General features: G+C 51.7%; 1 protein-coding gene across 4 annotated transcripts; it reads right to left on the bottom strand.

The window, feature by feature from the left end:
* Positions 1-15,954: 15,954 nt before the first annotated feature.
* On the bottom strand, positions 15,955-56,206 carry STK35 (serine/threonine kinase 35). Of its 4 annotated transcripts, none has more exons than XR_007462116.1 (4): positions 54,632-55,356; positions 41,493-42,242; positions 16,609-16,718; positions 15,956-16,477 (listed from the first exon to the last, which is right to left on the bottom strand). XR_007462116.1 is itself a non-coding variant. In XM_049651045.1 (4 exons), exons 1-3 carry the CDS (start codon positions 56,124-56,126, stop codon positions 41,530-41,532), a joined length of 1,617 nt encoding a protein of 538 aa, XP_049507002.1. In that variant the 5' UTR covers positions 56,127-56,206; the 3' UTR covers positions 41,184-41,330; positions 41,493-41,529. The 4 variants fall into 4 exon arrangements, 3 of the variants coding, with proteins under 3 accessions (XP_049507000.1, XP_049507002.1, XP_049507001.1); XM_049651045.1 differs by lacking the exons at positions 15,956-16,477; positions 16,609-16,718 and adding exons at positions 41,184-41,330; positions 55,821-56,206 and having other exon boundaries at positions 54,632-55,229; XM_049651044.1 differs by lacking the exons at positions 15,956-16,477; positions 16,609-16,718 and adding an exon at positions 41,184-41,330 and having other exon boundaries at positions 54,632-55,229; positions 55,305-55,385.
* Positions 56,207-69,378: the final 13,172 nt, after the last annotated feature.

The following is a 69,378-nucleotide window of genomic DNA, read 5'->3' as shown; positions in this document are numbered from 1 at the left end:
CAGAGCCCGACGTGGGGCTCGAACTCACGGACCGTGAGATCATGACCTGAGCCAAAGTCGGCGCTCAACCGACTGAGCCACCCAGGCGCCCCAAGGCCATTCTTCTATACAACGAAAACACCGAAATAACCAAAATGTTGACCATTGTCCCAATACGATCGTCACACTCAGTATGCAGTCTGTCATCAGACAGCCCGTATCCGGAGTTCTCCAAATGGCTCGACGATGTCCTCTAGAGCTGTTTTTCAATCTAGGATTCCATCCAGGAGCAGACCCTTCATTTGCTGGTTACATTCTTTTAGTGTCAGATCAAGAATGAATAGTGCCCACTGTACTGCCCACACCGCCTTTTTTTTTCTTTCGTGACACGGACATTTTTTAAGAGACAGCCCAGTTATCTTGAATGACCCTCCATTTGGGCGTATCTGATCGTTTCCTCGTGATTAGGTTCGGGCGGAACATTTGGGGCAATAACACAGAGGTGAGGTCACAGCACGCCCCCCACCCCCGCCCCCCAGGCCAGGGCGTTACATAAGGAGGCATCATGCCAGCTTGTCCTATCTTTAGTGTTGTTAAATGTGATCATTCGATTAAAGTGGTTCCAACAGATCTCTCCATTGTAAAGTTAATCTTTCCCTTTGTAAATAAGAATCCGTCTGTGTAATGAATTATGATGTCTGAGACTGTGTGAATGTCCTGTGCGAATTCCCCCACAAATTTTCACACAGTGATTTTTAGCAGCTACTGAGACCTTGCCTGAATCCATGAGGGCCTTGGGGGGGCTGCAATGTGGAGAATTTTCTAGTTCTATTAACCTTTCTATATTGTTCGGTAAAGGAAAGTCTTCCCCCACCTTCTTGTCGTATTACGATGCACTTAATAGATTCTTTTATCATCGTTACTATTCAATGGGTTTAAAAATCTGCGATGATCCCTGTTCTTTTTGATGTCCTGAGTTTGGCCAGTGGAAGTCCCTTCAAGCTGACTCTTTATGTCCCCCAACAATTTTTTTACGAACAACTTTATTGAGGCATAGCTGACATAGAATAGATTGCATGTATTTAAAGTGTACAATTAATCCGTTTTGACATATGTCTACACCCATGAAATCACGACCGTGTTCAAGGGAGCGAACACTCCAAATGCTTCCTCGTGCATTTCCATCTTCATCTGGTCACCTTCCCCTCCAGCCCTGCACCATCCCCAGGCCACCACTGATCTGCTTTCAGTCATGTCAATGAGCTTGCAGTTTCTAGAGCATTCTAGAAATGGAAGCACCCTTCTGTGCTCCTTCACGTTAGTTCCTTCCACTCAGCGTCATCGCCGGGCTCCTTCCCTGTTCCCGTGGGTCCCCAGACTTCATCCCTTGTGTGGCATCCATTCCGTCGGATGGATATATCGCAATGTGCCCACGTGTCGCTATGGCGATCGACATTCTAGCGGTTTCCAGCTGGCGACTCTTACAAATAAAGCTGCTATGAACATTCGTGTAAATCTTTGCAAAAGCATATACTTCTCTTCCTCTTGCATAAACACCTAGGAGTGGGATGGCTTGATCATCTGGGAGGTGTGCATTTAATCTTGAAGAAACCATCAACGTGTTCCCAAGGTGGTCCTACCGTCTCGTATTCCTGCCAAGCAGTGTCTGAGCTCTGGTTCCTGCATATACCACCCCCCGCCCCCACTCCAGACTGTCGTGGTCAGCCTAAAGGAACAGAATTGCAGCCATTCTATTCGTTGTGCAGTGACATCTCACTGTGGAGTTAAGTGTCACGTTCGCATGTTGAAAACTTAAAATACTCCAATTTCCCTTAGCGACCAGGGATGTTGAGTGCCTTTTCACGCGCTATTCGCCCTATGTTTGCTCTCGCTTGTTACACGCCTACTCATATCTTTGGCCAGTTTTGTGCTGGGTTGCTTTCTTGTTCTTCGGTTGTGAGAGTTCTTTAAATATCCCGGATGCGAGTCCTTGATGACATGTGGGTAAAGACTTTCTCCCAGTTTGTGTGCTGTCTTCACATTCTACGAAGCGTCCCTGGAGCTGCGGGAGCGTCACGTTTGGATGTAGTGCTTCTTCTATGGATTGTGTTTTCGGTGGCAGATCTAAGAGATTCCTGCCCAACCACGGACCACAAAGATTTTCTCCTGCATCGGTTAAGCGTCCGGCTCAGGGCATGATCTTGCTGTTGGTGAGTTCGAGACCCGCATGGGGCTTTGCACCGACAGCACAGAGCCTGCTTGGGATTCCGTCTCCTTCTCTCTCTCTGCCCCTCGCCCGCTTGTTCTCTCTCTCTCTCTCTCTCTCAAAACAAATTTAAAAAAGGAAAAAAAAAAGGCAGTACTTTCTCCACTGCATTGCCTTTGTAACTGTTGAAAATCAGTTGTCCGAATGTGTGTGAGTCTATTTTTTTTTAAGTCTATTTATTTATTTTGAGAGAGAGAGAGAGAGAGAGAGCAGGGAGGGGGAGAGAAGGGGGCGGAGAGAGAATCCCAAGCAGGCTCCACACTGTCAGTGCAGAGGCTGACTCTGGGCTCGAACCCACAAACCATGAGATCATGACCTGAACTGAAATCAAGAGTCAGTCGCTTAACCCACAGAGCCACCCAGGTGCTCCTGTGTGGGTCTATTTTTGGACTCTGTTCTGTCTTGTGATCTATATGTCTGTATTTATGTCATACTGTTGTGATTACTATAACTTCATAATAATTCTTAAAAGCCGTCGGTGTTAGTCTTCTAAGCTTTTTTTTTCATATCTGTTTTTTTTTTTTTCAGTTTATTTATTTAAGTAATCTCTGCACCCCGCATGGGGCTTAAACTCACAACCCTGAGATCAAGAGTCACATGTTCTTCTGACTGAGCCAGCCAGGTGCCCCCTTTCAGATCTGTTTTTGACCATTTTAGGTCCTTTCCATTTCCACATGAATTTTAAAATCAGCTTGTCAATGTTTACAGAGAAGCTTGCTGGCATGTTGGTTGGGATTACACTGAATCAATCCATAGATTGACCTGGGGAGAACTGCCATCTTAACATTGAGTTTTCTCATCCCCGAACAAAGTCCGGTGGACTCTCATTATTCACAGTAGTCACGGTCTAAAAAGTCTCCGTGAATGCTGAATTAGTGGATCCCGAACCGTGGCTTCCTGGGGAAATACGACGTTAGCTCCCTGGAGCCTCCGGTCCCATTTTTGCCAATTGATCGATAAACAGCCTTGTTTTATGTGTGTTTCTGTCTCAAGGGAACTTAGGTAACATCTGTGGTTGATTTATGACCATCGAACTCACAGCCAACAGCGCTATTGCTCACGCCCGAGTGAAGTTTAACACGCACATTTTCTCAGTAAGGCACGTCACAGCCTTCTTGCACAAAGGACCCTCAGATAGCACTCGGTGGCCGTTTTCAAATCACAAACAAAAAGTACAAACGTGAAGAGCATACCCCTAAAGAGATTATGGAAAGGACCCTGGCTCACTTGCTTATGGTCTGGGAGCAGGGACGAGAAGGCAGAGAGCATTGCCTTGTCTGACCTCAGCTAGGAATGTGCATCGGGCTCCTCAAATGTTTTGCTGCCCTGCGCGTGTCTGGGAGTTCACTGCGACAGCACCGCCATTATTGATTTGGCGGGCACGAGTGCGTCTTCGCGAGCGCGTGAATTCGCAAACGTGGAATCTGCAAATAAAGAGCACTGACTTATGTCCCTCCACTTATTTAGGCTTTCCTTCATTTCCCTTGACAGTGCTTTGTCGTTTTCACTGCCCAAGTCTTTCGTATCCTTTGTCAGATCGATCCCTAAGTAGTTCAGACTTTCTGATGATACCGTAAATGCTATTTTTTTTTTTTTTTGGTTCCTGTTTCAATCCTCGATTATTCATCGCTGGCATGTACAAATACAGTTGACTGTTGTGTATTGATCTCGTGTCCCGGAACCCCGCCAAACTCGATCAGTTCTAGCGTTTTTTTTTTTCATGGATTCCCTCGGATGTGCTCCAGAGATGGTGATGTCATGTGCTGATCGTGACACGGTTTTACCTCTTCCTCATCTCGTGCCTCGTCTTGAGTTGTAGTTCTTGTCTGCTGGCACTGGCCGGAAACTCCAGAAAAGGTGGAATGCTAAGAGGGGATGTCCCTTCTTGTTCCTGATGTAAGAGGGAAAGGATCCCGTCTTTCAACTTGAGGGGTGATGTTGGCTGTAGGTTTTTTTCACAAATGCCCAAGGGAGGATGGCGGGGTTTAGACCTTGTTGGAAAAGGCGTAGGGCCATCACCAGGTAGCGGGAACGTGCGATGCCTCACCAGGCTGGAGCCGGTCTGGGATTTCTGGGGGGAAGCCACAGGCCACGCTCCAGAGGGTATGTGTAGGGGGGAGCAGGCCTTCAGCCAACTGCCGAGGGCAGCGGGAGACTGGGCGCCGGCTGGGCGGATGACCTCCAGACTCCCTGGGCCGCACATGGGCTTGGAGAGAGAGCACTGTTGTGTCTGTGAGACTCTCCAGGCCACAGGCGACTGTGTGTGGGTCACGGAGGGGCTTTGGTTACAGGAGGGCTGTAGAAAGGTTATCACCGGGCTGAGGCCGCAAGGGCACAGGCGGATCACCTTCTGGGTCTATGCCAGGTAAGAATCCACCGCAGGACCCCCAGCCCCACCTCCCAAGCTGTAATTGCAAGAGGCCTTTCTTTTCCTTCTACAACGACCCCCCGGAGTCCTCTGCTGAGATCTTAAAATCATGCTCACTTTGCAGGAGAAATACTTAAAGGAATTTTGTTGCTCACTGTAGAGTATTTATGGAAGGAGCCATCGGAACCGAGGGGCTATGAATTAACTGATACGGGTTGCCGGGCGGGGGTGCGCCTGGGTGGCTCAGTGAAGCGTCTGACTCTAGGTTTCGGCCCAGGCCACGATCTCATAGTTCGTGAGTTCGAGCCCCAGGGTTGGGCTCTTGTCCTGACAGTGCGGGGCCTGCCTGGGATTCTGTCCCCCTCCGTCTGTCTCTCTGCCCCTCCCCCACTTGCTCTCTTGCTCTCTTTCAAAATAAATGACAAGAAACTTAAAAAAAACAACAACAGAAACCAAACCTGATATGAGTGGGCAGAACTCATGATCTTCACCACTCTCCCAAGCTGGCTGGGGTGGGAGGGTCTCAAGAATAGGCAGGGGTAGGCGAGGGGTCACAGGAACTGTCCCGGGAGGCGAGCTTGGGGCCCTGAGAGCAGAGAACTGGCTGGACTTTGCAGGCATCCAGGGCTAATCACCTTTTGTTCCCTGATTACTGCTCATTCGATGACCCAGGAAAATAAAGGACGACTTTTCTGTGCTGGAATCGGTGGCCTCCTCTCCCAGGCCCTGTTCGCAAGGCCCGGCTGGGCTGCCCGTCCAGAGTCAAGGGACACAGGCGTCCACAGGCGGCGCCCCACCAACGGAGCCGGGGCCAGACCCCGGGTCTCCTAGGTCCGTGTCTGAGCCAGGGTGCCCACCGTACGCCCTCTGCGGGTCCTGCCCCGACGCCACACCTCTGCCCCGTTCCCTTCGGGACGGTCTGCTTGTGACACGGAGCTAGGCACACAGTAGGGGCTCAGGAAACATCCCTGTGGCAAAGGAATACGGACAGGCCTGGATGCATCTCGTCTCTGAATCTCCAGGGAGCAGCCGAGAACGTGCTCGGTGAATGGTCAGTGCGGGCAGGAAGGAAGCGGAGAAGGTATGGACAGCCTTGCTGGGTCCATTGAAGAGATCGGAGGGATTTTTTGGGCAGGGTTCCAAGCCCTTTATTTGTATTCACTCCTTTAGCTCTCGGAATCACCCTGTGATGGTGTTTCTCGTCTTCTCCATCTTAAAGACGAAGACGACAAAGCCCAGAGAGGTTAAGGACATCGTCCAGCAACACACAGGAAGTGGCAGACGTGGGACTCTAACCCAGGCCCTGGATTTCAAAGCCTGCTCTGCATCGCCGTTAAAAGAAACACTGGCTCTCCGCCCATCTCCCCTGGGTCCCCAGCCCTAGAGGGTGGCGCTCATACACACGCACTGAAGAAGTGACAGGCCGGCAGACAAGAACGCAAGGCTACAGCTTTCCGCATCGGGCAGTTGTGCTGGTGGCACCATATGGCCGTCAGCCCAGCTCTGCCTGAGCCTCCCTAGACGTCCACTGGCTAATTTGGTTATCTCTTTTCTTTTGAACCCAGGTCCGCAGAATGGTAATACTTGACCTTCTTTAGCATCAGCCTCCCTCAACCTCAGTAACAAGACGGCGGCCGCCTCTGTTTCCCAGCCTCCTTGGCACCGGAGGTGGCCATGCTAAGCTCCAGCCAGGGCGGTGTAAGCAGAAAGAGGGGTGTGGGACTTCAGGGAAGTTTCCACGGAAGGAGGGGGCAAGCTCTCTTCCTCCCTCCCTCCTTGACGTTGCCCAGGATGAGAACAGGACGCTCCCGTGGCCATCTTGGGCTGGGAAGTGACCTTGAGGGTGAGCCACTTGCTGAAGAGGTCAGGACGGGGAGGCAGGAGGAGAGGGGATCCCCCGTGACTTCACCGCGTGACCAGCGTGACAGTGCTTGGATTGCCGCCTCACCCTTCCTTCACGGGAGAGAGAGACCCAGCTTCTCTCCTGCTCTCTCCTTCTCACCTGTTCAGGCAGCCACACCGAGTCCTCAAAGCCATGGTGTGGTTAGGACGCCCGCTTTTCATAGGAGGAAACTGAGTCCTGAAGAGGTAAAACAACTTGACCCCAGGCGGTCTCACCGGAGGGCCTGCGGGCGTATCCCCCAAACTGCAGGTGCCTCCCAGCGGAGTGCTAGATCTGTGCTGGGTCAACACTGGCCGCAGAGTGCCTGGGCTCCGGCCAGACAGGCACCAGGAGCGAGAGGGCTTTGGCAGTGGCCCGGTCTGCTGGCTGGGGCAACTGCTCTCTGTGTTCTCACCACATTTGAGCCGTCCGGGCCAGGGCCCTACAGCATTTTGGCAGGGGGCCCGGACCGTGGTTATTAAATTCCTCATACTCCGATCTGCCCTCAAGGAACCAGCAGACCAAGCAGAGGCAATTATTGGAGGCTTTTGCAGAGGGAAGTCACTCCAGCCCCATGGGAAACCGGATGGGGTGGCTAAAGTCCCCTGATGGGTAATTAGGATCTGAGAGCTGCAGAAATGGTCTTGTTTAGCTCTCCAGAACCCTGACGTCAGGAGACGTTAGTAGGTGTTCAATGTGGAGGCATCGGCGAAGCTTGAGAAGCTGGGCTCATACGGACCTTCTCAGGGCCTTTAGTGGGCACTGGGACACGGAGGGGGTATGAGACACACAACATTCCTTAACAATATCTGTACTCTGAGTGCTTTTTTTCTTTGGAGAAACACCTTAAAAAGGATGTTTTTTTGCCCCTCCAAAAAATATCATCAAGGGGCGCCTGGGTGGCTCAGCCGGTTAGGCGTCTGACTTCAGCTCAGGTCACCATCTCGCAGTTCTTGAGTTCGAGCCCACAGGGGGGGCTCTCTGCTGTCATCGCAGAGCCCGCTTCAGATCTTCTGTCTCCCTCTCTCTCGCTCTCTCCCTGCCCCTCCTTCAAGGCTCGTGCACGTTCTCTCAAAAGTAAAGAACAGTAAAAAATAGTATCGATAGACATCATTTATGGATAATTTATTTCACGTCAGGCACCACGCTATGGATGACATACGCATTATCTCATTAATTCTCAGAAACACCTATGAAGTGGGTACAGGTATCGCTGCCATCTTATAGGTAAGAACAGGCTCAGAGAGTAACACGCCAAGGTCACGAGCCTGTACGTGTTAAAGCAGTGATCCAGACCCTTCTGTCTGATTCCTAGCATCTACCGTACAATTCGGCCCCGGAGAGGAGAATTTGCCACACCCCACACAGCCGGCAGGAGACCTTGCTGGGTCTGGATCCGGGTTTCTTGATTGCTGTTCCAGTTGGGTTTCGTACTTTGCTGCTTCAAGATTCACGAACATAGGTCAGACGGGGAGTGACGTCCGTGTCCCTAACAGGGCACTTCCCTCCCACACACCCAGAGCTGTGGCCAAGGGACCAGCTGGAGATGGAGCAGAAATTCTGGGCCCGGTTCTTGCCCCGTCACCGACACGCTGCATGCATAGCCTCTCGTTCACCTTTACGGATCTGACGCAGGGACACATCCCTGAACTGGCTCCATCGGTTATAGGCCATGCTGCCCACCGTCGGCCCCGCTCACAGACGCTCGCCCCCACCCTGTAGGCGCCCAAGCAGGTTCCTTCCCCTGGGGCTGTGTTCGTACCGATGCAATCTGATCTCATCCATCTACCTACTAAATATGTATTGAAGGCCTACCATGGGCCGTGTCAGGCACTGTTTAAGGAGAGATTATTTACATATACACACACACTTGCATGGGTGATGTATATATGCATGCTATACGAAAGCTTCCTCCTGGTGACAGGGCTACCCAGAAACAGAGAGCATGTTAAAGAGATGGTGACAGTGGTGAGGTGTTTCTTTAAATAAGGAGGCCAGGGAAGGTCTCTCAGGTGTGTGAGCAGAGACCGATATGAAGCGAGGAGGTAATAATGTGCTGCAGGCAGAGGGGACAGCAGGTGCAAAGGCCCTGAGGTGGAAACGTCCCATATGTGTGTGTGTGTGTGTGTGTGCGTGCGCTTAAAGGACAGCAATCACGCCCAGCCCACCAGAGGGTAGAGCCTGGGGGTGGGAGGTGCTGGGCAGCAAGCAGGTCTGAGGAGTAAGGGGAGGAGGTGGAGAAGCGCCTTATATAGGCCAAGGAGAAGGTCTGGGCAATACTCCACGGGCAAGGGAGGACTACAGAGAGTTTTGCGCGTTGGCCCGTTTTGATGCTTTAAAAGGAAATCTGTGATGTTGGGGGCTGGGTTGAGGGCTCCGTCTCAAATGCCATAGACCCTCCTTGGGCTCCTCTGGGTGGGACGTGGTGCAGGGACCTCCCAAGCCAGGGAGGTGCTGCAACCCTTCAAGCGGAAAGACCAGTGAAGGGCGAGGGTGCCGTGCCGCTGCGGTGGGTTTGTCCGGGCCTCGCAGGCTCAGGGCCCAGGCCGGGCAGGTCGGACGAGCGTGGCCTCCCGCCTTCAGTGGGTCTCCGTGGCCTGGCTCCACGGCCCCCGGAGCTCCCCTCTTTCCCCGTCCAGCTTCTCTGCGCCCTGCTTCCTCTGGCCCCGGAGCGCCTTGCCGGCAGGGCCCATCAGGTTCAGGTCTGGAGGGGAAGGTCAGTGAGGCCCCGCGGGGGAGCCGGGGGGGACACGCTTCTCTCTGCTCGTGTGGCCAGTGACGCAGACACACTGGGAGCCCCGGGAGCCTCTTCGTTTGTGAGCCCTGCCCTAGTTAGCCCCGGTGCTGGGGACACAGGGCCAAGGAGGCGCCCTGAGGAGTGCCCACCATGTAGCTTGCTGGACAAAACTTTAGTCTTGCCAACTACCCTATGCAGGGGATAGTTACTCCTCTGCAGAAAGGTCATCTGCCTCAAGGTCAAGGGAGCCAGTAAATAGAGTCAGCCTGCGTTCTTTGAACTCTGCTAGGCACCTCGTATTCGCTGGGTCGGGACCGAACTACCTATTTGCTCTTCTCCCCTTGTCTGCCATCAACAAATCGCACAAGGGCGTAGACGTCTTTACCACGCTAGGAGAAGCACAATAAAAAAAGGAGGGTTACGAGTGGGGGCCAGGGTATGGGGAGAGCAGAACCCTTGTGCGTCCTTGGCGGGAACGTAAGATAGCACAGCCTCTTTGGAAAACAGTTTGGCAGTTCCTCAACAATTGCACAGGCTCCACAGGCCCCACCAGTTCTGCGAGATACGCATGTGCCCAGGGGAGTTAAAACCTTGGGTCTGCACAAAGCCTTGTCCACGAACGTTCACGGCAGCAGTATTCTTAAGAGCCCCCGGGCGGAAGCAATCCGATGGCCGAGGACGAAGGGGTACATTCTAGAACGCGACGTTTCCCCGACCATAGAACACGATTCCACAGTAAGCCGGGACGAAGCCCGGTCGCACGCTAGGACACGGACGGGCCCTGCAAACACTGGGAAGTGACAGGAGCCAGGCACGAAAGGCCACCGGGTGTCTGATTCCACTCACACGGAATGTCCAGAATAGGCAAATTCACCGACGAAAGGTAGATCAGCGGTTGCCCAGGGCTGGGGGTGCGTGTTTGGGACGGGGCATGAGAAGTGATTGCTAACGGGTGTGATGTCTTTCCTGAGGTGATAACAACGTTCCGGAATCGGCCGGTGCGAAAGTTGCGCTCTGGATATATGAGAAGCCACGGGCTCGCGCACTTCAGAAGGGTGAATTATCTCGACCAAGTTATTAGAGAGAACTTGCGGGTCGTCCTTCTCCGAAGCTTGCAGGCTAAGCACGGAAGGATCCTTTGCAGGAAGCTCTGTCCCCCCCGCAGCCTCTCAGACACCAAAGCCTGGGCCTGGAATGCGGCGTGCCCACTCTCAGATCAGGCAGGAAGCCTGACTTATCTGTTCCTCTAGCACACATTCCAGAAGCCTGACTCAGCCCCCGGCACTTTTAGTATTCCTGGGTCAACAAGGTCCCTCCGTCCACGAACACCACCACCGGCCCGTACGGATTGATAAGCTTTCCGGAGGCCTCGTGGTACCTTATCAGTCGGCAGACTCCGGGAAAATCCCAAACCTGTCTCCCTGGGAAGAGGGAACTATAGAAGCATTTGCTGGGAGCCCAAGTGCCGGGCCCAGTGCGAGGTTCCTATTTAGTCTCGGGTGCCCTGGAGGTAGCGATCATCACCTCCATATTGCTTGCGGACCTCACTTGTGCGGCGAGACGGAATCACCCGCTCCTGCCCGCCAAGTGGCATTAGTTCCCTTCTTCCCCGGTGCGCCAGGCACTCAGCCAGCAGTCTGGATTATTCTGGGCCTCAGTGTCCTCGTCAGCAGAGGGGCACACACCCCGAATCTACCATGCAGGTCGGTGGTGGCGACCGAAGCACCTGCTTTTCTTTTTTTTTTTTAAAATGTTTATTTACTTTTGAGAGAGTGTGAGTAGGGGGAGGGGCAGAGAGCGAGGGAGACACAGAATCGGAAGCGGGTTCCAGGTGCTGAGCTGTCAGCCCAGAGCCCGACGCGGGGCTCGAACTCGCGAACCTCGAGATCATGACCTGGGCGGAAGTCGGACGCTCAACCGACTGAGCCACCCAGGCGCCCCGAAGCACCTGGCTTTTATTTTTTTTATTTTTATTTTATTTTATTTTTTTAACGTTTATTTATTTTTGAGACAGAGAGAGACAGAGCATGAACGGGGGAGGGGCAGAGAGAGAGGGAGACACAGAATCGGAAGCAGGCTCCAGGCTCTGAGCCATCAGCGCAGAGCCCGACGCGGGGCTCGAACTCACGGACTGAGAGATCGTGACCCGGGCTGAAGTCGGACGCTTAACCGACTGAGCCACCCAGGCGCCCCAGCACCTGGCTTTTAATTAACGCCAGTCCCGTGGAATTAACTGGCTGCTGTTGGCCAGGCAAAGGGAGAGCGGCTCTATGGCCAACCAGTGCGGCCTAGCTCGGAGAGAGCCCTCTGCTCTCTGGACGCGTGTGGTACCCCCTCAGCTCACAGAGGTGTTCTGTGCTCCTCCATCAGCACACCTCCCCCCCACCCCCCCCAGAGCTTCTCAAGGACAGTCCCCCGTCCCCTTTCTCTCCTGCAAGACCCTCCTTATCTCTACATTAAAAATCCTGAGGGCCGGAGTACCTGGGTGGCTCAGTCGGTTCAGCGTCCGACTTCGGCTCAGGAGTTCGAGCCCCACACCGGGCTCTGTGCTGACAACTCAGAGCCTGAAGCCTGCTTCAGATTCTGTCTCCCCCTCTCTCTGCCCCTCCCCTGCTCACGCTCAGTCTCTCTCCCGCTCTCTCAAAAAAAAAAAAAAAAAAAAAAAATTAAAAAAAAAAGGAAATCCCGAGGACAGAACTTTGTAGCAGCAGTGTTGGGGGCTGGAAGGGCGTTTGAGTGCCTGGTAACACTGGCTGAGGCCCTGGAATCCCCTGGAACCCCTGTGGCGGGGTCTTCTTTCTTGTCTGGTGCTGTGCCCCGCCCCCCACACCCACCCTGACCCTGACCCCGACCCCGGGGAGCCACCTCATGGGCTGGCCTCTCCCTCCCCCAAACAGGTGGCAACGAAACCACAAAGCACTCGTTTCCAAATCACGTATGGCTTCTTTGACCCCATCAAATAACTTTATTCACACAAACGTCCCTTAATTTACAAAGCCTCAGTCATTCATACACATTAGGGGGATCCACAGTGTTCAAGGAACTTAAATATAATGTATCATACCAACCCGAGTAAACCAAGTACAAAAAATAGTCATATAAAGTTGTTCACACGTAGGTCCTAGATTACCAGCTTCTGTGCAAAACAAGAAAATAAAGAAAAATAGATTTATCAACTAGTATTCGAAGCTAACTTTGTGCCTGGGCTACTTCGTGCCTCCCGCACCCCCAAATGAATGTGAAATCGCCCGCAAATGCTCCCCTGCTCTGCTGAAAGAGGTCCCTGGGGCACGAAGGATTTCTTTACAATGTTCCTGAACATTCCTTTCCTCTTGTGGCCTCTCGCGGAAAGTGGGGACCCCCTCCCCCCCGGGGCAACCAACGGCAGCTGGATTCACTTCTCCACGGGTGGCCGTGGAGGCAACCCTCATGTCTCACCTCCTGCTTTCCCTTCTGAGGGCATCGCTCTAGACAGGAGTCGAGTCCCTGCCCACCAAGCCCGGCAGGCAGGAGCAGAGACCGGCCCAGCGTCCCAAAGGCCCGGCCTCAGCCCCAAGCTTGGCTGTGGTCAGGCTGCCGGTTCCTAGGTGACTCCAGCAGTGCTGTGTCTGTCTGGGGGCCACCGGACAGGCCATAGAAGGGGAGAGGGGTTGGGGCAAAGCAATCGCCCAGGAGCCCCCGGATGTGTTTCGGGGGGAAGGGGTGGGGGGCGCGAGCAGGATCAAAGGTGAGAGGCGCACTTCGGGGGCAGGGCCGGAAGCCCAGGCAGCAAGGGGCAAGCTGAGGGCAGAGAGTTGGGGGGGGTCCCCTCCTTACGGGGTAGAGGCCCAACTCCTGCGGTCCCAAGTTTCCACAAGAGACTCTGAGGCTGAAACCCAGACATCCGTCCTATTAAGATCCGTCTTCTAAAAAGGTGAACTGCGACAGCATAGAAAGAACGTTCCTACCACGCCAGCTCTACCCTTTCTTAGAAAGACTCAAGCAAAAAATAACCTAACACTGGTTTTCTAGGAGCCAGCTGATATGTCAAGGAGCAGAGAACCTTGGAGGAAGGGAATGGTCGAGGCGGGGAATGTCCAGGGGGCAAGAAGGCTGCGAGGAAGGTGGTGAGTGGGTAGTCTTAGCACCGCGGGGTCAGGGTGCGCGCCCGGCCGTCTCTGCCCTCATTTGCTCTGGGACCACCCCTGGCAGTGCCGTAAAGGAGGCCAGGCCCCGTCGGGAGGCAGATCTCCGCCAGCGTTGGGCACGTTTCTCCTCCAGCTGTAAACAGGGTATTTCTCAAGTAAACATTGAACACACTTCCTCGGGAGGGCAGCCGTCGGGGGCAAGCCACGTCCAGGTGGGAGGAAAGAATTCCCACCCTCCTGTCCTGATGCCTCTGGGAAGAGAAGAGGCTAAGGCCCGGTCCTCAGTCCCCGGTGCCCAGAAACGGGTCAGGCGGAGCCGGTCTTGAGCAAACAGATGGCAGCATCCTCCTGGCTAGAGGTAAGAGGGAGGGGACCTGCTGGGGGGGTGAGAGCCAGAGTCTAGTCGGTGGTTCTTTTGTCCTCAGCTAAAGGACACCCTATGCCGAACACCCTATGCCTGGCCGCAACCCTCGGGGTGGGATGGGGCGAGGGGGCAGGGGGACCCTTCCTTCGTGGCTCTCTGTGGGCAGGAATGAGAGTGTGACAGACGGGCACGACACGGACACGGACACGGACAGGGAGAGGGATGCCGCGGGCTTCAGGCGGAGCCAGCAGGTCTGGTCAAGGGAGGGCAGTGGGATAAGGCACTATGATCTGTCTTGCTGAGTCCTTGAGCCGAGGGGGGAACTGAGCCCAACACCCACAGGGCTCAGGCCCAGAAGCTCCGTCCTCCGGGCTAACCTTTTCACAGATCCAAGAAGAGAATGACTGCTATTTTAAGGTCTGGAAACTCCTAGAACTTGGACGGGCCTTCCGAAGGCGGTGGCATGGAGAATGAGGTGCCCCTGAGCTGCTGCGCAGGTGGAGAGGATGAAAAGGCAGGAAGCTGACGGGTGGGGGAGGGGGGAAGGTGGCCGAGGAAGAGGATGGGGCTCCTCGGGTCCAACCCTAAGCTGGTCCACTGGCCGCGGGCAGAGCCGGCGCTCTCTTCGGGGTGGAGAGGCAGGCACTTGGGGCTAAGGAGCGGGCCATCCTGAGCCAGGGAAGGAGGCCCCGCCACCAAGCAAGGATCAGCTGAGTTCTGCGAGGGAAGGGCACGCAGAAGCCGGCTATCCCTACCAGGCCACCTGCCTCGTCCAAGGGCACAGACACCCTGGGACCTATAGGGGCTACTCTGATGCCAAGAGAAGTAACAAAGGGGGACCGCGGCAGCTCCAAGACCTCGCCCAGATGGAGGGAAGGGACCTGGGGAGAGAGGGGGAAAAGTCGAGCAAAAGGTAAATACCTTGTTAGGCCTGAGCCTTCACCAGGGACTTGAGGGCAGGGGCCACAGGCAGGGAGGGCTGGGGTCGAGTTCAGGGACTGTTTTTCCCATCCGTTCACATACAGAGACAGCAGCTCCCCGAGGGGAAGTGGGGGCCAGGCGACGGGCAGAGAAGGGGAGTGTGCTGTAATTAGGGACACTGCGCTGCCCAACCCCAAGGCGCCCGAGAGGAGACAGGAGGCAGGTGGGCACAACGGGTCTCACCAGGAAGGGAAGGGCCCGGCTTGCACCTGCAGCCCTGCTCCCAGCTGCCAACCACCTGCTGGGGGGGGGGGGGGTGGTGGGGAGCAGTAGGAAATGTGTTGCGGGGTTGCAGTCTGGGGGGTGGTGTCGTGTGGGTCTCTCCCAAACTCCCGGGGCCAAAGGACGGCTGCTTTGGGGTCGGGGGGGGGAACCCCCACCTTGGTCACACACCAACCCGAATGCCCTCCAACTACCTCCCCTATCGATCCTATGCTGGTTTAGAGAGAACAGAAAACAAACGTGACACAATTCCTTTCCCCTTCCCCCAACACCCTTTCCTGCTTGGCCGTTAGGGGGTGAAAAGCCTCTGAAGTGGCTCCAGCAGCTTCTGGGTGACAGGGACCACACGAGGCCAGTCCCCGTGCCCCTGCCAGGGTTCAGAAGCCCGAGAGGAGGGAGCTGCGAGAGCACTGCCAGAGAGCATGGACGGCCGGACAGACCACAGCCCGAGCAGACACTGGTGGTGAGGTCCACGGGGTGGCACTGGGGAAGCCTTAAGGTGGCAGGTCACAAACGGGCACCTGACAGCTGCAGGGGGTCTACCCCGTCCCCTTCTCTGCTCTCGGCAGGTCCCTTCTTTCCTCACCAGACACGCTTATGCTGAGTGGGGACCTAACAGTAAGTCCCTAGGGGTGAGGAAGATGGCACCTGACCCTGTCTCCGGCCGTGATACCACAGGCCCACACGCGGGGCACACCCTTCACGGGGAGAGGACAGTGGCAGGCAGTTCAGGACACCCTGTTCTTATGGCAATGGTCACAACGGGATCTCAGGGACTCAGGCAGTCTCTGTGACAACGGGGACGTTTGGCGGGCACATGTGGGAAGGGGATGATCCAGGAGGCAGGAGGTGACGGGCGCTGACCTCACAGGAGTGACAGCTGCCTGCGGAAGACCCGGCCGTGTCCCAGGTAGAGGTTTGGCACAATAGTTTTTTCCTGGGGCGGGGTGGGGGGGGGGGCTTCCTCAGGGGGGGAGGCCCGATAACAGAAAGGGAGGCCTTGCGGGGGGGGGGGGGGCGGCCCCCCAACCACCGGGAGGGGGGGGGGGGGGGGGGGGGGGGGGAGTCACCTCCATCCCCCCGCCTGCCCCCACCGCCCGCGAACTCCCACCACTGCGTGTCCTGGCGTGGCCCAGAGTTTCCAGAAGCCGAAAGAGAACAAACCCGCAGTTTGGACTTTCTTGAGTTCTCCTGCCCAAACCCTGTCTTCCTCTTCCAGGTGGTTCTTCGCCTCTGATCATTTCTAAGGCCCGAGGGCGAGCGAGGAGCAGCACGGCAGTGCCCGCGTCTGGTGGGGCACACGGAAGGACAGCCCGCAGGCTGCCTCCTGTCTTCACGCCCCCGTGGTGGGACCGACCCCCCGCCCCGCTCTGGGGAAGTGAGGTGTTGGAAGCAGAACCGGGGGATGGGCAAAACCAAGAAGACAGAGGGAAAATAAAGGAACAAAACAAAATAGCTCCCTAACCCCTTATAAAAATTAAAAATGAAATTTACACATATGCTTTGTCCGTGTCGTTTCTCCACAGCATTAGTTTCTTGCTCTTCTGAAGTCTTAATCGTTTAAATTAAAAAAAAAAGAAAAAAAGAAAAAAGAAAAAAAAAAGGACAAAAAATGAAGATTAAAAAAAAAAAAAAATGAAGCGAAACTAAAAGGGGAGGGGAATCCCAAACAAAAGCTTCACATTGTCGGAGATCCAGCTGTTGGGAGATCGCCAACCGACCAAGCCGTCACCTGCATGTTCTGCCGTCCTCTGTGTGAGACGTGATGAGACTGTGGGTCCCGAGGATCAACCTGGAGGACAGAAGACAGGGGATGAGTGGACACAAGGCTGGGGATTTAGGCTCCAGCATCCGACCACAGGACGGCAGGACCTGTCATGTGCTGGGGCCGGGGAGGTTCCTACATTCTCCCCCTGCTAGGGAGTAAATCTAGTTATGCTATAACCACCCTGCTGTAGGGACACATTATTCTTTCTTTCTTTCTAATCTTTTTTTAAATGTTTATTTATTTTTGAGACCGAGAACGGGTGGGGGAGGGGCAGAGACGGGGAGACACAGAATCCGAAGCAGGCTCCAGGCTCTGAGCTGTCAGCACAGAACCCCCACGCAGGGCTCGAACTCGTCAACCGCGAGATCATGACCTGAGCCCGAGTCAGACGCTCAACCCGCTGAGCCACCCTGGTGCCCCGAGACACATTATTCTTTCTCACAGAGGGAAACTGAGGCACAGGTTAAATTACATGAGTGACATCACGCACTGACCAAGGGGCAGGCCCTGGCCGGGAACCCAGGCTTGTGGGCTGCAGCTACAAATCCGATCACGAACTCCTTCCCTATGCTATTAGGAAGAGTTGCCACGGGACCCCAGCTGTCCGTCCCTGCAGGCCCTGGCCCACTGTCCTCCTCGTCCTGATTGTGCCTCGTGGCCATGCTCTCGAGTTGACTTACCCTATCTCACAGACAAGTGAGGTCCTGTATGAGGTCTGAGAACCTGTAGCCGAAGCTCTCAGGTCTCCGGAGGATACAGCATCCCACAGCCATGGACGAACAGTGGTGACTCAGGGCCGTGGTTTAAGAATGAGGTTCTGGAGCCAGAACCTGCAGTGGTGAACAGGTCCTGCCACTTGACCATGGGGTAGATTTATGTCCTCCGCCCTGTGGTCCCATCGCCTGTACCAAATCGCAGGCTATGATGAGGACCAAATGAACGAATACATGTGACATTAGAAACAGTGCCTGGGGTGCCTGGGTGGCTCAGTTGGTTGAGCGTCCGACTTCGGCTCAGGTCATGATCTTGCGGTTTGTGGGTTCGGGCCCCGCGTCGGGCTCTGTGCTGACAGCTCAGAGCCCGGAGCCTGCTTCGGGTTCTGTCTCTCCCTCTCTCTCTGCGTTCCCCCCACCCCCCCCACCATCTCTCTCTCCTTCAAAAATAAATAAACATTAAAAAAAAAGAAAGAAAGAAAGAAACTGTGCCTGGCCCTATTATGATTAGCTGTTGTTTGGGAACGGCCTTGGTGCCAGATCTCGGGAGCAAAACCAGCCACCAGCCTTTCAGGGACCTGTTTTCTTGGAGGCTGAGAACACAAGAGCCTACGGAGATTAGCCTTGGGCCAGCCCCTGGCTCCAGCCCGGCTGTCCCCGTCTGAGCTAAGCAGAACCCCGTCCTAGGCAGGCCGGGCACCCAGGGCAGCAACGCTCCATCTGTGTGGCACATGGCCTCATCTCGGGGTTTTGGAGTGCCTGCTCTCACCCTGAACAACTGAATCACACAAGTCTTCCACGGCACACTTGAAATCCCTCCAAATCCGCCCCGCCCCCCCCCAAGGGCCTCACTGTTGGATACGCTCTGTCCGGCCTGAAAGGTCTGCCCTCCCCGCCCAGCGCCCTGCCCACCGTCTTTTGCTGCCCGTGCAGCCCGACCACACAGGCCTGTCGTCCTCAGGTCCCAGGGAGATGCCTGGCTAGTCCTCACGAGAGGCCGTGGGGTCCAGCAGTTTTAGACAATTTGCTTCCTGTCAGCCTGTTTCCTCCTGGGCGAAATGGGGGTGTGGGGGGGGGGGTGCTTCTTTAAGGTCTGACTTGAATAAATGACTGTAAACTACCTTGCCCACGGTGGGAACTGACTTACTCCGTGAACCTGTCCTCCCCTCGTTGCTGGCCAGAAATCGCTAATGTGTGAGATCTGAGCAGGTTGTAGTCCTGTGACCACCAGAACTGCTCCTAGCTGTGGGTGAGGGGAGCAGGGGAGTCCCTGCTGGAGAAGTGCACGGGCGCCTTCTGGAAAGCCATCTGGCCATGTGTTCTCAGAGCTTCAGATGGGTGTAAGACCTCTAGACCCCAAAATTCCACTTCTAGACCTAGTTTAACGGATCATCTTAAAACATGAAAAGGGCTTTACGAATAAAGATGTTCACTGGAGTGTTATTTAAATTTTGACGCAACAACCCACAAATCCAAAGACAAAAGATTGAAGCCAATGATCCATCTACTCAGTGATATAATTACAGAGGAAATAAGGCTGTGTGGCGTTTTGAACATACTTCCCAGGGTTAAGAAAGAAGCAGGTTACGAAGTTCCGTGGCAGAAGGTACGGCCATCACTGTGCAACAACCAAAAACCTCCAAGTGGATGGAAATTGGCATGAAATACGTCGAAACGTGGTACTTGTCACAGGTGTGTTTTTTTCTACCCCCACTTAGGAGCGAGGACACATCGCGTTTTCATGCTTTACTTTGTGATGGGAAAAATCGCGCACTCTAACGGGTAAGAAAAGCGGGCAGCCCCCAAGGAAGGTTGGGGAGGAGCAGCCCAAGACGCCAGACCCAGGCTCTTTTCTGGGCTCTTCCACACACAGTGCACGGCGAGAAATTGCCACATCTGTCAGGTGCGGTTAGACCGTGCAATTCCTCCTCTAGTTCAAGGCGAGGGAGGGGGCTCCCGGGGTCTGTAGATGAGTCAAGTGGAGAGTGCATTATAAAGGCACTTTTCGGAAAAGTATTTGATCTGGAAGAAAACACTGGACTTCTCAGCCCCAACCTTTTCCTCTGCTGCCTCTGCTTCCCTGCAGTTAGGTTCCCTCAATCGACAGCAACAAATCCACTGGCGGGTCTGGTATCCCAGTTTCTGACTTGGAAAAATAAAATCATCGTTAGCACACCCTGGGATGATGTAGAAGCCACCTCAAACTCTGGCTTTATTCAGCCGTGCCCGCTGCCTCCCGGCCCCATGCTTTCAAGATGAAGCAGAGCAACCAGCAGCCAGGGGGCGGGAGGGCTTGGGGGGAATCTCACCATCCAGGACATCCTAAGTCCGTGTAAAATAGGACAAGAAAAGCCCGGGAAATTGTAGGCTCGTGTGTGATCTCCTAAGATACTCTTTGGGACCAGTGACGACCAGTTTCAACCCTGCCTTCCTCCCTCCCCTGGCAGGATGCAAGCTGAGGACAACCTGCTCGAAGGGATGCCCATCAGCAGAGAGGTGGCCCATGGCAGCAGCAAAGCAGTGGTTGAGGAGGCGGAGAGATTCAGAACCCGGGACTCCCTTGTACACACTGAACGAGCAGAACCAGAGTGTGCCCATGGAAGGTCAAACCAACAGCACAGCTCTCCGCAAGCGCTCCCGAGACACCAGCGTGTAATGACTGCTGTGATCACCGGGTCCCCTGCCAGGAAGCCAGGCGGACATTTCCCACCGGCTCCTCCCCCCTCCCCCTGCTTTGGCACTGGGTCTGGTCCTCCCGGTAGGAGGTCCCAGGGTGGCCTAGAGGTCAGGGTCTGCTTCTTCCCCGGGGCAGCGGTGGAGGGGGGGGGGGGGGGGGGCAGGGACAATGAAAGTAAGAGGGCTGTCTTCCAGGAAGAGGACCTTGGCTTTGGGTTTCTCTCCCATCTCCCATGACAGAAGGTCCTCCGACCCTCTTATGGAGCCAATGGCAGCGGCCACATCAGAACACAGGATCTGCGGTCACGAGTGGGAATGGCTCAGACCACCCAGTTCTGGGTTAAAGCAGCAGCGGACCCTCCCGGGCACCTGCTGGAACAACGAATGGGCCCCCGGGCTTCATCCTAGCAGACGTCAGACCCAGCTCCCTGACTGCCCCTTCCGTTCTCAGCTTCACCCAGGGGCTGCCTCATCCCTCCCAGTGGAAAGCTTACCTCTGACCACAGAGCCCTCTTGGGAGGAGGCTGGGGCACAACGAAGAGTCGTGTGTGATTAACCTACAGATAACGTCAGCAGCACACTGAGCCGTTCGCCTCCCTGGCCATCTCATTCGGTGAGGGTGACTGCCCCATTTTAACAAGGGAACGGGCCCAGAGAGAGGCCACAGTTCACCCCCCCCCGCCACAGAGCTGCTGAGCAGCAGACGTGGCACCGAATCCAAACTTCCCCAGTGTCCCTGCCCGGTCTTTCCGCTCTGATGGTCCGCACTTGGTGCTCCCAGAGCTGCCTGGCCGGTGGCTTCCGACAGCCCGGGTCTGCGATGGTCCTGGGTCGGGGGGAGAGGGGCCGGTGATCCGGGAAGGCGTGTTGGCAAATCCCGCGCTTTCTTATTTCGGCTCTCGGATGAGGGCCCCTCAGCACATCCAACCTTATTTCTCTGTACTTATCGTAACAGCAATCACTCACGGGGCACTAACATGCACACGCTACGGGTTTTGTAGGGAACAACCTATCAAGGCGGTGTTCAGCTCTCTTACACTGCTACCCGGCGTGTCCCCTCGCGGAGCCCTCAGCCAACCACCCGGTGACGCAGGACCTATCGTCACCCGGTTCCAGGGAAGCTCAGAGAACAAGGACTGTACGGCGAGGGGGGCAGGAGGGGAAAGGGTTTGGGCCTAGGTCGGCCTCCCCTGCCCCCCCCCCGCCAGCTCCTGCTCATACCATGTCACGGTCACGGGAAATCCCTTCCTGGAGCGACCGGAGCTTACGTGGAGCTTAAAACCCACGTGATCCCTTCATCTACGGACACGGTCACCCAGGAAAGGGTTCACGGACGGCCTGGCTCAGGTACCGCCGCACAGGCCTGGGGTCTAGAGCACATCACGGGATGCGGTGTTCCTCTGCCAGCAAAGCGGCTGTCTGGTCTGATCAAGGAGACCGGGGAGCAAAGTGCTCCCGTTAATGCCACCAGCAGTTTGGACAACGGAAGTGGGGGGGGGGAGCGTGGTGGCAGTGAGGATGACGGTGCAGGATGGATGGGCTCCCACGTCCCCCCTTCCCGCCCCCCAGGACGCAGACGCGGAACACCCGGGTGACGAGGGGCCTGTCCCGTACTCCAAAGGTGCGGCCTTCCTACTCTGTTGATGTCAAAAGGTCATGTTTTGATGGAACCAGTTGGGACTGGTTGGTGATCCCCCAACTCCTATACTCCGCCTCCTCCTTTCAAACTGCACAGGGTCCTTCAAAATGCGCAGGTCTGGGAGCCGCAGGATTTAAAAGCCTCCAGGAGCCACGCCTACGTTTTAACTCCGTGTCTTCACTCAAATGCTCTATCGGGGAAACAGCACAGGCTGAGGTGGGCGGTCCTGGGTTCAAATCCTGCCTCTGCCGCTTACCAGCCATTTTTAATCATCTGAGCCTCCTTTTTCCTTACTGGCCGATGGGGTTTACCCTTTCAGGGTCTGCCACGAGGATTCAAGGGAACTGCCCGCCCCAGCACTCGCCACCGGGCGGGACACCGTGTTGTTAGCTGTGTTAATGGTCACTGCGGTTCTCAGACCCAACTGTACAGCTTATCCAGAGATGGGGCTTAATTCAGGAACTTTCTGCCCCATAAGTTCCATATGGAGATGTAACATGAAGGCAGCGGACGGAGTAGTGGAGGAGAGGGGGGCTCTCCAAGCACCTTCTCTGAAAGCGAGCCCCTGCCTCAAGGAGTGCCAGCGGGCAAAGGTACCCTTGGCACCCTTCAACCTGCTCAGGCCTCAAGATGGGAGTTTTAATGTTTATTTTATTTTTTGAGAGAGAGAGAGACAGACACACAGAGTGCGAGTGGGCGACGGGCAGAGAGAGAGAGGGAGACACAGAACCTGAAGCAGGCTCCGGGCTCTGAGTTGTCAGCACTGAGCCCAAAGTGGGGCTCGAACCCACAGACCGTGAGATTGGACACTTAACCGACTGAGCCACCCAGGCGCCCCTCCTCTCATCTGTTCAACAGAAAAGGAAACCATCTGGTTGGCAGGCCCATACACTAAACACAGCACAAACTCAAACTGCAGTGTTAAGAACTCAACTCTTACCCAAGTTCTCCCCGCAGTCCGGGGTGGTGGTGTCACCATGGAGTTAATGATGCCTCTGACACGCTACACACCATGCAAGGCCTCATCAGTAATGTTTCCTTTGCCCCCAGCGAGGGGCCACGTAGGAACCGTCTCCACTTTACAGATGGGCAAACCAAGGCTCAGGGATTCGTTTTCAGCCTATCATATGCCACGGAGGCACCAGAGGCAAGAGGACAGCAGGGTCACAGAGGGGCAGTCCCCTCCCAAGTAGGATCAGCTTCAAACCAAGTCATTCCTCACTTGTTTAATACACCAGAGCCGCTAGCTTTTCTCCTATTCAGCAATCGACATGCCTGCCCCACTTCAGCGGCCACGGCAACACCGTCTGTCCCCTCACTGGCAGAGGGACCGAGGCCAGGAGCCAAGCTTTCTGACGTACCATTTATCTAAGGCTTTGTTAGCAACCGTGGGGCTCGGAGCGGGGCTGTTCCACTAGGGAAAACCTTGCCACGAGTGGCCCATGGCACAGCACACGGGCGGGGTCCTGGCATGCGTTATGGTCTCTGAGCCCCGACCCGGAGGCCCAATGGAGGCGCCAAGTTTAGAAGCAGGTGCCGAACGTGGGAGAAGATAGATCATTCGTGGAGCATACTGTTACAGAGTGGCAGAGGGCTGGTGCTGTGTCGAGGGTCTGGGCTTTGAGGGAGAAGATCTAAAATGGACACCCCACCTTTTCCCATTACTAGTTGGGGCCCCGGAGCCTCGGTTTTCTCAACTTACAACGTGGACGTGCCCGCCACGCAGGGTGTGCATCTGGTGGCGGCATGGGTACACGGGCACGGTGGGGGGTGCGGGAGGTCACGGATATGCGGGGACGGCCGCGTGAGACCACACCCCAAACCAAAACCTCACGGCACCACCAGCTGAGGCAAAAATGCCTGGCAAGGCGACCTGGCTTCAAGTCAGCCCTCTCTCGAGGGGACAGCCTCCTTTCTGCTTGGGGCCTCAGCAAGTGCTGGTCTGGCTGCGTCTTCCCCTGGCCCTCAACCTGCCCCCTCGCTGTCCCGAGACCACACTCACCCTTCCAGGCCTCTTCCACATGCTTCCTCCCGGAGGCCCCAGTCCCTGCGCTCCGGCGAGCAGACACGGAGGGACCACAGACCCCCACGAGCCAAGCCGTTGTGCTCCCCTCTTTCCACCGCTAACCCCAAGCTGCCTTAAAGGACATGACCGTCCTGTGCTTCTCCTGAGCCTCTCGGGCTGCCAAGCCCAGAAGGAGTCCAATCCTGGCTGATGCACAGGAACCGGGAGTTCACACGAGGCAGTAAGAGAATTAATTTACAAACTTCACAGAATCATTCAGCGTGACAAGATCTTAACGCGAAAATAAGGTTATGAAATCCCTGCCTGTAGTTGGGGTCCCACTGAACGTCCCCCACCAAGCTGGGTCAAGAGAGATGCTCGCCCTCACCTTGGAACACCGGGCCACTTGTCCAGGCTCCAGCAGGTGGCAAGGCAGGAGCTGGGATGCTGCCTGTGCAAGCGGGCCACACCATGTCGTCCCCACATACCTTCCGAGCTGGGTGGAGAGACCAGGCGCACGGGGATGAAGGGTTTCCCCGACATGACATCGCCTACCCGTTACAGGACCGGGGGGCTCCCCGGCCGATTTCGGCCCTCTCCCCCATCCCCCTCCCTTACTGCCCTTCTGTTCAGTCTAGAGAGGGAAGCCTGAAATCCAGGGGTGGCCACCTGGAAAATGCAACAATGCTCAACGACGCGCCTTAGCCGGCCAGGGAGGGGGTGGCGGTGAGCCGGCCGGGGTCCTGTCGGGCAGGGCGGACACCCACACTACACTCGAAGCACGCGGGTTGTTGCAACAGGTAGTGGCAGGGCGGAGAGGGGCAGGGCAGCCTCCCTCCCTCCCGAGGAAGCAAACACCAGCTCTCCTGCAGCCAGCGGCCCACCTCTGTCTCAGAGGCCACCTGCCCTGTCTTCGGCATCCTCTTTACCCACTCATGCGTGTCCGGAGGAAGCAGCCCCAGGAATTCTGAAAGGCAAACCGTCACCCAGGCTGTAACGGGCACAAACCCAACTACAGGAATTTACTCTTGTGCTGCAATCCACTAAGAGACACTAAGGTAAAATGCGGAAAAAATGATACAGGACCTTGCCTGGCCTTGGGAACCCATTTCCGCTCATCTAGCTTTCCCTGCTCTTTGCCAAGGACCTCATTTCTTCCTGGGCCACCAGGGCGCTTGGGAGCAGGGCAGGGGTTCTAAATCTGGGGTCCTTGGAACTCCAAGGATGCACGGGGTCTGCAAATGCCCTGAAGCCACATGAAGTATCACAGTGCGTGTCAGTCCTGGGCCTTTTTCTGGAGGGACAGCTCCAACACTCAGATTCGGAGAAGGGCCCGCGATGCAAGGAATCTTGAGAGCCATGGGCACCTCTGCGGGCTCCCTATCTATCAGACCAAAAACTCTAAGCAGAAAGCAATGCTGGAGGGCTTACTGGGGTTCCCCACCGCACAGGTGAGCACGACAAGCCAGGCCGGGGCTCAGGGCTGCAGGGCGCGCTGCTGGGGGGCAGGCTCCAGCTTTACTGTGCCAGAGCCCTTCCTCCAGGTGGGCTGGGGAAGATCCCCTCCCTGCAGATGTTTAAGGCAAACCACAGACTCCTCTTTTTTTAATTTTCTTAATGTTTATTTATAATTGAGAGACAGACAGAGACAGAGCACGAGCATGGGAGGGGCAGAGAGAGGAGACACAGAATCCGAAGCCGGCTCCAGGCTCCGAGCTGTCAGCACAGAGCCCGACGCGGGGCTCGAACCCACCAACCACGAGATCATGACCTGAGCCGAAAAGTCAGTCGCTTACCCGACTGAGCCACCCAGGAGCCCCAAACCTGAGACTCTTAGAGCGGACAAAGGCTGTGGGGAGGAGACAGGCTCTGTGCCCAGTCAGCTGAGCTCGATCGGTGGCCCACTTACCACAGTGAGGACACACACTGTCGCGGCAACAGCTGGCAGGGCCTGGTTTGCTGAGCGAAAGGGGAGCGGGCAGAGCTTGGAGCCAAGATGGCGAGCGGCTGCAAACAGATGGCAGCCTCATCCCCAGGGTGTCAGCCAGGTCGTCCAGGGCAGGGAGCGTTTCCGCATACGACGCAGCCAGCAGGTACCATGGAAGCTTGCAGACTCCGAGCCCGGGACGGATTACAGCAGTGTTCCTGTCGTCACCGCTGTGGACTTGCTGAAGTGTTTCAAACCTTCCCATTCATCCAAGTGCGCGGCCCCAAAGCGTGCCAGATGCCCAAATGGAAGTATTTTAATTTTTAAAAAATGTTTTATTTATTTTTGAGACAGAGAGAGACAGAGCATGAGCAGGGGAGGGGCAGAGAGAGGGAGACACAGAATCCAAAGAAGGCTCCAGGCTCTTAGCTGTCAGCACAGAACCCGACGCGGGGCTCGGACTCACAAACCACGAGATCATGACCTGAGCCGAAGTCGGACGCTCAACCGACTGAGCCACCCAGGCGCCCCCCTCAAAAGGAAGTACTGGCAAGACCCAAGAGTCGGACATCTGGAAGGTTCTCTGGTGACCAGCAACCACAGGACTGTACCCCGCATCACCCCCACCTGGGTCCAATCTGAGGATGCAGACCCACTTAAAGCCAGTCTTCCTGGCCTTGGGAAGTCACCTCGGGAGACCTCAGGAGCCGGGGAACACCTGACCTGGTAGACAGGTACCAGCTGGCGCTCCAGATGAACTAAGGGGGAACTTTCTGTCTGCAGAAACAGCCCTGGTAATTGGCAGTCGGCTACAGGGACACCCTAACTAATTCCCCTCCTCAACTGATTAAGCGTGGGGATGAAACGATCGCTGCCAAGGGCCTCAATCGGTCCCCGAAGAGACTGAGGTACAGCTGTGGCTGCTGTGATGAACAGACAAAGGGCTCCGGGGAGAATTCTCCTCGCTGGCCCCCTACCAGGAGGAGATCTAAGGTGCGGGCACAGCTAAAGGGAAGAGGTGGTTCTTCCATATGGTGATGGGACAGTTGGTGGTTATAAAAGGCAAGACTCCGACGAGGTCATGCCCACAGTGGTCTGGGCAAAAGGAGACCATGTGGATTTCTGGCTACAGCCACCAGGCGGAACGAAGCCCGGCGTGCCCAGGGGAACTCACTGGGGCCACTTGCTAAGGGGCCTGGCGCTCTCTCAGCGAAAAGAAGAGCCCTGCGGATCACTAGCGGAAAGCCACGTGAAAACGAATGATTAGCCCGTACGGATTTGGCGAAAACAAACAGGCAGATCGAAGGCCAATGCACCGAGCTGTCGGTTAACCTAGCTCTCCCCATGTGCTACGACTTGCGTCGGGCCCTTCCTGCTTCTCGTGCATGGAGTCTTTGCAACAGCGGACGGTGAACGGCCGTGTCCAACGGGTACCACTGAGCAGACGGGAAGTGGGGACCCAGAGAAGTTAGGGGACTTGACCAAAGTCACCCAGCTAGGAAGCGGGAGGGCTGCAATTCAAACCTAGATTTATCAGCATACCAGATCCCCAAGCAGGTGCCTTCCTGGCACGAGCGTGGAAGCACCGGGCTCCCGATGGCTTTCCCGGGTGTGGCCTCATCGCCCTTCATGGGCTCAGAAAAGGGCTGTGCCGTCGTCTCGCACCTTCTGGAGGCTGGCACGGTCGGGTGTGGCATCTCCTCCCTCCCCCTGTGCGGACTGGCTCATCTGCTGAGAGTAATGCAGCCTTGTATACAACCACTGCCACCCACCCCCACCTTTTCTCCAGGGCGAAGGTCACCCTCCTTAGGTTGACATTCAAGGCTCTCGGCAACTTCACGCTATTTCGCTCTCCCACTGCACCGCTGTGTGAACCAACCCAAAGACCCGCTCTTGACACAGATTCTCAATGTTCTCATGCGGTGTCCCTTGCTGAGAACACCCATCGGCCCTCCTTTCTTCAATGGCTACCTTAAGTCACAGGTCCCACGTGTTGCCATTACCCACTTTCTCAACCAAAAGCCAGTGCTACCTCTGCTGAGCTCCCAGGAGCACTGAGCACCGGGCCGCTAGACTTGCTAACGTGACCTGTCTTCAGAAGCGGGTGGAAAAGAGCAGAGACACCTCTAACCCTGGAGGTGGCATTTGCTAGCCACGTGGCCAGTGGGGCAAGTCACTTCCTGTCTCTGGAGTGGAAAGGACGCCATACCCAGGACGCACGTGCGGTTTTAACAAGATAATAAACATAGTGGGAGAGTACGAAGTCTGGCCAACGGCATGTGCTCAGTAAGTGAGTGAGAGAGAGAGAGAGAGAGAGAGAGAGAGAGAGAGAGACAGAGCCCCCCACCCCCTGCCCTCACGCCTTACGATAATAATAAAGACTCCAGGCTGTACCAGGCCTGTTCCTATACAGAAACAAATACAGCAAAGGCAAGGCCACCAGTTAGCTGTGAAAGCTCTCAGGAAGCATGTGTAAAGGAGTAAAGAAATGGACGGTTCCAGGGAAGGAGATGTGAACAGGTGGGGCCAGCTTCTACCCTGTGCCCCACGTGTCTTCTACCCTGTGCCCCACATGTCTTGAAAACCAAGGCGTCTGGGGACAGCTGAAGGACTGACTTTGAAGCCTCTTTCCCCGTGGCAAGTTCAGGCCATGGGGCCGCCCCGCAGCTCTTGGTTCTTGCACAGACATGCCCGAAGGCAACTGAGAGCAGAGGACTCCCCCGCACCTTCTCCCCCTGTACTCCTGTCCTTAACCCAAAATAGAAAGTAGTTCCCAGTTTACAAATTAAAGTAGCTCTCAAAATCAATTTTATAGCCAGCAATCATGGTCCTGATGTTATATAACCACACACACACACACACACACACACACACACACACCCCACAAAGAGCGAGATGCCAGCGCTAGAAAGCTGCTCTCTGGCAGAACCAGCAGCCTGCCCATGTGACAGGACGCTGCACAGGTTTTCAGCTCTGAAAAAGCAAAAGTAAATACAAAAAACAACAAAACGCTATGTTCTTGGGACATAATTATAGCAGAGTGCATATGCAAATCAAGACAGAAGAGCCAGACACATCAGTCACCTAATGAGAAGCTGATTACAAAAGAACAGATCACAGGAAGGCACGGTGATCAAACGAGGGCTGCGAAGGCAGCCTCGGGTCTCAGGGGGGCTCTCGGGACTCAAGAAGGTTTCCCGTGTTTAGCCCCAAATTTGGGATCCAATGGCACCCCAAAAAAGACCCAGAAAATCACATACAACTTACCAGATGCCTGTCTAGAGGAGAGAGGATGGGTTTACGGCCACACCTCCAAGATATATCTGTGTATTTTCCACCCCCCAGAGCCCCTCTCCTCCTGCAGGTTCACGGTCTCGTACATGGCTCTGACCCCCAGCCCAGAGATTCACGGAGCCACCCCTACCTTCGTCTCCCTCATTCGGTCCACCTGCAAGCCTCCGGTGATTTCCAAATGCACCTTGAATTCACTCTTCCCCATCCCATGCACCATCCACCCTAACCTGGAAACTTGACTTCCCAGTTGCCCACCCTGTCCCACCCGAGTCTGGACTTGCCCTCTCCAACCCTGGGCACAGAGCCACAGTGCTCCTGTAAACATGGAAACCGATGGTTACCGGTGCAGGGACTTACAACCACCTCCAGAGCCTCACAGATCAGGCTCCTGTCTCCTTCACCTGCCCCTACCGATTCATTGCCCCCCTGCCTGGTAGACAGCTCATTCCTCAGGTCTCAGTTTCAATGTCACCTCCTCTACAAGACTTTCTCAGACCGCCTCGGGCAGGTCCCCTATCTTCTGCTATTTCCTCTACCCGTACATGCTTGAAATCGTAGCTCTAGTTTTCCTTTAGGACCTGACTTGTCTCTCAAACCATGGTCCAAGTACCTGGACGGTGGGGACCAGATCTGAGCTGTCCCCGATATACTGCAACACCTACAGGCTATCAAGGAATTTAACGGGGGGGGGGGGGCGCCTGGGTGGCTCAGTTGGTTGAACGTCTGACTCTTGACTTCGACTCAGGTCATGATCTCATGGTTCATGAGATCGAGCCCCCACATCAAGCCCATGCACTGACAGCACGGGGCCTGCTGGGGATTCTCGCTCTCTCTGCCCCCCCCACCCCCACCCCACATCTCTCTCCCTCTCAAAATAAGCAAACTTAAAAGAAATTAAAGAGCCCCTCTGGGGTGTGTGTTTTCTTTTTATTGGTGGGGGCAGGTGGGAAGCATGTGAACGCACACACATTCTGACACTGCTTCTAGCTGTTACCGGTGTGGCCAAGAATTAGTATGGAAAGACAACAGAACCCAACAGCTATGGAGTGGCTAACGCATGCCTAGCATTCCTAGGCTAGCTGTATATTAATTTTCCTTTTAATCCACATGCAAACCCTATAGGGGACGTGCTAGCAGGCCATCTTATAAATGAGGGCTCCAAGGCTCAGAGAGGTGCCGGAGGTTTAGCCAGACTGAGGTCAGGGATTAGCTTCATCTCCATGGCCCAAGCTGGGCACAGAGCAGGGGCTCCATGCGCGCCTGGGGGACGAACAAGTGAAGGTTTGGAGTCAGGATTCAAAGCCACGTCTAAGACTCCACTTAGACGTCTAAGCCCTCCCTGCATATTGTTGCTCCCCCATTCCCTCGGTCCAGCTGCCTCTCAAATTCCCCCCCTTTCTGGAAGGGCGATCGCCCGTCCTACCACAGAGACCTCACAGGGCGCCGTATTCCCCTGGCGGTACTTGCTGGGGATCCTCCCAAGAGGCCCACTGTATTATTATGGCTCAGCAGTCTAGTCTCCCAGGGCCACGGAAGCCCACGGAGAAGTTCAATTATTTCCTTTCTCCTCCCAGGAGCAGGTGGCTGCAGGAACTCAATCTCATCCTAAGGACACTTGCACAGAGGGAGAAACCGACAAAGAATCGGGAGTCTTGAGTCCTGGAAACTCCTCCACCTTGGAGCCCACGAGTGCGCCAGGGCTGAGGGAGCGGGAGAGGGGGGCCGCCAGCGGTCCTTCAGCTGCCCTGGTTTTCTGGATGAGGAAACCACGGCCCACAGAGAAGTGCCTTGCCTGAAGTCCCAATGCTAGGTAATTATGGAAGGCAGAGACAGGATCAGGACCTGGTGGGGTCCCTCCTCCTAGTGCTTAAGCCTAAATCTAAGCTTTTTGAGGGCAAAAGGTTAAGAGGCAAGGTGCAACAGACGGCAAGGTAGGCAGGCTGTGCTGTAGCCCTCTTTTGTGCGGCCCGCTCGCAATCCTGAGTGGGCATCAACTTCACCCAAAGGGCTTGCCCAATACCGCTCCCTGGCTTCCAGCTCCATAGGACCGAAGTGGGGCCAGAGATCCGCATTCTAACAAGTTCCCAGGGGATCCCGCCAGCCTCGGGACTACACTCTGAGAAGACTGGTCACTAATGCCGTGTGTGCTGGGGCGTGGGAGCTCGTGAGGGGTGGCGGGGAGGAGTGTGGCAACAGCTTGTCAATATCTTCAAGTCCACGGGATAGAATCTCGATCTATCAAGTAGGAGACTTCTTACTTATGTCATTCGCAGTTCCTGCCACTGCTGCAATGGAAGCAACCTTTCGGACCCTGGTTAAAGCCTACCCAAGGCCACGTAATCAGGCTGCAGACCCTGAAGACTCACATCTGGGTCTGCCTACGGCACCACCAGCTTACGCCCAACTCCAGGACACTCTAGGAGTGGGCGGGACGCCAGAGTTCCAGAACAGCTGTCCTACCTCCACAGGGCTTCCAAAACACTGGGCTGGAGCGAGGTGCTCTGCCGAGGTTCCTCGTGCTACACCTGGTTGGTGCCCCTGCCCTGAGCATCTGAGGGGCAGGGGAGAGGGGTGGATGTCTGGATCCCATCAGCGGGGACATCTGGATTTCAGCTTAGGCAACTGGCCTAACCTCCCAAACAATTTTTTTTTTTTTTCTAGAAGGTAAAAGCCACTCTGTTGTTTGTCTGGGGTGTGGTATACTCACCCTCATTTCTGTTGCCCCATGCGAACCAAGGGTTCCTTCCAAACATTCGTCAAACCGAGTATGCAATCTGGTTACTAACAACAAATGAGTCTTTACTTGTGACTTCCAGTTCTCCTTATGTCTGCGCGAGGCTGGGCTGGGCCGCGAAGGCCCACGTACTCTGCCAAGATCTGACTGCATCGTACTTCCAGCCCAGGCCTCAGATGTGCCCTAGACCAGAGCCTTCTGGAAGGACATGTCTGAGACATGTCTGAAAAAAGCAGAAAGGAAAAAACAGCAACAACAACAAAACCAAAAGGGTGCTGCCCATGAGATTTCAGGGTTTCCTTTTTCCAGAAGGATGGACGTAAACGCAGAACGAGTCCACTGGAACGAGTCCATCGTTCTGACTTTCCCATTGGAGCAGCTGGCCGATGCCAAAATCCCACATCATATACCAAAGCTGACCTGCTCTCCATCACTGCTACAGTACCAACCAGGCCTTGGAATGACGAAGAGCCAAGGTTTACCACGCGGCAGGTTACCTGCCCAGGTGCCTTCCAGGCTCCTTTTTTGCAGCCTAGGAAAATAGAGGCATTTTCATCTTCCTCACTATGCCCTATGGTGTGCCTGGGTGGCTCTAATCCATTCCTCCCGAGTCCCTAGACATCATTTTCTTTTACAAAGAAACAAAACACAGAAATCTGACCTGTGTATGATGCAGGCTGAGTTATAGCTTTCCCCTGGCACCTCTAACTGAAAGTGAAATTCCTTTAAAGTTGGGAAATTCATTGCAGTATTTTATGGTATTGATTTATTTTAAACTTGGCTGGCAGTTTTAAGGCCTGCCATGCCTCTGAATCCCAGAAATGCTGGAGGAGGTCTCCATTTCCTTTGATTCGGTAAGACCACAGAGGACTCACTAGTGGAAATGAAAGGAAGGGCTGCGATACTGTATGTTGCTGCCCTAGTTTATCAAGACAGCACCCTGGGCGTTCTCCCCAGGTCCTGGGTCCACAGCGCATCTCTGGTTGGGATTTCGCTACCAGAACCGTATCCTCTCTCCTCGCCAGCTGGGTCCTGTACCCAACAAAGCCTCGGTAAAGCTAAGGCGAGTTTCTGGCAAGCCCTGAGCTGTGACCTGCTCGCTTATCACCTGGTTTACAAGGTGCCTCTGAATTTGCCTTCGGGAACTAGCTCAAGGTACCACCTCCTCCGGGAAGCACCCCCTCCACTCTCTCCAGGCTTCCTATAGCTCTCCGGAGCCACAGTGACCACAACTAAGCACCCGTGTCTCATCCGCGCTGCCACACGGGTCAACTGCCAGGGGGCAACACTGGAGGCCATACGATCGACACCAAATGTGACGTGGCCCCATTGAGAGGCACCAAATGAGGACATCCTCTGCTTTAGTCAAGATTTAATAAATGCACTGGAAGTTTTGTCGGGGAGAAACCCAACAACCACTGCCATTTTGCCTCAACTGCCCAGGCTACTTCCACTTTTACTTGGGACGGGTTTCCACCAGGATACCTGGCAGATGGAACGGGCAACAGGTTGCTTCGGGTCATGTCGGAGCCCCTTCCGCACACTGATGCCACAGACGGTTCCAGCACTCCCTCAGCGCAAGCGCCCTCCTGGCGGCCATCAGCGGCAGTGGGCTTCGGGTCTCCCACGGTCCAACCTTTGGCTAATTCTCACTTCTGCCTGCTCATGTGGCCTCTGCCTACCGCTCCCCGACCCCTGGTTAGGTGGGTGCCTCCCGTCTCCCAGCCTCGCCTCCCCTGCCCACGTTGGAGGCCGCGGCGGTGTGATACAGGAGGCATCCACACACAGGTGAGGTCACCCGAAGGGGCGGGTGGCGTCCAAGATCGGCTGTCAGACTGAACGCTGCCCACGGGCGGCACCGTGCACGAATGCCTTAGGGGTCGCTGGTGCGGTGCTGCTTGGAGAGGGACCCTGTCATCTGCCTGAAAACGTCAACCCATCGAAAGCCGCTTTTGAAGAGGCTGCAGGAAGCAGAATGGAGCAGTGAAACCTCCGGTCGGACACCCTGCTTTGAATCCTGGCTCTCAACACTTAGTAAAAGTGGTTCTCTGCTTCCTCAACTGCAGAAGGACGGCCGCCCGGGACAGGTACGCAGGTGCTATGGGCTGATTATATACAGCGTCCACTATAGAAAAGATGTGGAAAGTATTTAATTCAGAGGTGAGGACAAAGGACAAAACCTCTGCTCAACACCAGTCAGGGGCCCCTCAGAGCAGGTTTTGATAACCAGGGGCTATGATCATTGGTAGGAGTGCCTGTGTCCTGGAGTGGGGGGCAGGAAATGGGACTTGGAAGGACCCCAACCATCAGGCAGGCCCGCTTACAGCTGGATGATTACAAAAGCGATTTTGCTGTGCGCTGCCCAAAGGGATGCCGTCTGGGCTCAGAGGAGCCAAGGATGCCAGGGAGGAGCAGAATGTGAGGAACAACAGCCCTGGGGCAGGCCTGTCCCCTCACTGAGGCTTTGATGTCCTGAGGAGCTTCAAGGGACAGATTATCCCTGGGGGCCACCAGCCCCATTACATAACCCACAGCTCAGCTTAGCTTCCTCCCGTTGATACAGCTGGAGCCGGAGCAGGGATGGCGACAGCAGGGGCAGAAGCCAGCCCCTCCCAGGGAACTGTCTGGTCTCACAAACACCAGCCTTTGTGACCTGGGGGAGCCTCCAGAAAACATGAGTGGACGGACCAGGCCCTGCGGCCTCCCTGTAAGCTGGTACCCAGGGCTGCCAGGTCCTCACAGTGAAGGCTGAGCTTTAATTTCCAGGGGAAAGGAGAAGCGAACCTTCTGGATCTTTGCTGCCGACCCCTGCACTCTTACGCAGCCCCACAGTCCCGTGGAGTGCGAGTGGGGAGATTTCCATTTTACAGACGGGGACTCAAGAGAGGCTCAAGACTACAGATCTCCTTGGATCAAAGGATTGATAAACACCCACTCAAATCTATTCCCCTTCCAGTGAGCTCTCAATTTTAATGTTTTTATTTATTTTTGAGACAGAGAGAGACAGAGCATGAGCAGGGGAGGGGCAGAGAGAGAGAGGGAGACACAGACTCTGAAGCAGGCTCCAGGTCCTGAGCTGTCAGCACAGAGCCTGACGCGGGGCTCGAACTCCCAGACCGTGAGATCATGACCTGAGCTGAAGTCGGACGCTTAACCGACTGAGCCACCCAGGCGCCCCTGAGCTCTCAATTTTAAATAAGACCCCCACTCTTTAAGGATCTAGGTCATCTACTTAGGGCAAGGATGGCGTCTCCCTCCTCCCATCCTCTCTTTGGAAGGGTCAAGGTTCCACCAGAGACTAAGTGGGATGAGCCTCTGGGGTGGGAGGAATCAAACGGACTCCAGTCCCCTCAGCAGCTAAGGCTTCACGGACAAAGTGTCCTTCTTACCCCTCTTTGGGCTACCTAGCTGTTCACCAGCACGCAGTGCTTTCCTGGAGAAGAAACTAGCTCCCAACTAGAAACCTACTAGGTGCTCCTGGAGTACCCATATTACTCAGCCTTCACTTGGTGCTCATGATTTCAGGGCGCCTAGGTGGCTCAGCTGGTTAAGCATCCGGCTTCGGCTCAGGTCACGATCTCACTGTTTGTGAGTTTGAGCCCCGTGTCGGGCTCTGTGCTGACAGCTCAGAGCCTGGAGCCTGCTTCCGATTCTGTGTCTCCCTCTCTCTCTGCCCCTCCCCCACTTGCATTGTCTCTCTCTCTCTCAAAAATAAACATTAAAATAAAGAAAAATGCAAAGACCCATGATTTCCATAGATGATTCAATGAGGCAATACCCCATATCGGCTGACACCAGGGACTTAGACCTGGGTTTAAGTCTAGACTCAGCTCCAGACCAGTGGTGACCTTTGGGAAGTTACATGAAAAGAAATAAATGAAATAATGGTCAAAAACACTTGGCCCACGGACGGCCAGTGACTACCCCCATCCTGGCCACCTTCGGAACTGTCGCCCTCCTTCAAAACCTACCCCCTTAACCTTAACCTCACATGCACAGGGTCTCCAGGTGGGGGTCCCATGGCCTGGAAGCTCAGTTTCATGTGTCTGCTTCCCACAGGGCCTGCAGTCCTGTGAGGGAAGGGCAGGGCTTATGTGCTCCTGGATTCACAGCTGGGGCAGGAAGTCACCCTCAACTGAGAGGGGACCCAAATGCCTATTTGTCCCAGGTTCCCAATTTCCCCCTGACAACCTGTGTTTTAATTTACCCTCCAGGGATCCTGTTTTGGAAATTCAGCTGTTTAAAACGAACCACGTTAAGCATTTCTTTCCCATCTTTTAGTCTCCAGCATCACCGTTGATTAACTGGACACTCAGAATGGGATACAATTTGGGTAGGATTCTGCCAAAAGCAAACAAATGATCTGAATAGATTTCTATAGCTCCGATGCGAACAAACATGCTGTTGCCTGTTGGATGATCTGAAAAAGGTTGGGAATCTGCAGAAGACCGTGAGGGGCCCCGCCAGAGGTTGGGGGACCGTCCTCTCAAATCTCACAAAACAAGAAAAATCTGAAGCCCGGGTCAAGGGGTCAACTCAGGTCATCCAGCATGCGAGCCCAGAGCCACGTCTTTGGACCACAGGCCAAGGATAAATATATCCTTTATTACTTCAACAATAACTTAAGCCGGATTCTTTTTTCTCCGATGTTAGGCAGCTACCAAGATCACATATGGAACAAAGAGTATTTTCTATGACCCTTCAGGTCACAGCAACATCTGATTTCCTTCAGCAGGCCTGAGCCACCCGCTCCAAGTAAATGTCACTCAAGGGCCCTGGCTTCGTCCGGCCCTAGTAACCGAGGCTTGTATAGGAGACAGCAAACTTGGACACGAATGTGGATTCCCTCGTCTTACAGCACCCTCCCTGGTAACATGGGCGGTGGCACGCAGAACACCAGTCTGGCTTACCCACTTTGGGTAAGGTTTGTGGCCGGCTGGGAGGAAACATTAGGAATTATTAAACATCTTTAAAAAATGACAAATAAGGGAGCGATAAGACCCACCATTGAGTAATCTTTAAAAATAGAGAAGTTTTCTGGAACAAGCAATTGGACAGAGTTGCCTCTGAGCCCAGCTTTGTTTAAAAAAAAAAAAAAAAAAAGCAATCTGGTAATCCTCTGAGGCAAGGCTACTAAAAACCATGGTCTTCGGAGAGGAACAGAAGACAATACTTTCGCCTTGAGCCAAAGTGTGTATCTAAAATTTAGCATTTCACTTACATAGTTCACACAGGGCACTTGCACAACCTCTTGTGATTCCAGCCACCTCAACAAGAAATATCTATCTCATTTTATGGACAGTAAAACCTCAATAAGATAATTATGATCTACCCCATTTAATGGAGGATAAAATCCAGAGAGGTAAAATAACTTGCCCGAGGTCACACAGTCAGCCAACCACGAAAACGGAACCACTTGGTCCCGGACGGTCCACCAGGCTCTTTTCAGAGAAGCCCTGTGTTGTCAACCCCAAGTGCATGCGTTCAGTGCTGCAGAGAGGTAAAGCCAGGGGGACCCTGACTTGGACATTACTCTGAAATCTACAACCCCAGATTACGGAGGCGGTTCTCCATCATGCCGGTACCGGGGACAAGAGTGTTGCCTACACGTGGTGGGAGTTTGAGCCACGACAACAGGTCTAATGGGAAAGCTGGCAAGGACTAAGGACACACGAGTTCCCTGTCTTCATTTGGGACCTTGAATAATTCCTTCTTTCTAGGTCTCCAGCTGCCCTCCACACAAAATTCCTCAGGGAGAGACATCTACACCCCCGGTTCTCCAAAGTGTGGTCTGGAGCGCGGGACTCCATGAAGCCAAAACTTTTCTTTTCATAGTAACACCGAGACACGTTTGCCTTTTTACTTTCCTCCTCTCTTGCATGTACCGTGGAGTTTTCTGGAGGTTATGTGAGGAGGGACGTGGCACCAGGTTAAACATCAGAAGCAGACAGGAGAACCCAGCTGACTGTTAAGGCAGATGGTAAAAAGACTTGCAAGAATAGATAGAAAGCACGGCCACTCTACTAAATTTTTTTTGAAAATATTTTTCATAAACTATGATGCTTACGTTAAAGTGTAGCTGATTTTTATTCATTTGAAAAGAACATTTAAAACGCTTCTCACTTTTAATTGTTAATTCTGCCAGTATCCACAGATAGAACCCAAACCAGGACCTCTTTGGAGTCCTCAATTTCATGAGTGAAACCGAGCCTTTAAACCAAAAACTTGGAGAATCAATGGTCTCTTCTCTCACTGTCTCCAACTCCTCTCCTTTCATTTCCTCTCAAACCCACCCTCATCAGGGGTTCTCCCCATTATGCGCCACCAAAATTGCTGGTGAGCGCTAATGTCTTTCTTCCTGATCGCTGAAGCCCAAGGTCAATCCTCGGTCCGCCTCTCCCTCAACCCGCCTCTCCCTCAACCCACCGCCACAAGGACCACAGCTGATTACTTCCCCCTCCTGATGGCTCATCTTCATCTGGCTTCCAGGACACCAGACCCAGGTCTTCTCTCTCTCTGGCTCCTTTCCTTCTCCCCAACCTCACTGTGGGATGGCCCAGAGCTCGGTCCCTCTTGGAAATCACTATGCTCGCTGCGGTGCCTTGGCAATCTCTAAATTTGTTATCTCTAGACCAGATCTCACCCCTGAACCCCAGACTCCTCTAGCTACCTGTCCCACCTCTGTGCCTGGATTCCACTTAGGCATTCCAAACTTTCACACGACAGCAAAGCCTAACTTTCTCCAGCCAAACCTCTTCCTCTCGATGCCCCTCCCATCTCATTTGGTGGCAACTCCATCCTTCCAAAGGCTTCCAAGGCCAGAAACCTCTAAGTCATCCTGGATCCCTTTCTCTTGTACCATTCGCTCCAGCAGGAAATTGTTGGCTGACTCCAAAACTCATCCCCAATCCAATCTCCCCTCCCTGGCTCCATGGTTCCAAGAAGGACATACCCAGGACTTCCCATCTTACCCAGGCACAAAACCCCAAATCCTTACAATGGCCTCCAAGGCCTATCCTAGTTGACTCCCAGTCACCTTTCTTGCTTCTTTTCGTACATTCCCCTCCCTGCTCTGTCCAGCTTCTGAGCCTTTATACTGACTGCTCCCTGTCTGGGATGCTTCCCCCCCCCCAGAAATCCTCATGACTCACTCCCTCCACTCCTAACCTTTACTCAAATGTCACTGTCTCGAGAGGCCCACCCCGATCTCTTCCACTGAAAAGTACACCTCTACCCTCCACCTCTCAGTAGTCTGATCTCCCTTGTCCTGCTCTAAGGCCCCCAGAGTACTGAGTATTTTTGAACATATTACTTATAAGTCCATCTCCCCAACAGAATATAAGCTCCACGACTGCCGAGAATATTTGTCTAGTTTATCTACTGACGTATCTTTTGTGCCAAAGAGTCCTGGGCAAATAGTTTCCCAACAGTATGTTGAATATGTGGAATTAGCTTCTCCGTCTATAAAACTTAAGTGGGGAGCAGGGGGAGGCTGCACAATAGTTCATCCCAACTCAAGCCTCTGATCCCTGAACTGGCCAGATACAGCTCACAACTATTGTCACTAGCAGTCAGAGCCTGGGTCACTTTGCAGGGCTACATGCCCCATCTTATCTTATGTCAAGGTCATCTATTTCTCCTACCTGAAGGAATCACCCCTATAGGAGCTAAAACTGTGCCCTGCAAAATAGCACAAATCCCAACCGTGGCTGTGCAAATGGAGCCCCGATCTCAATCAGTTGCGACAACCCCACGATTCTAACCCACATTCAGGTCTCTCTTCCAATGACAACCGTCATCTTACTCCAGGGCAAACTTGAATTCTAAGAGGTCTTTTATAAGCGGAAGGGAGGAGATGTGACGGCGTGAAATACGACGAAACCTGGTCTAGCCAACCCTTTCTGGGCTCTGACCCGGCACTGTCTCCTACTGAGCTTTAGGGAGCACTCTTTCTCGGTGGGCAGTGGGGACGAACTGGCCTGGCATCTGGAAAGTGCTCAGGGGTTTTGGAAAGGATTAACCTGGTGACTCAATCCAGAAGTTCACGGAGAACACTACAGATGTGACCAGGCTCAACTCGGGACTCACCGCCACCAACTAGCACTCTGAGGGTGATGAAGGGGAAGGAAGGGACTAAGAACCAAGCCGGGTGACCGACGGCTCTGTGCCCAATGTGACCCCTGGGATTAGCACCACCCCTCATCGCCTCATCTCAAGGATTCAGCGAATTTAAGAGGAGCTCGTTTCCAACCTGCCCTCGTAAGAAAAAGAAGGTAGGAGGGAGGGAGAAATACACCTGCAACTTAAATTAGGACAGTGGAGAAATGACTTAACCCCCTGCGGAGTCGCAAAGGTGAACCAAAATGCTACTGTGTCCCCCTGGCGTATCTGGCGGTCGACGTTCTTTTCCCTTCCCACAAAAGTAGGCTGGACGATGTGAGCTTAATTCACATCTGACCAAAGGAGCCCCTTGTGCTTCCACATCCGGCCAGCTGTCCTGCCAACCGCCTGCCCTGAAGACCCAGGCACCGTTCCATCCTCACGGCTACTCAATTTCAGGTTCACCGACATCCCTCATGGTGGGAATAAACTAATTGGTCCGTCTGGTCTCCCAGGCTCCAGTTCAACTCAACTCGCACGTGCCAGAAGTTCTTAATTGCTGCACTGCTCTGCTCCGCGGGTGGCTCCCAGATGCCTACTAAGTCAAGGTCAAATTCCAGGGTCCCTGGTGCCACCTGATTTCTGATTTCATTTCCCTTGCTCACACCTCAGCCTCTGGTCCAGGTGAACTCCCACTGCCACTGCTGGTACCCTGGGATTTGCCACCTCAGCTCCATCTGCTCTCCTGGCAGGTCAGTCTCTCTGGTTACCACCGGTCTGCTGTCTCCGCGACCCCAAACCAGGGGAGGTACTCAAAGGCGCTAGGCTGCCTGTCTTCAGGTTCTCTGCAGAGGCTAGTCCTTTTCCCTGCAATGCTCCCCTGACCCCCAATTCCCCAACTCCCCTAAAAGGCTCATTTCCCTTCCTATCAGTTCTCCTTTGTGGAAAAGCAACTATGGTAAGTACCGATCAATGTTTCTCTCCCCAACTAAGCTGCAGAATTCATGGGGATGGGGCCATTTTCTGAATTTGCTGACCACTGCTACCCAGGGCCCAGCACAGCACTCAAACGAAAGCCCGAATCAATCTCCTTAAATAAGCAAAGACTTCCACATAAGACTATTCACTCGCACGTCATTTACAGTTATCTAAAATGGAGAAAACCCATCAGATGCCTAAAGCAGGGGAAAGGTTACGTTATGGCACATGTAACGGAATGCCAATGTTGGAAAACTGTACTTTCAAAGGATCACATGGGGAAATGGTCAGATTAGCGCCGAAAGGGCAGGAAACAAAGCGGTGCCTAAATATAGCACGCTCTAAACCGTGCAGAATTGCACGTGTGACCAGGAGGGATACCATCAGGGGTAGCGTGTATTCTCTGAAAAAAACTGTCCGTACCTCTTTTGCACATTTATTGATCAATGGATGAGGAAAAGGGATTTCTAAAAACCTCGAGACTCCGCTCAAATGCAACGTCCACTCGGAAAACCTCGCTAGACTTTCGGGCTCTTTCTTCCTCCACCCCACAGATCTCCTCCTCGTGACCTGTGGGGGGTGGGGGCGGGGAGTCTCTGATCACAAGCACTTTGTGGTCTTTAACCCTACAATCTGCCCCCCCCCCCCCAATGCCACAGGGCTCCCTCAAGGGCCCAGGATGAAGGATCCAGTCCAGGAAGTGTGCATGCAGAGCAAAAAGAGTACACTCACCTAGTTTAAAAACACTCAAGATGCTTTGCCCTGAATTTTAAGCAGCACATGTGACCTGGTCCATTCTGGTTTCAAGTTCAAAGGCATCAGGCCGGTCCTGTGGGTTAGCAGCTAACATATCTTTCAAGAGCTGCTTGATCCCCTCAGACATGGAAGTCCTGCGTTTCTGGGGGATGTGCAACTCCATCTTTGGGTTTTCTAGCAGCGCCTCGCCAACAGGGACGATTTCGGTCCCCTGTTTGATATAGGTCCCCAGGAGCTCCTTCTTGGTCTCAGAGTCAATAAAAGTGATTCTTTCTATCATTGCCCAGATGATAATGCCCAGGGCAAAGATGTCGGCCTTGGCTGTGTAGTGTCCCTCCCAGACTTCGGGGGCCATGTAGAAGTCTGAGCCGCAGGCTGAGGACAGCCAGTATTTATTCACATTCACATTTTTGTTGTCTTGATGGCCCTCTTTTCCTCGGGGGGCTAACCCAGCACAGACCTTGCTTAGTCCAAAGTCTGCCACCTTGAGGATGGGGGTGCCAGACCGCTCCGTGATGAGGATGTTGTCTGGCTTTAGGTCCCTGTGCACGATGTGGTTTTTGTGCAGGAAGGCAATGGCGCTCGTGAGCTGTAGCATGAAGCTTTTGTTGGTAGCTGGGTCCGGCCTCCGGGACAGGACGTACTGATTCAGGTCTCCACCTTCACAGAACTCCATGACAAACCAGAGATAGCAGGGCTCCTCAGCGTAACCCAGGATCCTTTCTCCTAAATCAAAGAAGACCGGAAAGAACTTGAGTGCCATGGACACATTCGCGTCACCGGTAAGGCGACAGGCACGCGGCTCGGTAAGAGTGACACTGGTGACAACGCTCCGGTCCAAGAGGACCCGCCAAACTGGCACTGAGCCAACACCGCACAAGCAGGCCCATCTCTAAGCACGCAGGAGGAAATCAGGGTCAACAAGGTAGGAGTGGCACGGGCTGCAGGGGCGGGTGTTAGACACCTGGCTCTGGAATCACCCGGCGCCTGGGTACCAAGGGGCTTACTGCTGGCTGGTTGGATGAATAACCAGGAGGCAACTGCCCTCGGTCCACTTGTCCAAGTTTGCTTCCGCTGCTTCACCTGTAAACGGCCACATGTAATCACTCGCAGAATACCTATACCGGCACCTGCCATTCAATTCGGTATTTACCACCGCCCAGGAGGTGGGAGGAAATAGCCCCATCTTACAAGATGAAGCATCTGAGGCTCACAGAGACTTAAGAGTCCAGGGACTCAAATGCGTGACTAGGAAGCCACGGTATCTCATTACCGTGCCTCCAGACAGCAGCACGCCCCCACAGCTTGCAGGGCTGTGGGCCAGACAAGGGCAAGTGTGCACGGAGGCCATCAACGGTCTGCTCATCCACTCCAAGCGAAGGACCTTTCCCCCCACCCCGCTCTCCTATAACCTGTGAGTCTCTTGTCAATGCACTTAGAATGGCACCACGATTTCATTTCAGAGGCATACTCCAACCAGAGTTTCCTGCTCACCCACATCTGCCCAGCACAAGCTAGTTATAGAACAGGCCCCTGTCTCCATAAAGTTTAGCTTCAGGGAGATAACAGGTATCTAGAACGGCAAGCATCTTAAGCATCTGCATCGAGGTCAGCTTTTACGAACAGGGAAGGGTGGGTGGGAGTTGCCAGATCTGGGAGTCAGGAGGGAGGCGGAAGACTGGAGTTACACCTAAAGGACAGGCAGATCAGTGGGGATAAGCAAGAGAATTCTAGGCTATGAGACGGGATGGATAATGGAACACAGGAACAAACGGACCAGAGGCGTAAACAGGAAGTCTGGAGGAACAGTGGGGTCCAAAGTAGACGTAGGGGTTAGAATCAAACTGTGTCGGCCGGAAACTCCGGCTCTGCCTTTCCAGAAGTCTTTCCTTTGGACCCAAAGAAACTCCAGGAAAGTTGGTGATTGGCATCTACCAACAAATCCCAATGTTCTTTATAAAGCAATAAATGGCACATGGGAGTCCTTTGGTGGAAGTTACTTGAGGACTGGAACTGCCCCCAGAGTCTAAAGAGGCAGATGGCTTATGCTGCTGATGAAAAGGCTGGGCCCACCGGGGGTGGGCATATGGGTCATTCATGATTGAGCCAATGCCCGAAGATAGTTCTCAGATCCCTACCAGTGTCCCCATTCCCCCGGAAAGCAAGAGTCACACCTCTTCATGCAGGCTCCACCAAGGCAGAGTCCTCCAGAAGCTGCCACTCTGGGACCTCTAGGGTGAGGCAAGACCGATAGATGAACAAGGCAAAAGCTCTAGGTTTTTGACCACGATCTGTCAGACCACACTTCCCCTGTAATTATATAATTTGTTTAGATTACTCACAATCAAAGCAATACAGGTAGAACCAGTTTAGGGCAGATGGGTGTTGTTGTTGTTATTATTTTTTTTAATTAGCTTGTTCCCACCTCCTCATCCTCTTTCTAGGTCACTGGCTCTGGTGGGCTGAGGTTCTTTATCTGAAAACATTGCAAGATGATGCAGTGATCTGAAGCCCAAATCAATCCAGGCTCCAGAGTAAAGACTCATAAAAAGGAGGGCAAGAAAGGTTTACTGGTGGTACAGCCAGAAAGGAAGCGATTAAAAAGCCATCAAATTCCCTCGGCAAGGGCGACCATCAGAAAACAGTGAAACTTTTTCACTGAAAGTGGGGAAATAGAGGGTGGGGAATGGTGATTACTTTATATACAAAGTTGGTAACCATGGAAACTAAAGGCAAAAGAAAACAAGTCGGCAAAACAGACTACACTGTAGGTCCAGGTTGGAAGAACCCGGGGCGGGGGGGGGGGGGGGGGGGGGGCGGAGGCGGAGGAGCGCGGGGGGGGGGGGGGGGGGGGGGGGGGGGGGGAGGGGTACGTAAGTGCCCTAAGCAGGGAATGGGGGGTGGGGGAGGGGGGTAGACGGGCCCCAGGACTGAAGAGCTAGCACTGGGGGAATGATCGAAGCCCAGAAGGTGCTACAGGGGGGCTGTTGGATGAGAGGTCAGGACGAAGCAGTTTCAGAATCAGACACAGACAGCATCAGTGAGCATGACAGAATGGAAAACTGGGGAAGGCGGCTACTTGTCCCAGACGCAAGAAGCCATTTCCCTGCACAGGCACGGGGCCGTGGGCTCCTTTCGTAAGAAAACCACAGCATGTGTTTTCATGCAGGAATCCCCAGCTACCTACTCATAAACATAAGACAGGCATGTGAGAATTCCAGTCCTTTCCTCCGAGAAGACTGCCTACCTGAGCCCCTACCTACCTCACAGCAAGAGGGAGGAGGGAGGGCACAGGGCACTTGATGCATTTTTGTGGAGATGCAAGGCCGGGCAAAGAAATGGGAAGGGTTAGGAGGGGAGACTTAGAAGATGAGGAGTCTGGTTTAGACACCAGCTCTGCCCACTGGTTAACTAGGTGGTTCATTAGCTCAATGGAAAACAAGGAGGGCCGGAGATACCATGGAAAGATGGCTAGAACCGTGGGCAAAGGTTGGGAGAGATGGCCGAACCCCTCTGAGCCTCTGCCTCATCTGCCAAACGAGAGGGACACCTACACCACATATTCCTGGGAGTTAAGTCTCAGGCAAAAAATACACTTCGCAGAACCTAAGATACTTTGGGGAAAGGACATCCTAACCATCAGTAACATCCCTCCTGGGCCTCAGCCAAGTCCGAGGAAGCCACCGATTCCAACAACCCCGGTGCTGTAGGCCAGAGTGAAGCTCCCACATGTTAGGACCCTGGAATCAGAAAATGAAAAGTGGAAGATTCTGTCGTGTTGCTCAGGTTCTTACGAGCCAAACCCATGTTCTAGCCAGACCAGACGGTTTTGAGGTGCTCTCTCCCTATAAGACCTCCCCTCTTCCCAGGTCTCTGCAGGTGCATCTGAATGCGTACCTTTGGGTCCTGCCTGAATGCCAACCGACTGGATGCCTGCCTGATCCCCCAGTAACTTCCTTCTTCCCACCGGCCACCGCCCTAGCCTTGTAATTTACCAAGGTGACCGCACACCGGGAAGGAAAAAGGCTCAAACCTCCAGGGATTACCAAGCACGGATTCCCAGAGACACATTGCTGGGGTCCACCAGTCAGCAGGGGGCTCATGAAGGTCAGGTGATCCAAGGGAGCTTCGGCGCCCGTCCATCTCCCGGCGGGCCCAGCGGTCACCAAGCCACCCCATGCTTATCCCCAATTTCAAGATGTATAAGTGGAATACACATGCGCCGTCTAGCAGAAACCCCACATGAAGCTTACAGCTCTTTGAATGGATAGAAACGAAAGTAAATTTTATAATTCCTTTGGTGCAGCCTGACAGTTCTGTAAGGTGAGGAGTTAAAAATTTAGCTTCCCCAAAGCGGGAGAAAAGACTGGTACCTGGAACTGTTCGGGATTTGGGAGAGGCCACTGGCCTCTGGGTCCCAGGCACCATTTAAACGTCTACGTGGGAGCGGTCTCATCTCTCCGACACTGTTTTATAAGGTGGGGAAACTAAGAGGAAGGTTAAGTAACTTGCCCAAGATCCCCGAAATGACTGGTTGGGTAAGATGTGAACCTCCATTGCCAACTCCTTCCACCACCCAAGGCTGTCGCCTGGGTCCCAAGAAATGCAGCTTGATTAAAGCGAGACAGGCCCACTTTCAGGATAGTTTGGTTACCTTCCCCTCAAGGCCAACAGCCAGGTGACCACAACATAAACTCTACGTCAAAACGTATGCTAAGCCACAGCTCACGGGTGAGAAAATGGGAGGGGGAAAAAAAAGTCAAGCAGGTGTCTCCTATCTCATTACTCAGGGGAATAGGTACTGTTGGCCTCTCCCAACAAAAATGGGGCCTGCTTTGTTCAGAGACTTGAGGCCAGTAGGCTCAGCATAAGGATAAGTCAGCGTGAGCTTTGGGACAGCAGCAACCTTCTAGAAAGGGACACAAAATCCCCAGGGATTTAGAAGCCTCTACCCAAAGCTGCCTCCAGAAGTTGGATCTCCTTGCTCTAGTCCATTCCATTTAAACATTTCCTGGGCACACACTGCTGGTCAGACACCGGCCCTGAGATAACCAGTGGTCTCTGCCCTCGCAAGGGATTCTGGTCTTTCGATGCAGAATGACCAACCGCAGCTAAGAGAGCAAGGAATAGGCCACAGTTGTGCCCGGGGAAGCGGGAAGCGTGGTTAGGAGAGAAGAAAGGCAGGCTGCAATCACTCAAGAGCGACCCCTGAGCTGGGTCTCCAAGGATGCAGAATGAACACACCGCACAGGGCGGGTGTGAGCTTGCAGCGAGGGACCCAAGGAATCTGGGGGTCAACGCAGAAAACGGAGGAGGAGGTGGGCAGCAATGAGGCTGGGAAGGATGCCTGAGTTGGGTCAGAAGAACCGGTGTCTGGCCGACTGAAGGATTTGAACTTCGGCTCTAAGAAACAGGCAGTAAAGGGGCGTCTGGGTGGCTCAGTCGGTCGGGCGACTGACTTCGGCTCAGGTCATGATCTCGCAGTCTGTGAGTTCGAGCCCCGCGTCGGGCTCTGTGCTGACAGCTCGGAGCCCGGAGCCTGCTTCGGATTCTGTGTCTCCCTCTCTCTCTGCCCCTCCCCTGCTCTGTCTCAAAAATAAATAAAAACATTAAAAAAAAAAAAAAAAAAAAAAGAAACGGGCCATAAAAGTTGTTGGCATATTTTAGAAGGATATACTGCTTCCTGAATCTTAAGTCATTAATTTGGAGACATACTGTTTACGTTAAGACGTACAGGCTGCTGACAACCCTACCACACGCGACTGTTGAAGCTGGGTTCTGACCGCCAAGGTGGCAGGGGAGGGGAGAGAAGGGCACGGAGGGGGAGGTCTCGGGAGGTTTAGAATCAACAGAACTTAGGAACATCACCCGTCCTCCGTGATGGAAAGGAAGAACTGAGAGAGAGCTCTGGCCAACCCTCTTCTTACTCCGAACCCCTATCTACTTAGACCATAACTGTATCCCTATTTCCGGGTGAGGACACTAAGGCTCACGATTACATTACTTGCCTGTGGTCTCACAGCTAGTAAGAGGCAGGGCCCAGTCTCTACAGCCTGGATTCCTTTTTAAGTTTAGTTTTGAGGGAGAGAGAAAGACAGAGTACGCGTGGGGGAGGGGCAGAGAGAGAAAGAGAAAGAGAGAGAGAGAGAGAGACAGACAGACGGACACAGAATCCGAAGCAGGCTCCGGGGTCCAAGCTGAATGGAACCCCTAGCCGTTTTACACCCCCTGTGACACAAGGTCCCTGTTAAGTTCAGGAACGTATGCCCCCAAGGAGTTTAACGTTCACCAAGTCCCCAGTGTCGATAGACCAACCACGCAATTTTCAGCGGAGCACTAATTAGGATTTTGACAAGTCTTCAAGATGCTCCATCCATGCGACATAAAAAAATCTCACTCTAGGAATTTATTCTAAGAATACCAAAAAGACAAAAAAAAAAAAAAAAAAAAAAAAAAATCCTACGGCCGACAGCAACAAGAAGGGCACAGCAAGCGCCCAAAGCACCAGAACTGGTATTTGATACAACAAAGTAAAAGTGAAGGACCGGATGGGGCGCCAGGGGTGGCCCAGCCGGTTGCGCGTGTCCCACTTCGGTTCAGGTCGTGATCTCGCAATCCGTGGGTTCGAGCCCCACTTTGGGCTCTGTGCTGACAGCTCAGAGCCTGGAGCCTGCTTCGGATTCTGTGTCCCCCCCCCCACCCCCCCAATCACAAAAAAATGAATAAATGTTAAAAAAAAAAAAAAAAGTGAAGGACTGGAAACAAGAGCCCAAGAAGGGTTAGTGGATGATTATGGTATTGCCGCTTGGCTGAATGCTTTCAAGCGTCGTGTTATACTTCTAATTTACTTAAATAAGTCAAAAGAGGAGGTCACATACCATGTCCGATGCCAAGTTTAATACAAAATTTTAAAAATAGAAAATTATAATTTTTTCTAAGAAAAAGGGTTAGGAAAAAAAATCGAGAAAGATGAACTCCCAGTCTCAATGACCTTGGGCTGTGTCAGGTTACTATAAGGAGGCTGGGTCCAGTATCAACACACAGGGTGTGTTCCAAGTACTCCACAAGATTAGTCAAATGTCATTGTGCTCTGGACAATCAACCCCTGATGGTGGCTGCCAAGACAAGACACAGCATCCTACAGAGGCCAAGAACCCAAGAAGCCGCAGGCCTAACAGAAAAGGACAAGGGCTGTGGAGCCAGCCAGGCCCAGGGTCGACGCCCCCACTCTTCCACTTACATGGCTATGTGACCTCTGGGCGAGTGTTCTAAGACCCTATGGGTTGGTTTCATTTCCATCAACTGGGAGACCTCTACCTCCTGAGGCTATTGGAAGGCTTAACTGTGACACAGGAAGCATTCTGCATGGTACCCGGATGCCAGAACAGACAACTACTGGGCGTTAATTATGTTCCTGTGTCTGGACACCACTGGTGGCCCTCTGACAGTCATAAGGCAGCGTGTCAAGGATGCGGAGATTGGAAAGAGCATCTGGATGTAAATCTACAGCTGACCCTTCGCTGGTAGTACTAGACGAGTTACTTGGCCTTCACAGATCCGGATTTTTCCACGTAGGAGACCCGGCTACAAACACACACACTTGCAAGTGGGAGGATTAAAGGAGACAAGGAGCATGAAAATACTGAGGCCGGCTCTTAGTTCTAGAACATTAGAGGGGTCTTGTTAGAATGCAGACTCCACCAGCCAGGCAGGGAGTGGGAAATAACCCTTGGCGGCCAACTCCTTCCTCTCTCCACCCGTGAGGGCCTTACCGCTTCCCCATGCCTCACCTCTTGCCAAGATTGCTTCTGTTTACCCTTTCACAGCTCCTCCTTCCCTCCCCTAAACCCAGTCCACCTTCCTGGCCGCCACTCAGCTAGAGCACCTCTCACAGGCCATCCTGAGGTAACCTCTGCTGTGCTCTGTTTATCTCCTCCATTAGACTGGGCACTCATGGCGGAAGGAAACCAAGCCTCTGGCCTCCTCACGGTGCGCCTCACACACAGTAGGTGCTCAGTAATTGGGCGAAATGAAGCCAGATGAGAACTGTGAGAGGCTTACAACAACAGCAAGGAAAGTTCCAGTAGGAAGCATGCAGAATATGTACATTAAAGACAACTAGGTAAGGGTCCAGAATTCTGGAGTCACTAAGGACTCTACCAAAGGCCAAATCGGAGTTGAAAGTGAACGGATGTTTTATAGGGGGTTGAGCAATTCTTAGGAATTTCCACTATAAAAAGCCTACCCAGTGCAACTCAGTTAGCCAAAACTCTCGATTAAGCAAGGGCTGTTCCCGTCTCCCGAGGCCGATATCTACAATTCCCAGTGCACACCGAAGGCAGTCAGTAGTGAGGGAAGTCTGCGTGGTTGTCTCCGGACATTCAAGAGCAGACCAGAAGGGAGGTAACAGGGTCCCCGGCAGCTGAGACACAGGGGAGGCCCCAGTAGAAATCAGCAGTGCCAAGTACTGATCAGTACATAATTAAAAACAAACAGTAGCCATTAGTTTCGGAGTAAAATGTGATCATGCCCATTTAACCACCAAGAAAAACAGAAGCGCACCCAGAACTTAAGCCACCTGTCCCAAGAGCGCGGCACAGCTGGTCAGGAGAATGGAGTCGAGCCCTAACGCCTGTGCTTGGTTATTTGCTTGGCTGTTTTTTTTTTTTTTTTACACTGCGCAAGTTCACAAACTTCAGTCTCCCCACTGGTAAAACAGGGGTAATTGCAGGACTCACTTCTACACTAGAGAATTCAGAGTTGCTTTCTAGGGGTCTGGCCTAAGGTTTTCCTAGGCACTCAACAGACTGGGGCGGGGGCGGCTAAGACCCTGGCTTCCCATCGCACAGGAACTCTGGCCTCATCTTACTTACTCTAGTCTACCTTCTCTGTTTCCCCCGTGTCTCCCCACTCCAGAGGGAACCTCTGCCGTTTGCTAGGCTACCCATCACTCATGACCTTGAATTGCGGTCACTTGGGCCTGTGTCTTCTGCACGCCCCATGGAGGGAACTTTGCAAAGCCTCTCCCAATGCAGTGCCTGACTCACCGTCACCACTGGGCATAGATGCACAGCCAAGACTTCCCAAGGACCTAGGTTCCCGCCCCTGGGAAGCCACCTAAAGATCTCTTGATACAGTAAACATGAAAGTTGGTGAAGCAGAACTTGTGTCTTACCAAGACGGGATAAGCCAGACCCCCAGCTTTTCCAAACTTATTTGGTTTAACAAGCCTTGGGTTCGTCCTGGAGATTATATATTATATATATAAATTTATATATGTAAATATATATATTTATATATACATCACTTGTTGCTGTTTGTCAGAAGGATCAGCATGTGCATTAGAGTGTGCCAGAATTTGAGTTTAGGTTGACAGTGAGTCTTAAGTCTTAGACTTGTCTGCCGTCTTCTAAGCGGCAGCCACCTTGAACTTAGTTTTAGGTGCATTTGGGACAGGGTCCTTTGGCAATGGAAACAGGGGATAAAAGCAAGCTGTTGATGTTTTAACTCCTGTTTTTTGTGAAAAGTACTAAAAAAGCTAAACAAAGACATCAACTCATCAGCCAAATAATTTACAGGATTGTTAATCTGGTTTAAAAAAGCCTAGGAGGCTGGTTTGAATGCTACCACTAACTCTGTAGGGGGGAAAATCCTCATTTCTAGGCTTGTTTCCGTCCACTGACTCTGAAACTTCTGTTCTCTACTTAACACAGAGACTTGTTTGGTCCATGTTCAGAGAGAAGGGAACGACATAAGACATAGAAGCTACCAAAAAAAGTTGGACAGAACCAAGAACTACATTAAGTTTCTCTTTTCGACATTGGATTTATAGGTCAAATGATTAAGACTATAGAGATGGCTACTGTGTATTCACGAGACAGCAGATACTGAAGAGGGAAAAAACCCAAACTATTCTCTATTTGGCCCAACTGTGAAATAAATCCCCTTTCTTTACCTATCTACACGGTCCTACGCATCCTTCTTTCAAGCCTACCTTCTCTGCCAACTCCTGGCTAACTCTAGATTATCATTCCTGTTAATCCTGTGCAACACTCTGTAGAAAGCCCTCGTTAACCAACTTACCTTTTCCTCAGGTGACCCTGATTAGCACTTAAAGTCTCCTACAGGTCCTCAAACTTTCCCAATTTAGGTTGCTTTGGGGGCAAAGACTGTCCTTCCCCCACCCCCCCACCCCCCCCCAATCCCCAGAAATGCTACTATGGGGGCTAAGTAAAATTATGTAGATTTGGTTCAATTGAGGCTTTAAAATCAGATTAACACTTTTTTGGCCTATTTCAAAATTAGTCTAAATTGCAGGAGACTGGGCAAAAGGTGACCGCAGAAGAGTTTGTTTAATGACAGGGTTGAACCAGATTATCTGTAAGATTCCTTCCAGCTCGGACATTTCTGAGTGATAACAGCATACTGCAGCGCCCCAGGGCAGTTTAAGACTGCAAATTTTGGAAGCTGAAGGCAAGGAAAGCTTAACCTAGAGTAAAGTGGGCCTTTTTGTTCTTTACTTTAATACTAATAGCAGAAAACAATGCCTATTTACAGCTTGCTAAATTTACATTTGACATGTAAATGTCAATGTTAGTTTCAACAGCTAGGTTGTCTACATTTCCTTTATTGCTCTGAGCCCAGAGGGTTACCCGACCCACAGTAGAGGCTCCCACACTTTATAGAAGACTCCCTACAACTGAAAGGGACAATTAAAGTGTGTGCCCTAAAGCAAAATTAATTTCCTTTCTCTAGACCGGTTTTAATTCACACAAAGAGGTAGAAAATACCAGTTTTTCCCTCCACCTGGTGTTGTGGACAATGCAGACAACAGGATGGGTTCCATGGTCAGACAAGTTTTTCAGAAACTTGAACAAGAACACAGTGAATCTCGGGGCGCCTGGGTGGCTCAGTCGGTTAAGACTCCGACTTCGGCTCAGGTCACGATCTCTCGGTCTGTGAGTTCGAGCCCCGCATCGGGCTCTGTGCTGACAGCTCAGAGCCTGGAGCCTGTTTCAGATTCTGTGTCTCCCTCTCTCTGTGACCCTCCCCCGTTCATGCTCTGTCTCTCTCTGTCTCAAAAAAAAAAAAAAAAAAAAAAAAAAAATTAATAAAAAAAAAAAGAACACAGTGAATCTCAAAAGGGATGATGACAGAGAATTCAAAGTGTGGACTGAACTTGCTGAGGCTGCTGGTTCCTCCTGACCTGAGCACTTAGGGACATTCCCAGAGTGCACCGCAAGCTTCAGGACATAGGCACACTTATCTTACGGATAGAGGAATGCTCCCCACAGGTTTTAAACAACTTGTTGTAGGTCTCATGTAGTCAGTTCAGACAAGCCAGGACTGAAAGTGAGCCTAACGCCAAAGCCTATGGTATTAACCACCAGACTAGGCTGCGGCCGTTTACCATGGAGTTTCGACAAATCCGACACACGAGAGAATTCGAACAGTATCTATAGGCAAGGAGAGGAAGTCAAGACTCCACACCCAGGTGGAAACTTCGAGATTGGCGTCGCCGAACTGAGGGTAGAAGGGGACCACTGGCAAAGTGTGAAATCCCACATCCCAAGGCAGTCCTGTATTATGGAAATCCAGACTATCCAGGGGAGAAGACAGCCTCAGAACGGAAGTGAAAAGGGAGCAGAACACAGGTAAGCTCAAATCTCCTGGAAAGTCCTTTCAAAACAAATGTCTTTACCCTGGGGAGACAGGGTGGGCTTTTTAAGGTGGGAGGCAGGGCTGGGCATAAAAAGTAAAAACCTGTTTTGAAAAATAGGACCCCAGGTGATCCGGATCGTGTCCCTCAACCCACTGTCAAACAACTGACACGGAACAGAGTTCTCTTGGGATGGGCTGTAGGAGATTAAAATCAGGCAAAAGCTTCAAAGAAAATGCCCTCTCCAGCCCCACCCCAAATCCTACCCATTCTTAAAGGTCACTTCCACCTTCTTCTCTGGGGAAGTGAGGGCATCATTACCCATTTCAAAGAATCTAGGCCTTGAATCAAGACACATCTGGGTTCACTGTCACTTAAGCTCTGAAAAACTGTAAAGAAACCCAACTTTCCTGTACAAGCTGATTAACCTCATCAACTTCTATTTGTTCACCTCTAATCGTTAGTTTCTTCATTTATAGAAAGAGGAAAGGGTTTACCTTTAAAATAACCCAAAGTCTAGGACCTAGCTAGGACTCAGATTGGTGACCTCTCCCTTGAGAAGGTCTCCTAAGACCTTTCTAGCCCAGCTGCCCTCTCCTCTCTGAAGAGATCCTTGGCTACTTGTAGTCTGAACAAAACTGAACACTCAGCATGAACTCACTCCCTAAAAGCAGCTAAAACCCAAAATTTTGGACTAGCCCTCCCATGACTGCAAAGTTCCCTTGCCTCCCGGGGGGCCCCATCTTCACTATGAAGAAAAATACCCCACACAGCCAGTCTTAGGGAGTTAAGAAAAAGATTAAGTATGTAAAACAGAGAAAAGGAGGAAAAAGGTGTTACAAGTTAGGTGACAGCTCTAGGCCCTCCTGGGGGGTTATTATTCTGCAGGCCCCAGAGGATTTAGCCAGGGAAACCCACCAGTGTGTTTGACTGTCCTGGGATGGGCTGGGGGGTCCCCAAGGAAAATGAACACTAGAAAGAGTTTGCGGGTGGAGCTGGAGGGTGTCAGGACATTTGGAACCAGACAGGGAGGAGGTGTGGGTGGGTCCAGTAAAGTTCTTTTTGTTTGCTTTGGGAGGGAAAGAGAAGAGGCCCTAGAGAGGGGGCTGTGAAGTTCTTGCACCAACTCTGAACCCAATCCCCTTCTGGCCCTGTGGAACTTCCAAGTGCTAGAAGTTTAATAACAGTTCGCCTTTACTGAGCACTAAGATAATAGTTAGCACTTAAGGGGCCCTTTTTACGAAAATACCAGCTAACGTGTGCACCAGGGGCTGATCCTGGGTCCTGAGAGGAGAAGAGGGCCCAAATGCCTGGGCCCTGGGAAGGAGGGTGTGTCTGGGCCCAGGGTGACAGGACCAGGACCAGGGCCTAGGGGCCTAGGGGTCAGCCTGGGCCGAGCCATCCAGGGGAGCGGGTTCAGGCCCCATGGGGGCGGGACAGCCGGCGGCGCTCCTACCTTTGAGCGAGGTCTCCACCAGGCGCAGGTAAAGCTGCGAGCTCTTGTTGCCGTGGCTCATGCGCTGGGCTAGCCCGTTGCGCTGCAGGACGCACTCCTCAAACTGCACGACGTTCTGGTGGCGCCGTTTGAGGCTGGTCAGGGCCCAGAATTCGGCCAGCGCCAGCTCCACGTTCTCGGGGGCGTCGCAGCGGATCTTCTTGACCGCCACCCGGGCCCCGCTGCGCCCGGCCACTGCCTCGTAAACCACGCCGTAGCTGCCGCGCCCGATCTCTGCCAACAGGCTGTACCGCGGCCGCGCCGACCCGCCGCCGCCCTCTGGCCGCCGCCGCGCCAGGTAGGCCTCGCCCGGGGCCTCCGCTGCCACCGGATCCATGGCCTGGGCCGCTGCCGGCCTCAGCTTCGCGCTGGGCGCCCGCGGCACAGGGCTTCGCCTTTTCCGCTCGGGGCTTTGTGTACCTCTGCGGGCGCCGTCCTCCTCCCCCGTTTCCATGGCTGCGGGCGGCGGGGGGAGCAGCAACGGCGCTGCCCGGGTCCCCCCTGCCTCATCCCTCCGTCCGGCCCCGGGACGTGGAGGAGCGGGACCTTGGATTGTGACCTGCGGACGAAAGGATTGGTTAACCAACTAGGCCGAAGCAGGGAGGCTAGGAGCGCAGGCCGCAGGGCGTCCCACCTCCTCCTTCTCCTCCTGCGGCCGCCACGGCCCCTTTAAGACGGAAGCGGCCGCTGATGACTGAACAGGGGAGGGGAGGGGAAAGCGGGAAAGACGAAACCACTAAGACTATGGCTCAGAGGGGGAACCGGAAAGAAAAGCAAAACATCCCCGTCTTCTCAGCTAAACTGTCGCCTAAAAACAGAAAAAACAAGGACCAGCAGTCTTTACAATTTAAGAAAATTGCCTTAAGAAGCAATTCTGACTGTGGAAATCTTCTTCCCTGCCTGGTCTCCTCTGGGATACCCCTCCCCGCATCCCGCTTTAGGTTCTCCCGGGTGTAAACAGTCCATTGAATTAAGCCAGAGCTGAGCCCGGCGGACCGACCCAAGTCCCCGAAGGCGGCGGGTTGGGTTAAGAATTCCGCGTCCCTGAGCCCGCCAAACTGGGGGCCCGATTGCCCTCCCCAAGCGCCCGAGGTGATGGGGGTGGCTCCAGCCTCGGCGCCTGCTGTGACTCCGCAAACTGCGCCCTTACCTGGCCGGCGCCCCTCCACTTCCGGGCGGCCCGTTTCCCCCCTGGTGTCCCGGGCTGGGGATGGTCCGCTCCCGGCCAGGGCTGCCTTCTGTACAGAGCGGCGCCAGAGGCGGCGGTCCGGGCCGGGTGTGCTCCGAATTCTGCTGCCGCGCGGGGGGTGGCAGCGGCGCTGGCGGGGGAGAACCGGGTGTCCGGGCTCCCGCGGCTCTCCACGTGTTCGCGCCAGCTGAGCCCTTTACATAACCTGTTTATATAAGCCGCACCTCCCGCCCGTACTCGGGCCAGCGGGGGCTCTTGGTGGCCCATCCCCCGGGAGGCCGGTCGAGTACCGCGCCGCCTGGGTCTTGCCAAGGTCGACAGAGCAGCCGCAGCCAGGCGCACCGGGCACGCCGCGCCGGGGCCCAATCATAGGCGAGAACACCCAGCCGACAAAAAATAGGCGCCAAATTCCGCGATCCGCTGCGTCCTCCTGGCCTCCGCGGCAGACTGCGCGCCGCAGCCCCCTCCCTCCTCGCCCTCGCTTGGTGAAGTGGGGCTGCGCGCAGTAGGCGCCTAATAAATACTGATTGGTTGATTGGATTGGTCGGTTTGATTGATTCATAGGTAGTGCCTGGGAACCGCCCGGCCTGGGTTGGAATCCACACCCTGCCCCCCATAGCCCCTTGACTCTGGGTGAATCATCGGCCCGTTCCGTGCCTCAGTTTTCTGTTCTGCAAAATGGGTGATTGGACCTTACCTTGCCAGTGTTGATAGCGCCAAATGAAATATATATAATTTAAATGCATATATTAAGAGTAGCAATATATATATATATAAGGTGGCTAATAGGATGCAAGGCTGAAAGTGCTAGTTTGTTCACTGCTTTGTACTCCAGTGCCTAGTAGGTGCTCGTTATTTTTAAGCTGAACCTGTACTAATTGAACTCCTGTAATGTGCTAGGCACTGTTGTAAGTCGCTGCGGAAAGAGCAGTGAACAAGTCAATCTCTACCTTAGTTGAGGTTCTAGGCCCCTGGAGGAGACAAACGATATGGGTGACCTTGTGCAAGTTAATTAACTTTCTTGTGTCTTTAGTTCTCATCTGTAAGATGGGAGGAACCGTAGTTGGAGGAATCACTGTAGTTATACAGTTAAAACAACAGGACAGGGCCTTACACGCAGTAAATGTTAGATATTATTAACTAAACAATAGAATAATTTTTGACATTGGTAAGTATGATGGGGAATGTGAAAGAGTGCCTTGGGTTTGGGAATAGGCCACTTCTGATTATGTGGGCATCCATCGAAAAGACTAATTGTGTGTGTGTGTGGGGGGGGGATTTCAAATTTACATGTAAATTGCAAGAATAGTAAAGAATTCTCATATACTTTTAACCAGAATAACAAATTGTTATATTTTGCTACATTTGCATTACCATATTCTCTCCTGTGTTTGTGTGTATAATATGCACATACACTTTTTTTCCCCACAAATCATTTTAGAGTGGGTTTCAGACATTATGCCTCTTTCTCCCACATACTTCTGTGTGTATTTCCTAGAAACATGGACATTCTCTTGCATAATCTCTGTATAATTATCAAAATCAGGAATTTCAACAATGGTATGATTCTTTTAACACCCCTTTAATATTTAAATTTTGCCAATTGGCCCAATAATGTAGCCATTCCCCCGGAACCAGTTCAGGATCACAGGTTTCCTTTAGTTGTCCCCTCTTTTTAGTTTCCTTTAATCTGGAGAAGCAGTCAATTACTCAGCCTTTCTTTGTCTTTCATGACTTTGACATTTTTGAAGAGTACTGGGGGGTTATTTTGTAGATGTCCTTAATTTGTATTTGTCTGATATGTTCTCATGATTAGATTCAGATTATGCATTTTTGGCAGGAATGCCACTGAAAGAAAGTTGTGTCCTGAGTGTATCACATCAGAAGGCACAGGACATTGGTTTGTCCCAATATTAGTGATATTACTATCAACTAATATCAAAGTTCAACGTATGAATTTAGGGAGCAGACCTGAAGTCAGCCATGCTAAAAACTAGTGGTAAGGCATTTAAGGAAGAAGGAAAAAGTATAGAAGCCAAAAGACAGGAAGGAACAAGCTTGATGTTCAACTTTAGCCGGTTGGTGAGTGTGTAAGGTGGTACAACCACTTTGGGGTGAAAAAAAAGTTCGGCAATGTCTTAGGAAGTTGAATACAGATCTACCCGATGGCCCAGCAACTTCATGCCTAGGCATTTACCCAAGATACATGAGAGTTTATGTTCACAAATGCACTTTCATAAAAATGTTTATAGTGGCTTTTGCCATAAGAGTCCCAAACTAGAAAACACTCACTCTAATGTTCATCAGTAAGTGAATGGATAACTAGACTGTGGTCTTCCTATACCATGAGATGCTGCTGGGGGTGGGGGTGGGGCGGTGGGGAGGCCTGAAGTATTGATATAAGAACATGCATGAATTAGAGTAATTATGCTGAATGAAAGATGCCAGGCACAAAAGAATACATACTGCATGATTCTGTATACGGTTCTTGAAAATGCAAACTAATATACAGTGACAGCAGATTAGTAGTTGGGGTGGGGAGGGAGGTACACGAGGAAACTTTTGGGGGTGATGGATATGTTTATTATCTTGAAATTATCTTGTGGTAGAGGTACCTGGGTGGCTCAGTTGGTTAAGTTTTCCACTTCAGCTCGGGTCATGATCTCTCTGTCTGTGAGTTCGAGCCCTGCGTCAGGCTCTGGGCCGACAGCTCAGAGTCTGGAGCCTGCTTCAGATTCTGTGTCTCCCTCTCTCTCTTTCCCTGGCTCAACGCTCTGTCTCACTCTCAAAAAGAAATAAACATTAGGGGCACCTGGGTGGCTCAGTCGGTTGGGCGTCCGACTTCGGCTCAGGTCATGATCTCACGGTTTGTGAGTTCGAGCCCCACGTCGGGCTCTGTATTGTCAGTTCAGAGCCTGTAGCCTGCTTCGGATTCTGTGTGTCCCTCTCTCTCTGCCCCTCACCCACTCACGCTCTGTCTCTATCAAAAAATGAATAAATGGGGGCGCCTGGGTGGCTCAGTCGGTCAAGCATCCAACCTCAGCTCAGGTCATGATCTCGCGGTTTGTGAGTTTGAGCCCCCCGTCGGGCTCTGTGCTGACAGCTCAGAGCCTGGAGCCTGCTTCAGATTCTGTGTCTCCCTGTCTCTCAGCCCCTCCCCTGCTCATGCTATCTCTGTCTCTCAATAATAAATAAACATTAAAAAAAAAAGTTAAGAAAATTTAAAAAAATGAATAAACGTTTTAAAAAATAAATAAACATTAAAAAAAAAAAGTTATCTTGTGGTAGTTTCAGGGGAGGGATATGTTAACATCACTTCAAATTGTACACTTTGAATAAGTGCGGTTTTTGTACATCAGTTTTACAGCTTAACCTCATTAAAGCTGTAAAAAAAATGAATTAAAAAGAGCACACTAGATGATCCCATTAATATACAGGCAAGCAGCACTGATCCACGGCAGCAGAAAACCTATCGGTGGTTATCCTTGGGGTGGGAGTGGGACTGCTGAAGGGCGCAAGGGAATTTTCTGGGTGATGGACTTTTATGGGATGTAAATTATATGGCAATGAAGTTGGTTTAAAATGTGAATACACAAACCCAAATCCCGCCAGGCCATGAACACCAGTGTCCTTACTTAGCACTTCTCAGGACCGAAGGCTGTGTAGTGCTGAGGCAGGGCTGGCCCTGTTTGTGCTGTTCCTGGCCCCAGAAGCTGAACAAGGCCAATGGAGTCTTTCTTCCAGCTAGTTTCCCAACTGAGCCTTTTTATTTTTGTTTGTTTGTTTATTTGAATGTTTTATTTATTTTTGAGAGCGAAAGAGAGAGAGTGCAAGCAGGGGAGGGACAGAGAAAGAGGGAGACAACCCAAGGCAGGCTCCAGGCTCCGAGCTGTCAGCACAGAGCCCGAATGCGGGGCTCGAACCCATGAACCGGGAGATCATGGCCTAAGCCGAAGTCAGAGGCTCAACCGGCTGAGCTACCCAGGTGCCCCAAGCAGGTGCTATATTCGAATGGCGGCTTGGGAAACCCTCTCTAAGGAGGTACCCGTTGAGCAGAGACCTGCTAGAATCCACCAAATGCGTATCTATTGGAAGAGCATTTGTGTCCGAGGGAAACAGCAGGTGCAAAGGAGGCCAGCGTGGCTGGAACGCAGGGAACGGGGCAGGAGAAGCCGGAAATGGAGAGAGAGAGATGTGGTAGGTGGGTCGTGAGGCAGGGATGCATGGGCCCTATGAGGACTTGGGATTTATTGAGTCTTTGTGATATACGGAACCTCAAGGAAAGCGAGGGAGCGGGAGGGGAGAGCTGAGGCTCTCACAGATGGTTACTCTGAGTACTGCCCAGGGGGAGAAGGCAGAGTGGTGATGCTCCCGCCCATCCTGCAGTATTTCAGGGGGAGGAGAACGCCCCAGGGGCCACCCTAGGGGTGACTCCCTGGGACAGTGGAGAGCTCTGGCCCTGGAGGGGAGAGTTGGGTGGAGTGGAGGGGTGTGGAAGGAATGGTGGGGAAGGGGGAGAGCTGGCTCTGGTGGGCTAGGAGGGAAGGGGGAAGCGGAGGGAGGGTAGGGCCAGGCAGCAGAGGCAGAGAACGGTATGAAATGGTGGCTGTCGTAGGGGGAGGGGAGGATGGGAGGTGTTAAAAAGAGGAGAGGCTCCTACAGGGGTGCCGGAGGGGGCTTTCACTTTGGAGGTGCTGACAGACAGAGGCTTGAGGTGTGTGCTCAGAGGAGGGCTGGTTCTGAGCGGGAGACCCTGGAAGACTGGGGGAGGCTTTGCAGCTGGCTTGCACTCCCCTCCCATAATGGAACTGGTTCTACTGGGCTCCAGGAGGGGTGTCTACAAGAAAAGCTAGACCCTGTGGCACCTACCTGCCTGCCTCAGTGGGTTAAGCCTCCGACCCTTGATTTAGGCTCAGGTCATGATCTCACAGTTCGTGAGTTCAAGCCCCACATGGGGTTCTGTGCTGACAAAAGCATGGAGCCCGTTTGGGATTCTCTCTCTCTCTCTCTCTCTCTCTCTCTCTCTCTCTCTCTGCCCCTCCCTGCTTGCACTCCATCTCAAAAGGAAAAAAGCAATGCTGAAGCCGGTTATGCTGCCCAGCTATGTGGGAGGGACGCTTTGGCCCCATTTTATGGATGGGAAGATTGGGCCCTGGAAGCTGTTCCATCACAAACGGGTGCAGTAGTTGGGATCCGAACCCCAGTGGCCTTGGGTTTGGGTATCCGAACTCGTAACCATTGTCCTGGTGCTCTCGAGCGTGAGTGCGCGTCGGCATCCCTTGGAGGTGGAGGGCTGGTCAAAAAACCAGATTGCTGGGCCCCAGCCCCAGAGTGGTGGCTCATCAGTAAGTCTTTGGGTAGGGCTTGGTAATTTGCATCTCTAGCTAGGTCCCAGGTGATGCTGTTCCTGTTGCTGGTCCAGGGACCACACGTGAAGAACCACATTACATTACGCTGCCCCTAGACTGAGCACAAAGCTGAGACAATTATAAAGGATTGGAGTTCTGGCAAAGAAGTTGGAGATGGATTGGAGCTATTATAGAGAAAACTAAGCAAATAAGACACACAGTGATTATTAAAGCCAAGAAAACAAAAGCGATTCATAAGAAAAACGTTGTAATTATCATAAGCATCAACACTTAGCTGGAGATAATATTACATTGTCATTATAATGTGAAAACAGCACATTGATTTAACCAAAAATTATGATGTAATTATTTGGGGAAAATTGGAGAGGGTGTGTGTGTGTGTGTGTGTGTGTAGAGAAAGAGAGAGTGAGAGAGAGCGAGAGAGAGGAAAACGAAATTCTTTTTCTCCGTAGCCGCAGATCAATACAAAAAGCCTAAAATGAAAAGATCTTGGAAGTGACCCCATAATCAGGTTTGAAGAGATAACTACAGAATGAGTTATTGCTTCATGGCTGTGACTGGGGGTAGCACGGGAGGTTCTTCTTATAAGCCTTGTAGTAGGGTCCAGTCTGCAGTAGTAACTAACTCTTCGACATTATATATATTTACTACTTGGATTAAAATGAAATTAAAAATAAACATGGGCATGGGATTTAGCTACCACTGAAGCAGCCTGTCAGCTTGGTGGCGCTGTTCAGCTTCTGGCTCTGACATCCACCTGTTGTCCTGGTATTACCTAAAAGCATCAGAAGACCTACAAGTAAGTTAGGTACTCAAATCACACCCGGGGACGCTGCACTGGAGACATCGCACCTCCAGTAAGACTCGACAAAGAGGGCCTCTGGTCTCTCCAAAGAGGGTCCGAGTCACGGAAAATAAAGATGGAAGCAGTTAGAGGCACCTGTTTCCCAAACTTAATGGATTGTTGTAATTTCGAATGGTCTTCCTATTGGCCGCAGAAGAGGCTCAGAAATTCCAACCTTTTCTCTTCTCCCATCTGAGAATAGCGTAAACATTCTTTGTCAGGCTATGTGTCCACAGAACACTGGTTGCTAGGTTCTTAGGAGTTGTTTATGATTTTTGGAAAGATGAGGGAATATAACGCAGAAGTAACAGGGCGAAGTCCCTGATTCTGGTTAACTACTGGGACGGTCCAAATAAATGGTTGGGGGAACCCGGTTAAAACATCCACAGGCACAAGGCAACAAAGTACACTCGTTGATCAAAGTGTAAAGGATACAGCCTTTGGGGGAGGCAATTTGATAACTCATTGTTTATTAATATAGTTAAAAATTCATACACTTGGATCCAGCGATCCCATTTCTAGAACTTATCCTATAGAAATACCCAAGGATAAAGCAATATATAGGCAATGAGGATTTTTATTGTGGTTGTTTGTAATGGTAAAATATTAGAAATACTCAGGTGGCAGAGACAGGAGATTACTTATATACACATTTGAATATAATGTAGGCATCAGAAAGAAGGAATTGGCTCCCGTATGTACTGCCACAGAACGAGTGTTTGCAACATATTGTTACATTAAAAAAAGCAAATGCAAACTAGGATCTATAGTGTGACTTCAAATTTTGTTTAAATATATGTACATACATAATCGCTAACCTTCACCGAGTTGTTTCTCTGTATTTGTTGCTATCCTAAGTGCTCTATTTAGACTTATAGCCTATAAGCCCATAGGGTAGGTTTCATTATCTTCATTTTCCATAGAACATGAGGCACGGGGAGGTTATGTGACTTTCTCAAGACCATGCCACTAAAGAGGTGGAGCTTGATTTTTAAAAAAATTTTTTTTTAATGTTTATTTATTTTTTGAGAGAGAGAGAGAGAGAGTGAGCAGAGGAGGGGCAGAGAGAGAGAGAGGGAGACACAGACTCCGAAGCAGTCTCCAGTCTCCGAGCTGTCAGCATAGAGCCCGATGCTGGGCTTGAACTCACAAGCTGTGAGATCATGACCTGAGCTGTAGTCAGACGCTTAACTGACTGAGGCACCCAGGTGCCCCAAGGTAAAGCCTGATTTTAAACCCCAGCATATCTGATTCCAAAGCTCGTGGTCTTAAACCAGTACATGATATAGCCTTGGTACTTACATGTTAGATTATGCATACATAAAGGAAACATTTTGATAAAGAATACTCTAGATGCCGAGAAGCATTCTCTCCAGGTGGTCCTTCTACTCTCAACATTTTTGTATGATTTGAACTTTTAATGTATGCCTTTTTGGGATTAATTTTTAAGTACTTTTTTATAGATGTGAAAAAAAACAATACAATTCAGTGAAAAATAATGTGCAGTAACGTAGACTGCACCTCATTCTCACTTGCTCAATGAATACTGATTAAGCACCTACTGTTTGTCATTTGGGGACTGAGATGAATAAAATTCAGTTCCTGTTGTGAAGAACTCACTGTAGGGACGTAAAGAAATATCCAGTCTAGGCTTTTTTTTTTTCTTCTTTAATGGAGGTGTAACTGACACATAACATATTAGTTTCAGGGGTAAGACATAAGGATTCACTATTTGCATGTATTATGAAATGATCACCTCAGTAAGTCTAGTTAATATCTATCACCACGCATGGTTACACAATTATTTTTCTTGTCATGAGAACTTCTTAAAATTGTTTTTTTAACATTTATTTATTTTTGAGACAGAGAGACAGAGCATGAACAGGGGAGGGTCAGAGAAAGAGGGAGACACAGAATCTGAAACAGGCTCCAGGCTCTGAGCTGTCGGCACGGAGCCCAACGTGGGGCTCGAACCCACGGACCACGAGATCATGACCTGAGCTGAAGTTGGCCACTTAACCGACTGAGCCACCCAGGCACCCGGATGAGAACTTTTTTTAAATAACTGTTTTAAGTTTACTTGTTTATTTTGAGAGATAGAGAGAGAGAGAGAGAGAGAGAGAGAGAGAGAGATGCAGTGGGGAAAGAGAGAATCCCAAGCAGTCTCTGCACTGTCAGTGAGGAGGAGGAACCCCACTCAGGGCTGGAACTCACGAACCACGAGATCAAATCAAGAGTTGATCGCTCAGCTGAAATCAAGAGTGGGTCACTTAACTGACTGAGCCACTCAGGCGCCCCTGTGATGAGAACTTTGAAGATCTCCTTTCTTACCGACTTTCAAATATGCAACAGACTATCATTAACTATAGTCACCATCCTGTATATTACATCCCCACGTTATTTTCTAACTTCAAATTGTACCTTCGACCCCCTTTACCCGTTTCCCCCACCCCCTGCTTCTGAAAGTGACCACTAATTTGTCCTCTGTATCTGAGAGCTTGGGTTGTTGGAATATTTTTTGGTTTTGTTTTTGTTTTGTTTTGTTTCTTTTCGTAGGGTCTGCATATAAGTGAGATTATACAGTATTTGTCTTAGTCTGGCCTCTTTCACTTCCCATAACGCCCTCAAAGTCCATCCCCGTTGTCACAAATGGCAAGATCTCCTTCCTTTTTAGGACTGAGTGATATTCCTATACATGTATCACATTTTCTTTACCAGTTTATCCACTGACAGACGCTTAGGTTGTTTCTATCTTGTGGCTGTTGTAAATAATGGTGCCATGAACCTAGGGGTGCACGGATCTTTTCCGGTTAGTGTTTCCATTTTCTTCAGATCAACACACAGAAATGGAATTGCTGGATCCTATGGTAGGATCTATATTGAGTTTTTTGAGGAATCTTTGTCCTGTTTTCCAGAGTGGTTCCACCAATTCCGGTCTACAGCTCTGCCTGTGTGTGAGTTGGGAATCCTGATGAGCAAGACGGGTTCCCTGTTGATGATGAAATCTCGCTGCATTGTGAAGAAAGCTGCCGTGTTCATCAATAGAGTTCTCCGTTGCTGAATGTCATGGTAATAACTAACATTGAAGAAACACTTACCAGGTACTGGTTCAAACACTTCTTACATATACCGATCTGTTGAAGTTCTAACCACGGGAGATACTCTTATGATCTCTAGTTTACGGATGAGGCACAGAGAGGTTAGGCAACTTGCCCAAGATCACACAGCTAGGAAGTAGCTTGGGGAATTTCAGTCCAGGTGAGTGCTTTGAGGAGCACCGCCAAAGATCCCAGCTGGTGGTGGAACATTCAGAATAAAAATAGCATTAACCGTAATAGTTCTTGTTACAGATCACACAGGGCTATGTTGAGTTTTAAGTGCTTGCACATTCTTATCTCAGTATTTGGTAGTTGTAAATATAAGGCGACCCTCCCATTTTTCACAATGAGAAGATTGCAAAAAAGAAACCATTTGGGGGGGGGTCAACTTGAATATACAAATTCCTTTTTTTTAAGTTTATTTATTTATTTTGAGAGAGAGAGAGCGAGTGTGCACGTGGGCATGGGTGGGGGAGGGGCAGAAAGGGAGGGAGAGAGACAATTCCAAGCAGGCTCTGTGCTGTCAGCACAGAGCCTAACACGGGGCTTGATCCCACGAACTGCGAGCTCATGACCTGAGCTGAAATCAGGAGCCGGACGCTAAATAACTCCACTGAACCACCCAGGTGCTCCTTGAATACATAAATTCTTAAGGCCGTAGATGAAATAATCAAATGTCCATGTGCGATATTTAATTTATTATTTTAGGTATGCACGTACTTTCAAGTTTATTAATATATTATTTAAATAATATTTAAATATATATTAAGAAATAATGTGTTAATTGAGACATACTGGGTTTTTTTCCACTCTCACATTTTACACAATGATTTTTTTTTAAATATAATTTACTCTCAAATTGGCTAACATACAGTGTATACAGTGTGCTCTTGATTTTGGGGCTAGATTCCCCCCAAAGTGAATCATTCATCACTTACAGGCAACACCCAGTGCTCATCCCAACAAGTGCCCTCCTCAATGCCCATCACCCATTTTCCCCTCTCCCCTATGCCCCCATCAACCCTCAGTTTGTTCTCTTTATTTAAGAGTATCTTATGGCTTGCCTCCCTCTCTCTCCGTTTGTAATTATTTTTTCCCCTTCCCTTCCCCCATGGTCTTCTGTTAGGTTTCTCAAGTTCCACATATGAGTGAAAACATATGATATCTATCTTTCTCTGCCCGGTTTCTTTCACTTAGCATAGACCCTCCAGTTCCATCCACATTGCTGCAAATGGCCAGATTTCATTCTTTCTCATTGCCAACTAGTATTCTGTTGTATATATAAACCACAACTTCTTTATCCATTCGTTAGTTGATGGACATTTAGGCTCTTTCCATAATTTGGTTATTGTTGAAAGCGCTGCTATAAACACTGGGGTACATGTGCCCCTATGCATCAGCACTCCTGTATCCCTTGGGTAAATTCCTAGCAGTGCTACTGCTGGATCATAGGGTAGATCTATTTTTAATTTTTTGAGGAACCTCCATACTGTTTTCCAGAGCGGCTGCACCAGTTTGCGTTCCCACCAACAGTGCAGGAGGGTTCCCATTTCTCCACATCCTCCCCAGCATCTGTTGTTTCCTGAGTTGTTAACTTTAGCCATTCTGACAAGTGTGAGGTGGTATCTCAGTGTGTTTTGATTTGTATTTCCCTGATGAGGGGTGATGTTGAGCATCTTTTCATGTGTCTGCTGGCCACCTGGATGTCTTCCTTGGAGAAGTGTCTATTCATGTCTTTTGGCCATTTCTTCACTGGATTATTTGTTTTTCGGGTGTTGAGTTTGGTAAATTCTTTATTGATTTTGGATACTAACCCTTTATCTGATATGTCATTTGCAAATATCTTCTCCCATTCCGTCGGTTGCCTTTTAGTTTTGTTGATTGTTTCCTTTGCAGTGTAGAAGCTTTTTATCTTGATGAGGTCCCAATAGTTCATTTTTGCTTTTAATTCCCTTGCCTTTGGAGACGTGTTGAGCAAGAAATTGCTGGGGCTGAGGTCAAAGAGGTTGTTTCCTGTTTTCTCCTCTTGGGTTTTGATGGTTTCCTGTCTCACATTTAGGTCTCCCATCCATTTTGAGGTTATTTTTGTGTATGGTATAAGAAAGTGGTCTAGTTTCATTCTACATGTTGCTGTCCAGTTCTCCCAGCAACATTTGCTAAAGAGGCTTTTTTCCAATGGATCCTCTTTCCTGCTTTGTCAAAGATTAGTTGGCCATACATTTGTGGGTCCAATTCTGGGGTCTCTATTCTATTCCATCAGTCTATGTGTCTGTTTTTGTGCCAGTACCACACCCCGCCTTGGTGATTACAGCTACAAAATGATTTTATTCCATCTCTTTCTGTGCGTCTTATATCTCAGGATCTTTATTATTGCTGGGGATGGTTTCTGAATTGCCTGGATTGCTTCCTGGATCGCATAAATTTCCCTCCTATTTAAATTGTGTGTGATGCAGCACTTTTTTGAGCCTTTATTGATTCTCTTGCCGAAAGATTTTAATCTCAAAGTCCTGACTCACTTAATCTTAGGACACTATTGTTTTTCTGTTTGTTCTATTGGTTTCTGTTTGCAATCACAGCATCTTAACATTTAATTTATTGCTTTCAAAGTCATTTTATAAGGCTTGCTTCATTATAGGAGGTATGAGGCCAACCGCAGTATAATGTATCAAAAATTGTTTTTAATTTTTTTTAATGTTTATTCATTTTTGAGAGACAGAGCGTGAGTGAGGGGAGGGGCAGAGAGAGAAGGAGACACAGAATCCAAAGCAGGCTCTAGGCTCTGAGCTGTCAGCACAGAGCGCGATGCTGGGCTTGAACCCACAGACCGTGAGATCATGACCTGAGCCAAAGTCACTTAACAGACTGAGGCACCCATGCGCCCCTGTTTGCTTTTTTTTTTTTTTAAAAAAAAACTTCTTTCATCAGGTGACTTCTATAAATGGGTCTTCCTGGAAGAATACTTTGTTGTTTAAAAGCAAGTAATTGAGAGTCTAGGGAACATGGAACATTCTATGAGCCTTCATAAGATCCTAAATATGAGACAGCTCTCACTTTTTGCTGTGGGGTGATTTTTTAGGGAGGAACACCCTGCCTCATCTCTAAGTATACACCACGTGTTAACCTCATCTATTAAATGTGGTGAACGTGTCTGCTCAAATCTGTGATGCCACTGTCCTCACGTAGCCCATGTGCAAACTGGGAGTCAGAAGGTAAGGTGACTTACCCAAGGTGCCTAGCAGACGGCAAAGCCAGGACACCACACAAATCCAAGTCTGTCTGGTCCTCTCGCCCCCACCTCTGCCATTAAAGCCCTGGGAAAGTTTCTACGCCAACTTCCTAATGTAGATTGCTGGCCCTGGTAAGTCTGTGGGGCTGTGTTGACAGAATGCTAACACTGATTAATTTATTATTCTTTTATTGCCTTCTGCTGGTATGGCTGTGGCAGTATTTCATAAAGAGAATGGCAGAGCAATTTGCAACTATAAAACCCAGATGCTTAATTTTAATTTCGGGGTGTCTGTTTCAAATCCGTTGCAGAACAAGCCAGGCTATTTACACTACAAATAAATGCTCCAGCATCTATGTCTAAAGATCCCTGGAAGCTGCCCTTAGGTCCTGAAGTGGTGTATTTTACTTACATTTGTTTTGCTCTTGAAAAGCAGCCCTTTCAGGTGTGAAGCGGGAAGCCACGGGTGCCTTCCTTGGCAAGATCCCCGACAGACGTGTGCTGGAACTGGTTCCGCCAGGCCCATTAGAGCTGATCGTGTGCGTGTCTTCCCAGCTCTGCTCAGTGGTGTCCCATTGGCAGCTTGAAATTAGCCACGGTGGGAGAAGTTACCTCATGGGAACTGGCAAACCCTACCCATCAAGGCTCCTTCCGCCGCCTCCCCACCCCCATCCTTCCCCCAAATGAGTGAACGTCCTTGTGCCTTGGAAATAGTAAGAGTACTTCCCTTCTAGGTTATTCAGTTCGATAAAGTATGTAAAGCATATGGCATTGTTTGTATGTTTATTTATTTAAATAAATAATGCATACCGAGGGTTGAAAAAAAAAAACATACAAAAAAATGTTGCAGTGAAAAGTAAGTTTCTTTCTCACCCTGGACCTCCGTTCCAATTCCTGTCTTGAACAGGCAAGCTGTTTCTCCAAATCCTTCCAGAGATAGGTAAGCATATATATATATATATATATATATATATATATATAT

This window comes from Panthera uncia, assembly GCF_023721935.1.
Source record: "Panthera uncia isolate 11264 chromosome A3 unlocalized genomic scaffold, Puncia_PCG_1.0 HiC_scaffold_11, whole genome shotgun sequence".
In the NCBI taxonomy this organism is placed as follows: domain Eukaryota; kingdom Metazoa; phylum Chordata; class Mammalia; order Carnivora; family Felidae; genus Panthera; species Panthera uncia.
The sequence above is the reverse complement of the archived record's forward strand: the minus strand, read 5'-3'. Positions and strand labels throughout refer to the sequence as shown.

What these genes read in the sequence shown, in the direction of transcription:
- STK35 (XM_049651045.1), bottom strand. Translation starts at nt 56,126, where the DNA reads ATGGGCCACCAAGAGCCCCCGCTGGCCCGAGTACGGGCGGGAGGTGCG. An exon ending in AGTGGAGGGGCGCCGGCCAG is followed by an intron (nt 55,230 to 55,820) that starts GTAAGGGCGCAG and finishes TTTCGTCCGCAG; the next exon opens with GTCACAATCCAAGGTCCCGC. An exon ending in GGTGGAGACCTCGCTCAAAG is followed by an intron (nt 42,243 to 54,631) that starts GTAGGAGCGCCG and finishes TCTTTGATTTAG; the next exon opens with GAGAAAGGATCCTGGGTTAC.